The sequence below is a fragment of the Henckelia pumila genome, chromosome 2 (assembly GCF_033568475.1).
Source record: "Henckelia pumila isolate YLH828 chromosome 2, ASM3356847v2, whole genome shotgun sequence".
In the NCBI taxonomy this organism is placed as follows: Eukaryota; Viridiplantae; Streptophyta; class Magnoliopsida; order Lamiales; family Gesneriaceae; genus Henckelia; species Henckelia pumila.
Window position 1 is genome coordinate 134,592,876 of NC_133121.1, and position 72,089 is coordinate 134,664,964.

At 33.3% G+C, this 72,089-nt stretch overlaps 6 protein-coding genes and 1 pseudogene across 11 annotated transcripts in view; 6 read left to right on the plus strand and 1 right to left on the minus strand.

Annotated features, from left to right (window-relative positions):
* The window catches only part of LOC140878797 (phosphatidylinositol/phosphatidylcholine transfer protein SFH9), a 7,744-nt gene extending 1,292 nt beyond the window's left edge, over positions 1-6,452 (minus strand). The window contains exons 1-13 of one of the 3 annotated variants that reach the window (XM_073282417.1): positions 5,766-6,452; positions 5,304-5,360; positions 4,909-5,209; positions 3,791-3,890; positions 3,021-3,287; positions 2,827-2,904; positions 2,646-2,747; positions 2,511-2,560; positions 2,296-2,395; positions 2,069-2,167; positions 1,451-1,534; positions 648-705; positions 1-210 (exon numbers count right to left, since the gene is read on the minus strand). The exon at positions 1-210 is cut by the window's left edge and continues 158 nt beyond it. In XM_073282417.1, the coding sequence (XP_073138518.1) occupies positions 1-210; positions 648-705; positions 1,451-1,534; positions 2,069-2,167; positions 2,296-2,395; positions 2,511-2,560; positions 2,646-2,747; positions 2,827-2,904; positions 3,021-3,287; positions 3,791-3,890; positions 4,909-5,209; positions 5,304-5,310 (1,456 nt within the window). In that variant the 5' untranslated portion in view covers positions 5,311-5,360; positions 5,766-6,452. Of the gene's footprint in view, positions 211-647; positions 706-1,450; positions 1,535-2,068; positions 2,168-2,295; positions 2,396-2,510; positions 2,561-2,645; positions 2,748-2,826; positions 2,905-3,020; positions 3,288-3,790; positions 3,891-4,182; positions 4,224-4,908; positions 5,210-5,303; positions 5,361-5,765 lie in introns of those variants that run through there. The other 2 variants (XM_073282419.1, XM_073282418.1) reach the window with 2 other exon arrangements.
* A 2,938-nt stretch (positions 6,453-9,390) lies between these two features.
* LOC140878468 (cytochrome b5-like) lies at positions 9,391-10,449 on the plus strand (annotated as a pseudogene).
* Positions 10,450-15,672: 5,223 nt separating this feature from the next.
* LOC140880135 (E3 ubiquitin-protein ligase SINAT2-like) lies at positions 15,673-21,802 on the plus strand. Of its 4 annotated transcripts, XM_073284279.1 has the most exons (6): positions 15,673-15,942; positions 16,961-17,040; positions 18,072-18,179; positions 18,288-18,537; positions 20,680-21,063; positions 21,324-21,802. In XM_073284279.1, the coding sequence occupies exons 4-6, from the start codon at positions 18,325-18,327 to the stop codon at positions 21,645-21,647; spliced, it is 921 nt and encodes a 306-aa protein (XP_073140380.1). In that variant the 5' UTR covers positions 15,673-15,942; positions 16,961-17,040; positions 18,072-18,179; positions 18,288-18,324; the 3' UTR covers positions 21,648-21,802. The 4 variants fall into 4 exon arrangements, with proteins under 4 accessions (XP_073140380.1, XP_073140379.1, XP_073140381.1 ...); XM_073284278.1 differs by lacking the exon at positions 18,072-18,179; XM_073284280.1 differs by lacking the exon at positions 16,961-17,040.
* A 1,583-nt stretch (positions 21,803-23,385) lies between these two features.
* LOC140880134 (UDP-glycosyltransferase 87A1-like) lies at positions 23,386-25,455 on the plus strand. Its single transcript, XM_073284276.1, has 2 exons — positions 23,386-23,929; positions 24,044-25,455. The coding sequence occupies exons 1-2, from the start codon at positions 23,425-23,427 to the stop codon at positions 24,931-24,933; spliced, it is 1,395 nt and encodes a 464-aa protein (XP_073140377.1). The 5' UTR covers positions 23,386-23,424; the 3' UTR covers positions 24,934-25,455.
* Positions 25,456-26,993: 1,538 nt separating this feature from the next.
* LOC140884084 (uncharacterized) lies at positions 26,994-28,467 on the plus strand. Its single transcript, XM_073290753.1, has one exon. It carries the CDS (start codon positions 27,440-27,442, stop codon positions 28,367-28,369), a length of 930 nt encoding a protein of 309 aa, XP_073146854.1. The 5' UTR covers positions 26,994-27,439; the 3' UTR covers positions 28,370-28,467.
* Positions 28,468-35,611: 7,144 nt separating this feature from the next.
* On the plus strand, positions 35,612-37,578 carry LOC140884598 (xyloglucan endotransglucosylase/hydrolase protein 2-like). The gene is made up of 4 exons (XM_073291397.1): positions 35,612-35,846; positions 36,439-36,539; positions 36,637-36,830; positions 37,069-37,578. The coding sequence occupies exons 1-4, from the start codon at positions 35,651-35,653 to the stop codon at positions 37,448-37,450; spliced, it is 873 nt and encodes a 290-aa protein (XP_073147498.1). The 5' UTR covers positions 35,612-35,650; the 3' UTR covers positions 37,451-37,578.
* A 711-nt stretch (positions 37,579-38,289) lies between these two features.
* On the plus strand, positions 38,290-43,335 carry LOC140881309 (uncharacterized). The gene is made up of 5 exons (XM_073286506.1): positions 38,290-38,624; positions 39,333-40,583; positions 41,291-41,437; positions 41,532-41,712; positions 42,925-43,335. The coding sequence occupies exons 1-5, from the start codon at positions 38,406-38,408 to the stop codon at positions 43,107-43,109; spliced, it is 1,983 nt and encodes a 660-aa protein (XP_073142607.1). The 5' UTR covers positions 38,290-38,405; the 3' UTR covers positions 43,110-43,335.
* Positions 43,336-72,089: the final 28,754 nt, after the last annotated feature.

Sequence of the window (72,089 nt, forward strand, 5' to 3'; positions counted from 1 at the left end):
GCTCCGCAGTATTCGGATGTGCAAATTGTTCATCCCGAGAATTTCCTTGATTTTCTGTTGCAATTTCGTTATTTTGTTCCTTGCATAATCTGCGAACCAGCGCACCAAACAAGAGACATATATATGCAAGTACTCTGAAGATTACATCTGTCAATGTTGTGGTGATCGATCCTTTTACAAGCCTCGTTTGATAATCCAGCCTACCCAAATCTACACCAAGGTTAAGATAAGATAGTATCCGATGCTAGAAATACATATACACTGCTACTATTAAATAATTAAATGACCTGATACTGCTAACATTTTATTCTTCTAGAAATTGATGCAACTTAAAGATGCGGAATACTGTAATGGTGCTCTAAATGTTTTGACTGTAGATCTTTGACGTCTCACAGATTAGTGAGCGGTACACAAGTTTCTGAGATCCCTTACTTCGGTTCATAATTTTCTAAGAATGCATATAATTGTAATAACTGCTGATGCACAGCAGAAATGGAAAAAGTAACATAATTTTCAAAGCAGCTTAGCCCAGTAAATTCTATACTATTGCACATCTTTACTGCAAGTAAGACGTGTGCATGATTCCAGCAGGCAAATAATCAGAACGAAAGCCATGATTAAGTAAGATCAGCATGTTGTCTATGTACCAGATGGACCATGACTCTCATCTCTTGCCACAAAATTATGGGGTCTTGATATTGTTCCCTGAGTCAATCAACAAAAAAGACAAAAAATGAACAAGATATTTCAACTTAAAATAGTTAGCCATGTGGCATTCTTCAAATAGAGAAAAAAAATGTAGGATTGTGTTCTTAGGGTCCGGTAGTAGGGGAGGAATGGATATATTACTACGATGTAGGAAGAAGGCTAGAAAAGACTATCTCATTCCACCCCTCAGCCAGATTTCTCTTTCTGTCTCTTTATTAAAATTTGGCTACTTCTGTTAAGCGCAGAAACCTGTGAAGGCAAGAAAGAGAAGTTCTAGAGATTCTCTTGGTAAACTAGATCACTTTAATTTCCATTCAATAGTTATGTAGAACAACATACTGCCGCCAAATGATGAAACTCTTATAGCATTAATAAAATTATAGTCCTTAAAGTGGCTAATCGGTAGAGAGTCACTTTGATCATTCCCACCCACTTGATTCCCTGAAAGAGATTCATTTAACAGGCGAATCTTTTAACAAACAATTAAGGTCTTCACTCACCTCAAGAAGTTGTGTACAAGTGAAGTGCATGATAAAATTTTCTAAATGAAATATTCATCCATCTTCAAGCATGAAACAAAAAGAAAAGCTTGTGATCTCATATTTAGACAGCATCAAATATGAAATCCAAATTGTGTTTTGTTTAAATAGTGAATTGTTTCAGGAAACATGGGCACATCCTTGTAATGCATGCAAAATATCCTTACTCATACTAAACGTTATATGAAACTGACATCACATACATTTGTACAATGTGCCGTTGCTTCCATGGTACGATGAGAGAGAGATTTTAAACTAGAAGCTTGAGCAATTTCACCCCTTGATTTCTGTTCAGAGAAGCAGGGCATAGTTAGATGTCACACAGCCTAAACGTGAATAAAGTTGGTAATCACCTTATCAGCAAGGTTCTAAAAAGCGTGAAGCGCGTCGAAGCGTGGAGGTCAAGCTTAAGCGAGCTTAGAACGAGCTTAAGCGTGAAAAAACGTTTTCAATTTTTAGTATAATTTTAATTATTTTAAGACAAACATTAAATAAAATGTTAGATTAACCATAAATATATGATTTAATAGATAATTCAAGTTCTAAACTATAAATATACATATTTATAAAAACGTTTTCATTTTAAAAAATAAATAAAATCTTCCGTTCTAAAAAGCGATCGCTTAATCGAGCTTAAGCTTCGCTTAAGTGAGCTTTTTAGAACATTGCTTATCAGTAACCATAGTGACTTCCAAATGTTAGCTTGGAAGCCCAGAAAAGCTTATCGGACAGGACTTAGGTAAAATTCTGCATGTTCCATTTTCAGCAACAGAGTCCAAAAGAATTATGGAGGCACCCAAAACTTACATCAATCATCTTACCTTTGGATCAATTAGTCTAGTTTCGAAATTGACATGGTTGGCGAGACTGGCAATCTTCACTGCATAGACTGCTCCACCATCATGTAAAGCATGTACCAACTGCAAATAGGAGTTATACAATGATGATTAAATATGCACCGTAAATGGGTAAATAACAAAAATCAAGAAATAAACTATTTCCATGTCGACATCCATAAAAAAGGAATGGCAAATCTAGAGATTCACACCTTCATCAGTTGTGGATCATTCCATGGTCCCTTGTCAGATCCGAGGCACCCACCTTCATTTGGGCATGAGCAGGATCCACCCAGAAAATTTGGTAATTGACTACATGATAAAAGGGAAAGTTCAACGGATAGCATAAACCCAAATCTTTGAAGAGTGTGAGATCACAAATGAACCACATAACCAATATGCTTTAGCAGGATGAAAGATCCCCCACCTTGCTTCTATAAATTCCAATAGTTTAGTCTGATATTTGGCGCCTAAAACCTGCATGACAGTGATGCTTAGTCAATTCAAACTATCATTCGCTCAACAAAGTTTGTAGGGATTTAAAAGGTTATAGATACTTCACATGTATTTTAGCTGTTGTTCTTGGATCAAGAAAACCTTTTGCCCAATTCCATAGACATTTGAATCCACTACCAGCGTTAACTATGAACATAATATGCAATGTCTGAAAAAAAAGATGAAAATAACTTGGTGCACATAACCAGATAAAAATATACAAAATTCGTTTAAAGAAGTAGACGAACCTCGGGATAGTTGTTGCCATCTATTTTTTGCATGCGCAATACTAGATCATGTGCAACCTTGCCAAAACTCATCCAGTTCTACATTCAATGAATTAGTGCACAAATTCAAAATAAACGTCTTGCATTGGTAGAAGAAACTGGAGCATAATCATGCACTGAAACAACATGAACATTGTAACTCAATTTGGACATACCAGACCATGAACATCCAGAATTGTCGTTGTTGAATCAATATGGCGCTTTGCCACAATTGAGCATGCAGGAAACTTATCTGAAAAAGCTTTTTCAAAACCTTGAATGTGATATTTTAAGAACCTATCTGCAGTGGTGACACTCATAAGCTTGCTAGGGTCAATTTTTCCAAGTCTTTCAATGTATATAGGGCGCCCTCCTTTATCTACTCCGTGATATCCATGAGGATAATATCGCTGAACCTCTTCATATTCATCATAAGTAAATTCCTGAACATTGACAACCGTCACGTCAAATGTATGAATGACAAGCGGAAATAGTTCTCGTCAATCAAAATAGTATGCTTATTTTAAAAACCAACGAGCCTTGCTCTTTGACCTTCTGAAGAGACTTAGACAGAAATCCTCCAAATTAGAGAAAAAATTCATAAATTTTGTTGGTTCGTATCTACAGAAAATAGGTTAAGACTTTTAAAAGCGAATATTGTTCATTAACCAGTGGGAAACTAAATGATTTGGCAAATGAATACTAATTTACATCATAATTTGTGGGTTAATCAAACACTTAACAATCCCCAGAGAGTGTTAATATGTGGAAGAAATGGTTACAGATTTCTTTGGAAGTACCAACTAAGCAGATACAGAACCAGCTTCCTCAATTATGATCCTCGTCGTAAAAACAAATCATTACGACCTTTGCATCAAAATTGTTATACTGTGAGAAAAGGAAAATAAAGGATAAAAGTACAAATAATATGATGGTATAATTTTACCCAAATAATAGAGTCTACACCGAACTCTTTCCTCCAATTCAGCATTTCCTCCCACATCTGAACGGATTTATCATGGTCAAACTTCCTAGCTTTGAGAAATCTGCAATAGTATACATTTTTCAAATTGAGGCAAAAGGTTGTTTTAGAAGCCTGGATTGATTTGATCACATTTCTAGCTGACTATGGTAACCGATAAAGGAAAAAAACAGGTCTGCAAGAACTTAGTAAGAAGCAGAATTATCTTTACGATAGTAATCAAACCTATCATGTGAATCAAGAATACAGTGCACCTTAAGAGGTAAAAACCCAATATCATCATAAAAGACATAATTTCAAAAGTGTTTAATAAAAGGATATATTTTATGTGCCATTTTAAAAGTCCAATGTCGTACATTTCTTTGCATGTAACGGAAGAGAGGCAGATCGCAGTTTACTGGAGAAAAAAGGAAAGAATAGAAAAACGAATCATTAATTGAGTATTTTCATGAGTAGAAACAGTATGACTCATGTTAGGATGTCAAGAAAGCTGATAAGCAAAGTGAAAATGGAAAAACACTCATAATTACAACAAACTCGACCGATCAGAATATTCGCAAAGGTGCTAGATAAAGCTTCTTATAATAATGAGAATAAATCCACTTTAAATGATATCGTAATAATAACTCCACTATTTCTGCATTTTGTTTTTGGAATTGGAATGGTAACTGTGAGAATGTTTAAGTTCTAAAGGAACGAAACAGGGTAAGCAGGACTGCTTTCCCACCTTCCAGTCTTTCACTGGAAGAATGGCCTAGAATTCCAAAAGATGTTTCAGAAACTTATGAAGAGTTGTGACAGCAGACCAAAATTTCAAAAACCAAATAATTATCAAACAAACATATTGTGGTATCAAGCTTTCCTCTTCTTCTTCTTCTTTTTTTTTTAAAAAAAAAAAATTCACTTGTCAAAAAAATAAATTTGGAGACCAGTTTTCCTAATTGTTAGAAGCTATTCCATTTATGTAGCATCACCAACCAGAAGACAACAGAAGTTTATTTCATCAAGAAGCAAATTAAATCCAACAAAATTTCCCTAAACTTAGCTGTCATAAAATTTAAAGTTTAAATGTAGATGAAGACCTCAACAAAGTATGATAATCATCGTGACGAACCGGGAGTAAGTCCTTTTCAATCAAATCATTACGAAAAGCGTCAACTGCCTTTTCTTCCTCTTCATCTAGAAACTCTTCGGTAGAAATTGACTCAAATCTGCAATGCACAAGCCGCTTGCTGTGTTTCTTTAAAGTATGTGTGATTCTAGTTGAAGCATTAACCGCCTTTTTCCTTAAAGATCTCATCCGACGCCTTCTTTTCTCGTCTGCAGACATGATCTCATGATCTGATCTTTTTCCTCCGTCATCTTCATGAACAGGAACTATTTCTACTCATAAAAAATCGAAACAATCTGAGTAATTGAGTTAATAAAATTTACGAGCGATAAATAGCCAAAGTTTTGGACTTGAAATCGCAATTACCTGACATTCTTCAACCAGTCACAGTTCAACCCCAAAAACTATGCAGTATCAAGCTATCTGAAAAATAAAGCCCATCAATTTTGTATTGAGAATTGAAGCAAAGGCATTGCAGCGCAGATTTCATACAATCCAATAAGGTAATAACTGAAGAACAGATTTGGTAAACCCGGGGAATAAATAATCTCTGAACCAACGATTCCGTAAATCTCCATATTCACAGTTCAGGTTCACTTGCCGTCGAAACAGGCCAAAAGTGGACTCAAAATGGCGTTAAAGTCAATAAAAAACGACAAAAATCAGTACACATCAACATTTCAAAAAATTGAACTAAATCCTGGACGCCAGTGATAATACAATCAACAAGGAAAAAACAAAATTCTGAATCACTTAATTTGGGGATACAAATCATCAACAGTCTAGACACACGTACACACACTCACATGTAATCAAAACAGCAATTACCTTCCAGCTAAAACAGCGTTCAAACACCGACTATGATCGGTAAACCGTGATCACTCCGCCCTCCTCGCCTATGGATGAATACGCGTCAAAGCAATATACTGGTACATGAATCCGCACGTTTCTCATCTATAAACACGAATCTCGTGAATAGCATCACTGTTACATATAAAATGCTCGTAGTGAAGAGGATCGCATCGGTAAGGTATGTTTCTGGTACGAGATAGCACAGAAACGATGTCGCTTTCAAGAAGTAGGATCGCCCTACAGCGACGGCTGAAAGAGGCGGAGCTGCCAGTTGCTTTCTCCACGCCGGCGCTACTCAGGCTTTTTGCTTTCCAATTAAACAATGTTTTTATATAATATAAACCACAAATGGCATCATAAATAACATCTAATTTTGTAGGTTAGATTTGTGGGGGTCGGCCAAAGCTATTATACTACAAAAACAAAACTATTGTCATATCGTATTACATAAATATTTGTTCCGATCATATACATTAAAAAAAAATTGTTCTTTTTATCTTTTGTTGGATGTATATCTTTTGTTGGATATATACATCGAATCGACTCGTCAATAGTAATAAAATAAGACTTTGATTGAATTTTTTAATACAGATAACTCGTCAAACTTTATTGACAATGCTTGAACGAGAAAAAAAATCTTACACAAGTTTTAGCACGTTAGATATTTACAAAATGAATTGAGTTATTGCCAAAATAATTAACACGCGTATTATATCAGTGATAGAGATATATAAAAGATTAAGAGTTCCGCCGCGTGAATTATGGAATAATTATTATTATAAATTTATTAATGTTAATTAAAACGTATTGCATACAATGAAGAGATACAATGTCGCAATCAAGAACATGGATTTAAAATGGGGTCACCCAATTAAATTAACACTGAAATTACGTCAAAAGTTCTTCATATTCTTTCTTTTAAAAAATAAATAAATAAAAATAAAAAAGGCTGTGAAAGTTGGTGTGAGAGCTTTGGAGATGGAAAAAGTTTGGTGTGCATTAATGATCGAACTAAGTTGTTTGGCATGTGGACTTATATGTATTTTGCCGACTAAATTAATGCAATATATATAAATTTATAATATAGTTGGAAAACATACCTCCGACCCCCAAGATGTGGCACATTCTCTTGTTAGTTTTGCTGTAAACAGCGGGTCAAACTTTATATTTTTAACATATTTTCTTTATTTGATTAAAAATTCATATTTGACCATAACTATTTGTTCCAACTCCTTTAAATTAATGAGAGGAGTGATGTCTAATGTGTTGATTCCATTTTTTTAGTCTTTGATATCTTGAACTCGGGATTACAATTTACAACAACAAATATTTCTCCGGTTTTAAATAACTTTATAATAAACGAGTGAATTTTTTTCTTAAAATGACCTTGAATCAACTACTATTGAGTATATTATATAAGAGTAGATTTCATGTGAGACTGTGTCGGGTTAACATAATCCTAATTTTCAATGAAAAATAATATTTTCGACATAAAAAAAATATATTTTCGTGGATCGGGTAAAATAAGATGCGTGTTTAACAAAATTTATCCGTAAGACCGTCTTATAGAGTTTTTATGATAAGAAAATGTGATTGGAAAACAAAACGGGGCTGGCTTTTTACGTTAATTAATATAGAGAACCAAACGATAAATAAAGAAAAATCAAAAGTTAACTCCAAAATACGAATTATTTGATTTATATAATTATTTTAAATATAAAAAAATAATTACTAGCTGATATCTAAACAAGCTTATGCTAACATTCATCTCTAACAACTTTGGGATTAAGCGTTGGCTTAAGCCTCCTGGCAATGAAGATGATGTTATGCTTGAAAATTCTCCTCATTTTGTCTATCATTTGTAATTCTAAATGCAAGGCATAGAGATAGCTAGCTGCAATACGTGATATCTTACCGAGACATTTCAAATCGGCTGTTGTTGAAGCCTTGAGTATTATGGTAGTGTTTGAGAAAGCTTTTAAAAAGTATTTTTCGGCTTTTTTTTCATAACATTTAAAAACTCTCTCAAACACTACCTATCTAGTTTAAGTATAATTGTGAAAAATTGTAAAATCTTCATCAATGTTTTATCATGTTGTCATTTTATTTTTGTGTCAATCCACGAATCAGATAGTACTTGTTCTTGCTAGGAAAGTTGTTTCATTAATTACTAGTTTGTTAAGAAATGTCACACTTTCTCCCGATTTAATTTCTGCTGCAATTATTCTGAATTTGGTTTAATAATATTGTCATAACATTTTTTTTGAAAAAATGATAATTAAGTTTACTTTTCTTCCGGGTAATTTCCTCCCCAGATTAGTGAAACAACCACAAAAATATTTCTCTTTCAACCCAAATTTGAAATTATTATAACTTCAATTATCTCACATTTATGTATTTATCTAATTTAAACAATAAACAACTAAATATTCAAGTGTTTCTTCTCCAAAACACTCCGTCTTCGGTCTTCCTATTTGCTTATGTTTCACATAAATTTAAAAAATAATTAGAAAATTAAAAATGTACAAGTAAACTTCTTATTTCATGTTTATTTAATTCATTCAAAATATGATGGCATGTTTTCCAATACTATGTTAATATGAATATATTAATTAAAAAATATATAGTAAATTTAGAAACTAAACTACACATCTGAGCAATTGAAAAAAATATATATATCTTTCTATTCTATTAAGACCAAAGAAATAATAACAACACGACAATATATGATAAAGTGGTATTTGGTAGGTTCCGGAATCAAATAATATATTAATTTATTCAAAACTAAAATGTTTGTGCACATAAGCATAGCCCAATATATTGTTTCATATATAACAATGGGAAAAAAGAACAAATTCATTCAATTTATCTCACTAAATATTTTGTAACACATTTATTTATCTATTCCAAATTAAGATATAAGCAATTATTTTTCAATCAATTTTAAGTCAAAGCTAATTGGGCGAGACTGATAAATATAAATATTAAGCCTTTAAATAAGAAAATTTATTACTCATTTTTTAAGTAAATAAATAAATAAAATTAATCGTATTGTGTTAGTTATCGATATTATGTTTAAATAATCGTTTTTGAACAAATAAATATAATCTCTGGAAACAATGGGCGAAAGCGGGGGTCGTAAGAGTGGCAGTGGCAATATATAAACTATGGATTCTCACCAACCGACGCCTCTCAATTTCAAGTTTCAACTACCAAAGAGGTGATTTTATTTTTATTCTATGGTCCGGTCGAGAAAAATATCCGATCATTTTTTGCATCATATGTTTGGACGATGTTTGCGCTTGAAATCAAATATCATTATATTTTTGTTTTCAAATGAGATCTTGGGACGAACCTGTCGCACAAATACACCAAAAAAATGTTTGCTTAGAATTACCTCTACTGAGTGCCAACGGTCCCAATTTTTAAATTTAGTACGCATACTACTTAATTATATCATATATTGAAAAAAAATTCATAATTTGAAACGACGTCAACTAGTATAAATTTCAATTTTGGCCAAGATTTCAGAACACACGTTAGCTTTTCCAGTTATTGGTTTCTCCATATTTTCTTGAAACATAGCCCTTTCTTCCCTCAAATGGCGGCCACGGTTCTTACATTTGCGGAGGTTTGTGTGCACAACACCACCAAGGACTGCTGGCTCATCATTCATGGCAAGGTTCGTTCATGAGTCGAGTTTTGGTTGTATTCATGTCTTTTCATGTTTATCAGCACATCTATGTTTGGAAATATATCCGAATTTCACAGTATTTTCCGATATCACGTTGACAGGTTTACGATATGACCAACTTTTTGGAAGACCATGCATCCCGGTGGTGATGAGGTTTTGTTGTCTGCAGTAGGTAACAATGTTTCCTAATATTTAGGTAATGTTTGCAACCTCTAAAAATAAGTGATTATGAAGATTTTTTTCGTAAATTTGTGAAGAGAATCTTCATAATCACTTATTTTTAGAGGTTGCAAACACTACCTTATATATATAGGACCAAGGTTCTAAAAAGCGTGAAGCGCGTCGAAGCGTGGAGGTTAAGCTTCAAGCTTAAGCGAGTTTAGAACGAGTTTAAGCGTGAAAATACGTTTTTAATTTTTACTATAATTTTAATTATTTTAAGACAAACATTAAATAAAACGTTATATTAACCATAAATATATGATTTAATAGATAATTCAACTTTCAAACTATAAATATACATATTTATAAAATGTTTTCAATTTAAAAAACAAATGAAATCTTTCGTTCTAAAAAGCGGTCGCTTAATCGAGTTTAAGCGTATTAAAATTTAAGCGATATAAAGTGTCGCTTAAGCGAGCTTTTTAGAACATTGTATAGGACGATCTTTTGTAAATAAAAAAAAAATTATAGCTGATGGTAAATGGTTTGACAGGAAAAGACGCAAGTCAAGATTTCGAGGATGTTGGCCACAGCAAAACTGCCAAGGCAATGTTGTCGGAATTCTGCGTAGGCGATGTTGATTTGACGACGATTCCAACCAAGATCAACTACAGGCCTCCGAATCAACCACACTATAATCAGGACAAAACACCACAATTCATAGTGAAGCTGCTCCAATTCTTGGTTCCCCTTTCTATATTGGGATTGGCTTTTGGCATTCGATTCTATACTCTGGCACTCTGAATTAAGCGCTACATATATATCACTTGTCATTTGTTTTCATTTATAACGATCTTAATTAATGTTGCTTACTTATTTATTCATTAACAATTTGTCTCCATCTGTCATCGTTTCTATTTATGGTTTTGTCTATGCTACCCCATTCGGGCACTTTCCGAATAGGGATCCAACAGCCCATATTTTTTGGCATTTGATATGATCTCATTTCAAATGAGATTATATTAAATCCCAAAAAACACGGGCCCTTGGATGCAGCACATGTGCACTGCCCATGTGCTAGCATAGACAAAGCCTCTATTTATGTACTACTTTCGACATTGTTCATGAAAAGTCCATTGGTCCATGAATAATATTTACTTGGTCTTCTGAAAACAATATTGAAAAATAAATATATATAAACTTGCTTGCACTTGGATGGAGATTCAAATTCATATGATTTTTTGGATTGATTTATGATGAATGGATTTTAAATCCACTCATTTCTTTTTTTTTTAAAGGGTTGATCCCGAAAGGAACCTCATTCCACATGAGTCAGATGTTCATTGGCTTATGCGGGGCTAAATCGAGGGATGTGCACGAGCGACAGGGACTAGAGAGAAGAAGCAACATGACCAATCCCCAGAGCATACCCCACAATATTTCATCAGATAATATGCTTCACACGAGCCACTCATTTCTTTCTTACCTTACGTAGACACATCTTCAAATCTCTATCCAAATCAAAGCAGGGAATAAAAATTCCATTAAACCAAAAAAAAAAATAATAACTTCAGTTTTAACAAATTGGGTTCGAATTCTTGGTTAACCAAACTTTCGGTCCAGTTCAGAGGGTTTGAACAGCAGGCTTTGCAGAGTTTTCTGTGTAAATTACGTGGCCCAATTCATGTTTTAATTTGTGGGCATCCCATGATAGGGAAAGGAAGAACCTGAATCGACTATTAAATTATTTTTTCATACATATATTAATTACTATATTGCGGGGTGGGTTTTATTTTTTTTTATTTTTATTTTCCTTTGAACATATGTAGAACACGTATCCCTCCTCCTCAAGTGGAGGTGTTTAGATATTGAATGGTAAATTCATTTAGGATATAGTTAACACGAAAATTGAAAATACATAGAGAGAAACTCTATAAATTCTATCTAGAACAAATTAGAGAATGAAAAAGTGATGTTAATATAAATGAGAAGGCTAATAAAGCCCGTTAAACCAGAAGGAAGTGTTCAATATATACTAGCGATCGAGATACATGTGATATGTGTGTAATATAATAAATAAAATCTACATAAATAATAGAAATTATCAACTTGGTTCCATTGTAATTATCAATAATAATACTAACGATCGAGATACATGTGATTCACAAAATTTTAATCTGTCATAAATAATTATAATTCCTTTTACATGAGGGAAAAAATGGAGAAGACCACACAATATTAGTGATCTAATTTCATCCCGCTGATTTTATTTTATTTTTTTTAAAAAAATACCCCATAAGAATTTTGAACTTTAAAAAACAATCCACCCATACTTTACTCGTAAGCAACAACTTCAATTATTAAATTCATTACATAATATAATATAATAAAATATAACGCAAACACGCAATCCCCCGCTACACGTTCATTGTTGAATGCACGGGGCCAACACTTGGCTGGCAGGATTTAACCCCACAAATTTGAAATCATTTGCAATCAAACAACACAATAATTGAAAGCCTGAGATTTGGATGTGGAGAAGTACATTCCAACATTACTTTAACAACTCATATATACTCGTGTTCTCACGGGCAGAGCTAGTATTTTTTGTTTAATATAGGCAACAATATTATGTTATAAATAAAGCGGAAAAAAAAAATTACCGGTTAATCGATCGACAACCTGAAATAATATTTCATGAGGTTCGAACACAATCTACACACGATTAGTTAATCGATGTTAAAACCCTGAAAAAATGACGAAGAGTAGCACGTACAAAACCCGCAATAACAAATTTTTTTGATCGAAAATATACTATGCATTCGAAAATTAAGCATGAATTCATTCTCGATTGTAAAAAGAACACAATTTTTTTTTTAAAAAAATGAATGATTAACTAACAATACAAAACCTAAATTTTGGATTTTATAGAGAGTATAGAAGTTGAAATAGTAAGTAATAAGAATTGGAAGGGTTGTTGATCAAAGTGTACAACGTTCATGATTCATGAGGAGAAAAAATTGTACAAAAAATTATAGTTTGTATATTTAGATAATAATGACAGGTAAAATTTTGAGACTAAATTTGTGTATAAAAATTATGAAAGTAAAAAAAAAAAAATTGTTATTTTTGTATTGATATCTGGAGTTGGAATAATAGTAGATAAAAATTTTATAATTTGATGTAAAAAATTATATATATATATATATATATATATGCTTTATTTTTGGGCCAGTGTGGGCTAAGGTTGATGGTCGTTCCGTTTCACGCATTATGTGCTTAAATAGTTAGAATTATTATATATATTTATAAGTTTTGTTATTTTAAATTAACAATTTTTTCATATTTTTTAAGAGTGACACTCTTGTGAGACGGTCTCATCTGTGAGACGGTCTCATCTGTGAGACGAGTCAATTGTACCCATATTTATAATAATAAGTAATACTTTTGACATAAATTGTAATACTTTTTAATGGATAACTCATATAAAAGATTCGTCTCATAAATATCATGACCCTTGAGACCGTCTCATACAAGTTTTTGCCATTTTTAAATAGGAGTGATATTTAAAAATTTAATAATATATATAGATAAAAATAAATAAATATTTTTATAAATTTAAATTTTTTTGAATGTGTATAAGATATGTGTTAGATTTAGATGAGTTACGAATTTACTAAAATAAATTTTTATGATATTTTAATTAAATAATAATTAATATTTTTGTTAAGTATTTTCGCTACTTAAAAAGTTTTACAGCAAAGACACCACAAACGATTAGTATAACGCTTTGGTTCTTTGATAATATAGTATAGATATATGTGTGTTTATATGTATATGTGTGTATGTGCTCAGCTTGGGATTCAAATGATATATAAGACATGGTACATTTGTTTAAGTTGAATTGAATATAATGTTAATTTTTTTTTAACTTTTACTAAAGAAAATTATACAAGACAAAAAAATTCAAGTAAATAACACAATTTCTGGAAGATATAGTATTGCTCCTGCCAAAACACTGTGAAGGATACGGGAGCCCTTGAGGTTGACGATTATCCAATTTGTAGCTGGCCCATATGTTTACTTTACAGAGAAAACGAAATTTATATAATATATATTACATAAAACCAATATATATATATATATTATAAATATAATTCGAGCAACATTATTTCCGAGGATAAAATACAATATAATTTTTACATATTTTCTAAACTGATTATCAAAATTCCTGTTCAGAATTTGTTGTGATGCACGTATACACACACACATTAAAATTATTTCAAAATAAGATTCATAAAGTCTAAAACCAATTATATACCTAAAAAACAGTCCTGCATTTTTACTATAGTCAGACAAACAAAGCTGGATTTTTTAGGTAATGTTTATAATCTGTAAAAATAAGTGATCATATATTTTTCTTAACAAATTTGTGAATAAAAAATTTATAAACGGTTGTTTTTAAATGTTGTAAACATTCTCTTGATTTCCTTGTGATCATTTCGCATGTAAATAGGTGTTATTGACTTGTACCGCAAAAAAAAAATAGCTATATGAGTTATCAACTATCAAAATAGTACTCTAAAAAAAACTATCAAAATAAATCATAAATAGTGATTTGACTTTTGGTAGAGAATAGTTTGATACATAAATTTCTAGTTTAGTCCATCTTGCTATGATTTAGGGTCGTGATTGCTACAATGGAATAGAACAAAGTATGTATATGATCAACTTTGAAGTGAAATAAAAATAAGAATAGAATGACAAATCAATTTCATTCTTATGATTCAAACTAGAAAAATGAAACGGGAATGAAATTAACTTATTTTAATTATAAAATAATTTATTGACTAAATTTACTCAAAAATGTTTATTATTATTAAAATAATAAAATGATAAATATTAATGCTCTATTAATTATTATAAATTTCTGTTATATATAAAAAAAATATAACTATCAATCTTAATTATGTTACTATCAGCATTTTAATTATTCAAATAACTATACTTCAATAAAATATAATAATAGTTACTATTTTAAAATTATGTTTATTTTATTATATATTTTTATATTATTATTGCGTGATTATTAAATTATTATTTGTTTATTTTAATTAATAATATTATTATAATTTATCTTCATCATTTTATATTTATAAATAATAGTAATTTGTTTGATAATATTATTATTTTCATGATTAATAATAATAATAATAATAATATATAGATATATACTAGTCAAGCTAAATAAGGGAATTTTTTTTGGAAACAAATGAGGGAATTTTTTTTGTATAAATGTCAGAAGAATGAAGAGTGATAATGAGTTCTCATTCTAAATTAATGGAATTATTATTATCGTGAATATGAGAATGGTCATTCTCATTGAAATGAACATTTTCATTTGTATTTCATTATCATATCAAGTATGACTGTATGAGTATAGAAAATGATATAAGAATGCACATTTCATTCATATCTCATTTCCTTTTACCAAAATTATTTAAGAGTTGAGAAACCTCATTATCTTTATATATAAACAAGTTAAATATTAGAAATTATAAGATTCCAAATCAACGTGTTCGGGAAAAAATGTCCAAAAAAGGATAATAAATTTAAGAAAAAAAGAGCTGAAATGATTTTGTAAATTTGTTTATTTGTATTTTGGCATATTCAAATTTAGTTGTTGGTATTTAAATTAATTTTTTTTTGTTTTCATGTTTTTTTTTTATAGAAAATGCTGATGTGCATACTCCATAAAAGAACCAAAATCCAAGGATCAAAACTTAAATTTGAATAATTACGGACCACAAATCAAAATATATAATAATTTTTTTGGGAATTGATTTTATATACAAACATATAGTAAAAATATCAGTTTGTTGGTTTTACACATAAAATTCAAGTACACGAGATTCCATGTCTATGATTTCTAAATTTCGTTAGCTTGGATATCTAAATTCAAGGGAAAAAAATTATTATTCGTACCTATACATATACACATATATTGTATAGTGTATTAAATTCATATAATCTATCATATCACAAAAGGCTCCCGAAATGTCTACAACTGTATTTGTTTTGACGTTTGGAAGTCTAAAGTCCAATTTTTAGACAAAAGCATGGGAAATAAAAACGGGATTTAAGGATCGAGTTCCAGTTCTGCGCAAAACTCATCCGTGCTGTGTCTTGTTTAAGACCAATTATTGATTGCACTCCAAATATGCGTTGATTGCAACAATTTCAACACATTTTGCCTTTGTGCTGCCAGTTTCTCTTCTGGGTTTTTTGCTTTTCTTGGTTAGATTTTGCTTGTCTCTATTTTCTTATCCTTGTTGTTTATATCTAATTAAAGGCAAAAAATTTGAACTTTTTTTTCCTTTATTGATGAATTTCGGTTTGCTATTTTTGTTCATTTCGTCCCAGGTTGATTTTTCTTGGAGTAGAAGCGCAAGAATGTTGAGTCAATATTTTGTTTATAGATTCCGAGCTATAGCTATTTTAAGCGATGGGAGGAGGTTTAAATTCTTATTCTTATTTTGTTGGGAGCTTGAGCGGATCAGTAGTGGTCATTGTGTCGTTTCACTATTTTTGTTGGGGTTTGGCGAGGATCTTACTGTATTGGTCGGAATTTGATGTGAAAAAAAATTTAAACTTTATTATTAAAACTTGATTTATGGATCCCAAACTATATTGGGTTTTTAGTAATTTCCGTGTGAATCTTTTAGGAACATCTGATTTCAAGTTGTGTCTGTGAATTGTGATTGATATTTCCAATTTTGTGCCTAAGTTGAAAGACTTTACTGTGATGTGACTGGAGTTATGGACTACATATTCCGTACTCTGGACTTGTGAAAAGGTCATGTAAAGGGTTTTTGCTGAATAATTGGAGTAAAAGGTGTTTTATTTACTGATTATGTGAGGTGAAGAGAATTTCCGATTACCTCGTTTTTCCTTTTCTTGTGTTCAATGTTTTGGTTTTAGCCGCTGCCTTTATGGTGTGTCTTTAGGTGAAATTTTTTGTTGTTATTCTTAAATGTGCAATCTTTGAGTAAGAGGGATTCCCTTTTCAGCTAAAAGCAACGATTTCAGCACTTTTTATTCTCTAGTAAAACCAAGATAGCCGTTTGTCTATGCTAAGGAATCAAGTATGAATACACAGCTCACCTCAATGCGCGGGATGCTCCTGTTTTTGTTGCTGTGTTTTGTTTTTCAAACAGTGATTATATTAAGGAAAAGATGATGCTTACTAAGGACATTTTGAGATTTTGGTTGGTGGTTCTGGCTTTGAATAATTTTGAATCTTCATTTTGAATAGGACTAGGTGCCCTTGAAAGCCGTTATTCATACTTTTCGATGTGAACCTAGGCCATCCTGCCCACAGTGCTCTTGTTTGAAGTGAGTAGAATCTCACTTGAATCTGATTGATGTTGATCAATTGCTCATTCAAACATAACATTTGCAGTTCTGTTTGTGATTCTTTGACTTTACACGTGGCTACATGATGTTAAAGTCTCTCTTCTATCTTATCGAGATATAACCAGATGAATCTACAGCCCGAATCTATTAGCTATCTTCTTCTTTTATTTATTCAAGTGTAGATTTAGATGACGAACATACCCTTTTTATCCAAGACTAGGTAGAAATTGTTATGCTCCAGGATTCTTGGACATTCTATTTGTTCGCTTCAATGTTGAGCGGTAAAAAAACGAGATTTTAGTATACGGTCTCTTGAAACAAAACACGTGTAGTCCATGCATGTATTTTGATATTTGTTGCATTAAATATTAACTAACTCAACCGCCCTGATGCGGTAATTTTGGGTTTTTCTCTTGAATGCATGTAAATGAAAATGGCCATCTCAATCAAACTTATTATCTTTCCATTGTACGGGTCCCTTACATGAATTGTGCTTGTGCCAAAATTTTAATGTTTTCCATAATTGATTAGTAGCTTAAATGGATAGTCTGCATGAACTAGAAGTATCGGTTTTTTCTTCTTCCTCTTTATATTATTTATTTATTTTTTTAGAAAACACTGAATCCTAGCAAAATTTTGAAGAAATTAAGCATAATATGAGAACTGTTTTTTTTTTTTTTTTTTAAAAAAAATTATTATTCTATGGGTCGTACTCTTTTGACTCTAAAAAGTAGCTGCCACTCGGCGAGTATTATAGATGTTTCCAAAGGAAAGCTAATTAACTCTTGTTGAAAAGTAGAGGAAAACATATAACTGAAATTTTTTGTTTACTTTATGAGAAGTGATCACTTAATTTGCAAGGTACTTAGTTGGCTTCTTGTGTATAAATAAGAAAATGAGGCACTGTTTGGCTAGTGAGATATGAGATATGCTAATCAAGTATTATCATATGAGGATGATAAATTGAAAGACATGGATAGCATAACTATTTTTAACTCCAATGGTTGTAGAGAACTCGAGCCAAAGCCTGGTGAAATAGGGATGATGTCAAGTCCTATCATTCACACCAGACTATGCCTAAGTTGAGAAGAAAAGAATTAATCAAACGCTGTGGATCGGTTATTATTTTGACACCCTCCATGTCTTTTGCCTCGTCACTCTTACAACAATTTTTAACTAAGTAAATTTTTTTCGTAATTCATTTTTTCCTATTTCTTCATGGACAGATACTTGTAATACTGATATTTGGAAAAGGATAAAACAATGACCCCTGGAGGTGGCACCTATGAAGGAATAATTGAATCTCTCAGTGGCAATTATGATATTGCAGCTGAAAGTGTTGAACTCAGGGCATCTCCTCGTAGAAAAGTTCCGACTCTTACAGGTGCAAACCGTGGCGTAGCATCAAATACCTCAGTTCATGAACTTCTGGAGTGCCCTGTCTGTATGGGAGTTATGTATCCCCCTATTCATCAGGTAAACTGACATCTGATCTTGTTATGATTTTTTTGTACTTCATTTGCATTCTGAACATCTAAAGGAGCTCCAAGTAAGACTGTTTCAGGTTTAGTTTAAACTGTCACTCAGTAAATTCTAACATGGTAAATCTTGTAAGATATAACTTACATTCATAGAATATATGTATGCATGTGATAATACAAAGAATTCTTTGGTTCATTTAACTAGTGGCCTGTCCCTGTTATTATTCAGAGAATTCTAGGTACATTTGACTAGTACAATCGAGACAGAGGATCGGTGATTATTCATAATTTGGATTTTGAGTTATATCAACCATATGATCCATATCTATTTAATTTTGGATAACTCTTCGTTATTTAGAGCGCATGTCTTCAAATTTTCACGCTGGAATGATTTTCCAATCAATGTCTCAGATATTAATAACAAAAAATATTCATAACCAATTGAAAAATAAAAAAAAAATAAAATATTTATTTTCTTTTCATTTCCCTACATTTGATCTAAATAAAAATATTCTTTCAATTACTTGTGGATATGCAACACATGTACACTTATCACGAGCACTTATTATTGATTTTCTTGGTAGTTTTTTCTATTTTTTTTCCACACTCTTTGATTTAGATTGAGAATCATGGAGTGAGAGGGAACAAAGAAAGAAGAAAAAGTTATCAAAAAAATTGATAATATCTACTCATGATAAGTATATACGAATCTACAAATAAATTTTTTTGAAAGGCGAATCTACAAATAATTGAAAGAATATTTTACTTCATAAAATATAGGGAGAGTGAAAAGAAAATAAATATTTTATTTTTTATTTATTTTTTATTTTTTAATTGGTTATTAATATCTCAAGATATTGATCGGAATAATATAAGAAAGATCCTTGTGTGAAAATTTGAAGACACAAACTATAGATAATGAAGAGATTATCCAAAATTAAAGAGATATAGATCCTATAGTTGATCTAACTCAAAATTTGAATTATGAATAATCATTAATCCTTTATCTGGATTGTGGGATAGATCACTATTTAAATGTACCAAGAATTCTTTGAATAATTGTGTCTATATATATATATATATATATAATTTTATTATTATTATTAAAGTACAACTGTTATTGGTGAAACCTAAATGAAAAATTAAAATTGTATCAACATCTATGCATACAATATATTAATAAGGTTAAGGAGTTTAGAGTAATTAAGTTATTTATAATTTATCTATAATTACAATATTTTATGTATTTCTGAAAGTAACACGAAATCTAATTTAACACAAAAAAAAATGCACAAATCGAGTGCAAAGGACACAAGTATTTTGAAAAATATAGTGTGTACTATGTACAATGAAGGTCAGACTTTATGTTTTAGATGGTTAAATTTTTTTTTTCTTCTAAATAAATGGCTTAAAATTTTAATGTTCTCTAAACTTGAAGAGTGCATAATACAGACTTTGTGTGGTCAGTGTCAGTTCCATGGAAAATTTCCCTATTAAACTTAGCTCTTCCTATCAAATCTCGCCACACTAGGTTGAACACATAATGCTAAGTTTCTAATGTATTCTTTCTACCATATTAATTTTTTAAATGACATGTTCAGTTGTATATACTTGCTACATAATGTTCAGATACTTCAAAGGCTATTGTAGATTGGAATATAATGTTTTGAAGAACCTCTTTACTTTCCATACATGCAATAGAACATTGTTTCTGTACACCATGGTATATTGTAATATCTAGATTTTAAACAAGTTATATTCTAAATTTTAATGCATTTATGGGATATCATGACTCTTAAGGAAGAAAAAAGTGTAGAGTTTTTCTGTGAACATTTTTTTTTTCAGGAGAGCGTGATCATGGTATCACTAATTTTCTTTGAACAAAAAGGTAACTTAAACTATCTTGTCTATACCGAGCCTAAGACTATGCAACTACGCTCTTCTATGCTGCTTTGCTGGTATAGTTGAGCATATTGTTGTTATTATTGCTCCCGAGTTAATACATTGTGCAAAAATTAGATCACGGGCTACATCTTCACAATCTATTTTCTTCATTTGAAAACTATACAATTATTCTAGCAAGAAAGATATATACCATTCAGCTGACTATAAAGCGACATCATTTTTCCCATTCCAGTGTCCAAATGGCCATACTTTATGCTCCAAGTGCCAATCAAAGGTGCATTGTTGTCCAATATGTCGGCACGAGCTTGGGAACATAAGGTGTTTGGCATTGGAGAAAGTTGCGGAATCACTGGAACTGCCGTGCAGATATCAAATCCTTGGCTGTCAAGATATACTCCCCTATCATAGCAGGCTAAGACATGAGCAGAATTGTAGGTTTCGTCCCTACAACTGCCCATACGCTGGAGCTGAGTGTCCCGTTAATGGTGATATTCCGTTCCTCGTGGCACATCTCAAGAGTGATCACAAAGTTGATATGCATGATGGGTCGACTTTTAACCACAGATACGTCAAGTCCAATGCCCAAGATGTTGAAAATGCCACATGGATGCTCACGGTAAGGGATCCATCTTTCATCTTGTCCCTATATCCTTTGGATCGTAATTCAGTTTTGATCTCGTTTTCTCCTTTTTCATGTTGAACAGTAATTTGTAAACGAGGTAACGGATTTCATGTTTCCTAATGGTCAATGATACAAGCATCGTTTCGTTTCTTATAAAAAACAAAACAAAAAAAAAATGATACAAGCATCTTGCATCATATAATAACCACATCTTGGAGAATGAAAAACGTGATGTGCCTCTTGCATTTATGCAGGTTTTCAACTGTTATGGGCATCAGTTCTGCTTGCATTTCGAGGCTTTCAGTATAGGCATGGCCCCGGTTTACATGGCATTCATTCGTTTCATGGGGGATGATCATGACGCTAAAAAGTTCAGCTACAGCTTGGAAGTCGGCGGAAATGGCAGAAAGCTGACATGGCAAGGAGTTCCGAGGAGCATTCGCGACAGCCATTCAAAAGTTCGAGACAGTATGGACGGGCTAATAATCCAGAGAAACATGGCTCTTTTTTTCTCTGGAGGTAACAAACAGGAGCTTAAGCTGAAAGTGGCTGGACGCATTTGGAAAGAACAATCATAACTTCTATTTCAAAATTTTTGGTTGATCTTAATGCCTATGTAACTTAACCAATAAGCTTATGTAAAACTAAATCTCAAATATTTCTATTATCTGAATGTAAATGGCTTACTTGCAAAAGTGGACGGATTTGCTCTTTATGTACCATTAGGCTATGAATTATGGGCAAACAAGGCCTTTTAACTATAGTCCTTGGATTGAACGAGAGAATGATCTCACCTAGTCTCCCATGCAGTTTGAACCGCCGAACACTCCTTGTGTAACATAGCGTTCGCTGTAGTTCGGACATTTAAACACTCCCAGTACAACATAGTCTTTGCGGAGATCAAGGATAGGTTGTGGATATATATGGCCGCAAAAGAACATGCATCCAGTGCTTCAATATATCTGAAACTTCATCCATCCAAATATCCATTCACTTTCACTTCCGTAGAAAACTTGTACATCTTCATGTGGATTTTGAACATGCTGTCCATGGGCAACATGGCCTTCCATTATTAGCCCAAATTAGTGGGCTCTACACATTTTTATGTGGAGCCCCTTGATTTGGGCCAATAATGGAGGGCCACGTTGGCCATGAGTACTATCTCATAAATAGTATCGAACGTTCTCTTTCGATGTATCGATATAAACTTGAACATAAAATGCAATCCATAATTAAAATTCATCATAACGTGTTGTTTGATATCGGAGAAGATGTTAGCAACTTAGCATAAAGATAATATTTTTACACAACGTGTTCAATTTTAATCTGATTAGGTTCAAATCAATTTTGAATAATTGGATTTAGTGTTAACATCCTAGCTCTTCTAAGCTCAATGTTAGCAACATGAGCTCAACAATCAGAAAATTTTAAAAATGCGATTTTATTTATCAAAATATTTATAAAAATTATTTTTAATTAAACAGATATATATTTATAAAAATTATTTTTAATTAAACAGATATAATTGGTAGACGCGTGATGATTAATGAATGTCCTCATTCCCTTGTATTATATTATATAATATAATATAATGCGTTATGCGTGCAAGATTGTTATGTGGCTTCTTTTCTTTTCTTTTTTATTTTTTGCCCACTCTCTAGATTGTGATGTTTTAAATAAGTCAAAAAATGGTAACTCCCTAAAAAAGTTCATGGCAACTCAACTTCGGTCACGTAAGCGAAAACGTCATTGCATAAAATTTCATAGTTATGAAAATTATATAGTTCTAGACTCACTTGTAGCCTACTTACAAAATTATTATTTTTTCTGAAATATTTATTTACTTTTTATATTTATTTTAAAAAATATTCTCAATATGAAGTATCAAATTATATTATTTTAATAATAATATTATATAAATAAATATGAAGTTAAAAATACCATTGCAATTGGTACTTGGTGTCTGGTGAAATATATCACGGCATTCACACATGCGTATTGGTTTGATTATATAATTATTTAATTTACTTTGTAGTTTATTTATTATGAATAAATTAAAACGTATATTCTTATAAATTTAGGTTTTTGTAGTCAATAAGTGTTTGGGGTATATGTAGAAAATATGATTAAAATAATATTAAGTAAAAAGAATTATTTTTGTCTGCTACATTAAAAAAGAAAGAGCAAAATTAATTATTTTAAAATATGTTGAGGCTGATGGCCTTATTTTCTTATTATTATTATTTTTTAAAAAAATAAAGTTGATACTCTCATGTACTAAATAATACATGCGAAGCATGTTATGTAACACAAGCTTCAACTATACATTTTGCTCTGCAATTCGATTGAAACTCCATGGATTCAGCAGTCGACAAGCCGGCGGCGGCGGCGGCTTGCCAAGTGGTGGCGGTACCTTATCCGGGGCGTGGCCACATCAACCCAATGCTCAACCTTTGCAAAGCGGTAGCCGAAAAGAGCTCCGGCGGCATACACATAACCTTCGTAGTGACGGAGGAGTGGCTGGGCTTGATCGGCTCCATGACCAAGCCGCCGAACATCAGCTTCGCCGCCATCCCAAACGTCGTGCCGTCGGAGCACGTTCGTGGCGGGGATGTATTCGGTTTCGCGATGGCCGTGTTGACTCACATGGGAGATCCATTCGAGCAGCTCCTAGAGCAGCTACGATTCCGGCCGGCTCTCATTATAGCCGACGCGTTCTTGCCTTGGGCCGCCGACGTTGCCGGCCGGAGGAATATCCCGGTAGCTCTCCTGTGGACCATGTCGGCTTCGGTATATACTTTTTTTCACCATTTTGACCTTCTAGTTCAGAATGGCCATTACCCCGTAGAGTCATCTTCAGGTACTTAAAATAACAATTAATTAATTATTAACAGTGCAAAAATTGTCATTGTATATATAGCATAATTTCAATAATAATAATATGGTAACGTTAGCTCATTTTTTCTGCTTGTAGTACTGAATGGATTAGATGGTATGGTGGATTATATTCCGGGGCTTGCTCCGTCTCGTGTTACAGATCTTCCAAGCATAATAAGGGATCAAGAAAAGGTCTCTGCTTTCCTAAAAGTACAACCCCAACAGTCCAAAGCAAAATATCTCATCTTCACCTCTATTAACCATCTTGAATCCCATGTATTTGATGCTTTCAAGCAAAAGGTTGCATTTTCAATCTACAATATCGGACCCGCCACCTCTTTTTTCAAATCCAAATCCAAATCCAAATCCACGACGGATAAAAACGACACCGATGCCAGCTACTCGAAATGGTTGGACCTCCAGTCACCCGACTCTGTCTTGTACATTTCATCAGGCAGTTTCTTATCCGTTTCCGCATCCCAAATGGACGAAATCGTGGCCGGATTGAATAAAAGCTGCGTACGTTTCCTGCTGGTGACGCGAAACGAAACGAATAGGCTACAAGAAATCTGTGGAGACAAGGGGTTGGTGGTGGAGTGGTGTGATCAAATGAGTGTGCTCTGCCATCCTTGTGTTGGAGGGTTCTGGTCGCATTGCGGGTGGAATTCGACGAAAGAAGCTGTGCTAGCAGGCGTGCCCGTGCTTGCTTTCCCTATAGTGATGGATCAATTGCTTAATGCAAAGATGATTGTTGAGGATTGGGGAATCGGATGGAGGGTGAAGAGGGAGGAGTTCGACGGTCTGACGAAACGCGATGATATTGCGGATCTTGTGCGGAGGTTCATGGACTTGGAGAGTCCAGAGCGGAAGGAGCTTACTAGAAATGCAAGAAAACTACGGGAGGCTTGCGAAACAGAATTCGCGGATGGCGGATCGTTTCAGTCCAACGTTGAGGAGTTCGCCGAATCAATCCTACAACACAGATGATTTGCTCATATTCCAAGTTTGGTAAATACATGAGATTGCATCGATGGATGCAGTTGGCCTTACTTCGAGTAACACTTTCTATGTAACAATAGCTATTGTTAGTTTGGACCTCACGTTCTATCAAAAGCAACCATCGTTTTCTCTGTTATATATCAAACAAGTATTGTTCAAAAAAAAAAAGTATTGTTGAATCATGCTCATATGGGCATAGGCTAGTTGGTAAGATCTGAGTTGATGTGAGAAGAGATTTCTCAGCGTTGCGGGTTTGATTCTCGTGTGGAGCATATTCTCTGCTGAAATATTTGTGGGGTATGCTCTAGGGGTTCATCATGTTGCTCCCTCCTTCAGGTCTCGCTCACACACATCCTTCTATTTAACCTTCGCATGAGTCAATGAGCATCTAACTCACGTGGCATGTGGTCCTTTTTTAAAAGTATTGTTGAATCATGCTTTTTGGTATTTCCTCCATTCCCACTTTCAAATAATTTAATGCTATCACTATGTATCAAATTGAATTATGTCTATTTCTCTATTGATGGATAAATTAATAATACTCTATATTATATTCATGTGCCAGCCAGCTTTGGGGCTTGTATACTCTTCTATTTGTCTTTATGAATTATTATTATTGGAATTTTCTAGTATTTTTGTGACGAGGAGGAGAATATAAATCTTGTAATTGGTATAAGAAATCATATCCAAAAAACTTATAATACATATATAATATAATCTGATATAAAATATATTTAACATGTGATTTGTGAATAAATAAGATGGTCAACTTGACCAAACGTTAACAAATGTCGGGCAATGATTTCATATTAGGTACACTGCCAACAACTGAACTCCACTTAATATTAACTGTTCTAAATATTTAATTTATATATATAATATATATTGTATTGACGGATTCAAAGTTTTCAGTCAACAATTCGGATTCAATGGATTATATATTATAGATATTTAATTTTGTAATGTCGAGTTACAAAAGTGACTAATAGTTTTTTGTTCATTTTTTTGAGGTATATTTAAGTTGAATATTTTGAACCCAAAACACTCTCTCCTACTAGCATCATAATTTGTCCACCTTTTCATATTTTATAAATCTCTTTTATTTTTAAAACTCTGTGTGATATAAAAGTTTGTTTCATTAATATTTTAATGCCATTACACAAATTTTTATTTAGTAAAAATAATAATGATTTTTAAATTTCGATAACTGAAATCCTCTTATATTTATCTACACAGTCAACTTTCTAATAGAGTATATGCCGGTCGGCAATCTGACCATTCTGTAGCTTAAATTCCACCAAGTTCTGTTTGAATAAACATTATTAAAATAAATTAATGGAATTTAATTAGAATAAAAATTGTTTTTGTATATAATTTTTTTTCCCTATAGAAAAAAACGATTGAATTATTTTCCTAAAAATAGAGATTAGGTCAAGTAAAACAATAGTTGTGGCCAAATTGAGCTATTGCATATGTTGTATAACCAAAACATAATTATTAGGCCAATTCAAATAAAAATTTGGCACCGGCCCTGTTATGCTTGCTCCTTTCTCCAATTATTGGATTTTGTTTCCCATCCTTTTGTCTTTCTTTCTTGTCTTATCTCTTCATTTTTGGTGATATCGCTTTAAATTTGAGCTACACATAAATAATTCACTTGAATGCATGGATGGTCTTGGAATGAGGTTTGGTTACTCTATCAAAGAATTTTCAAAATCCGGCTGTTTAAAGTTGAAATTATGGATTTAAATAAAATAGTAGACGATTTCTTTTATATGAGATGGAGAATCATCCGGTAAGTAAAAACGAAATGCTCAAGTAATAGTTATAATCTCGTACTGATAAAAAAAAAAATCGAACTTATGACTATTGATAAAATGTTTACTTATTTCAATCAATATTTACGTGGGTAGTTATAATCCCATATTAATATTTTAAATTGCAAATCTTGCTGTATAATGTTTGGACAAATAAAAACAACTTAAAACAATTATCATGTTAAAAAAAATTAAGAGAGGTGGAAACATATATAAAAATGAGAGAGTTACATTTAATTGGTTTCTTTTATAAAATTTAAAAAAAAAATTAAATTCAGATCTAGCCTTGTGTATATATATAATCCCGATACCAAAGGTATCCAATGTTCTATATTTTTCATTATAATGGCGTGTGTTTCAGCAGATCTGGCCTTGCTATTTTTTTGTGAATTTGCACTTATTTTTGGTATTTCCCACCCTTGAATTTCGTAAATGCTCTTCGGAATCCGAGAAGAATGGTCACCTTCGCCCACAAATGAAGCTTACGAACACGAAATTTTCAGTTTTCAAGAAAAAATATCAGTTTATCTTCTTCTTCTGTGAAATCTATAAATCAGGTTATCTTGTTTCTGTTCTGTGAATTTCATCAGATAGCGAGAGGGCCAATCAATTTCAGTGGTTTCGAACACTTCCTCAAATTGTCGTTTTCCGAGAAACCCAGTTTGATTTTCCGGTGAATGGCGACTACCAGCGGCGGCGCGGGCAGATTGAGCTCGCAGAACTTGCGGGACTTTCTGAGAATCAAAGAAGAAGACCATCACCATATGCTAATCAACAGAGCCACCACAAACGGCGGCGGCGGCGACCGGAACACCATATCCGGTCTAACATTAAGCGCCATTCTCGGCGACAAAGTGAGACCACCGGCCGAAGAGCCGCGGACACGCGTCCAGCCTAACCGGACTCTCTTGGATATTATCCAAGATGATCAAGACCCCCTCGGGGAAGACGGCGGACAAAGCTGGCGGCAGTTGACGGAGAGGCTTCGCCTCAGCTGCAGCAGCGCCAGCGGCTCCGCTTGGACCCCAACTGCCCCCAATCTCACGGTTAACAACACCGACGCCGGCAATCGCATGATGCCCCGCCGGGTCTCCAGCTTCTCTTCCGATTCGACTCAGCCCAACATTTCTGTCTCCAGACGTTCGACAGAAGGAGCAATCGAGAGATTTGAGCACACAAGCTCACTCCTCCCTACGATAAGAACGCAAAGGGAAGCTGATAACATCAACCACAGCAGCAGTGAAGGCGAGGGAGGCGACGCCGGCGCCGGCGCCGGCGACGTGGATGTGGAGCAGCAGCAGCCGTACTCCGGGAGAGTATCTCTGATGACTTTGTTGGCAGAAACGGATGTACATCTAGGAATAACGAATGGATCTATATACATGTTGGAGGAGGAAGAGAAAGTCATTGATTTGGGAGAGGCCGCCGGCGGTGGAGGCGGCGGAGGAGATTACAATTGTTGTGTCTGCATGATTAGGCGGAAAGGGGCGGCGTTTATCCCGTGCGGGCATACCTTTTGCCGGCTGTGCTCCCGGCAGCTATTGGTGGAAAGACAAAATTGCCCCCTTTGCAATGCCCCTATACACGAAATTCTTGATATCTTCTGATTCCAATCATACTTCTTTCTTTTTCCACTGCTTTTTTTTTTTTTTTTTTTTTTGCACTTTTTTCTTTTTCATTGTGACATTTTACAATTTCTACGATAAGAAAGAAAATTTATTCATTAGTAAGCTCTATTTTTTGTTTTTATTATTTATTTATTTATTTATTTATTTTCTCCAAATTTCTCATAATTAAATTTATAGTTTTCTAATAAAATTAGTCATGAATGCCTTAAATTGCAAGGATTAGTAATAATTAATATAAGGATTGTACTATCATTGCGGAAAATGTCTATTGCGGGGACAGTCTACACTTTTTGTCAAATTTCTTATTTGAAGATATATGTGAACATGAATTTACCCGACTGGCCATATCCTTTGGATACAGCTTGAAAGGTTGATCCATTTCTAGTAAAGGGATTAAATCTAGCATTTGAAAAATAAAGGGGGGAAACTACTTCAAGATTTAAGTCGAACTTTCACTGACATTAAGAAATTAATTAAAAATATTAATTAACATGCAACTTTTCAATTTTACTTTATTAATGAGTGTTTATATTAAAATTTTCTTATATTTTCAATAGTTTGTTAATTACAAAACCTCATATTAAACATGTATTAGAAATATAATAAAAGAAACATCGTTGAATACAGATGCATGTTTACATATTGGATAGGTTGTTTGCGAGAAGATATTACGTGTAATAATTCGTGAATCGTGTTAACCAGATCATATATAAATTAAAAAGCAATACTATTAAAAAATAATAATTTTTTTATGATTCACATTAATTAGGACTTAGAAGATCCGTATCACAAATTTAAAACTCTCATAAATGCATGTCTGTGCGTTATATTTGATAGTATGTATTATTTTTGTGTATAAGAGAATTGATACTACTATAGTACTACATATAATGATATTGATAAAAGATGAAGAATTCAGGCTTATGGTAAAATTTTGGGTGCTGCATATTAACATGAAGATTTAAAAAAAAAAAAAAAATCGAATTTTGAGTTGAAGTCATTTAAGATGGAACATGGATAAACGGACAATCAATGCAAGAGTCAAGACAAGTAGCTGTCGAAAAAGACATGGCACGCACCTATGGTCCAATAAATGTACACCATTTCCTAATCGCACGAAAATAGTAAGAAAGGGTTGAACCGGAAGAGGGCTTCATCCTACATGAATTAGAAGTCTATTGGTTCGAAGGATGTGCACAAACGACAGAAATTTGAGGGAGAAAACAACATGATCAACTCCCAGAACATACCTCTACAATATTTCAGCATAAAATATGTTTCACACGGAGATCGAACCCACAACGCTGAGAAATTTCTTCCCAAGTCATCTCAGATCTTATCAATTCGTCTATGCTCCTATGGACAATCGCACGAAAATATTAATAATCATAGTTTCTCTTTGGATCGATTTATTTCAAAGTTATGAACTTTGAATATGTTAATTATGATTGATTTCAAGTTGATCAATTAATGATTTCATATTTGAAATGCATTATACTTTATTTTGTATTATTGATATGTAAATAAGGTATTAATTTAAATTTTGATTTATTTTTTCGTTGCAAACAATAAAACTATAACCAAAATCCATGGATTTTAAATTTAACTCTCAAAATGCACACAAAATATTTATGAGTGATAAATAATTTAAAATTAATCAAATGTATACGCTTTTCTTATTGATCAAAATAAGCTAAAAAATTATTAGTTGATGTTATAAATAGTGCCGTATTGGCGTGTAGACTGTAGAATTCGTTTGAAAATCATGAACTTATCAACGTTATTAACTTACTGTTTCCCAAGAACTTCGGAACGTTTGAGAAAAAATATTATCTAAGATTTTCTTGTATTCATAAATTTGACCAATTAGTTAGCTAGCTAGCTAGCCAAATATTTATTACAAGTACTTTATAATATATTTTTAGGTAGTTTTACTTGTAATATCGTGTGTGCTCATTTGCTGTCGATACCAAATTAAGTGCATGTTTACATAAAAATGCAAGTAATTAATCTGGCTGAGTAGTTCACCAGAAGGTTTTGTCTGCACTATGATTTAATTAGGTTGTCTGGATATCCACCTACTAGAATACCAACTCTGTACATGAGCTTAATACGAGATTTATTCGACTCTATATCTTAAGATAATATCGGAACAATTGATTCAATAATGATAAAAGATTCATATGTGTATTTTCATATGAATTAATTATGTATTGCATTAAATGAAAAACGATGTGACATTTTTTTACCACGAGATCAACCCTGAAGTAATATTATCCCGGTATAAAGTCGAATTAACCCAAGAACAAATCAAGATCACTCAATTATGTTCCCTGTCTATGAGCCTTAGCCCGGCCGATCCTTCAATTTTATTTTATTTTTTAAAAAAGAAAAGAAACTGAAGAGAAATATGATTAATTTTTTTTTCTTTCAAATATTAATTTGAATTAATAATAATATAAAAAAATTGAAATAGCAATATCTTTGACGAAGAAAATAATTAGGTTTCCAGATGAAGTTACAAAAAATCGAGTCGTAAACTTTGCAAATATTTTTGGGAAAAAGAGTTGAGTTTTCAAAGTTAAGTTTATGTGCTAACTACTAGAGTTCGATTTTGCGTTTGCTTAATTATATTCATGACCATGAATCTTAACTAAGGTCGAACAACTTAATTAGGATTGCTCAAATTTGAGTTTGATTATACCTTCAAAGTCATTAAGTATAAGTACATTTTATGATAGCATGAAATCGTCTCCAAAATTTGGTCGATGCACATGTTAATTCTTTCCTTTGTATACCGTGAATTGGAGGGGGCATCTAGCTATTTTAATTTCAGTAGCTAATTCTGATTTCCACAAAAATTATCAGTAATATATTTCTTCTAACTCACTCGTAAATTAAAAAAAAAATGTTCCACGCCAATTTGATTATTACTTATAATAATCACCCTTATTATTTGATTTCGAACTTCGATTAAGTGTTGGTTTATTTACACTCAATTAAGGTCTTTGAATCAACTCATTAAGAGCATTGGAGGTTTAGTTGTGCTTCAATGCCACGAATACCGCCTTGAACCAATATATTGGTATAATTACCGGATGGATGGGATTGTACGTACGAGATGGTCTGATTCAAGATTGCAAAATTTTGAGCACTCTTTGGAATGAAAACATTCTTGGTTTTATGAGATATGTAGCCCGTATAAGAAACGGTAAGAATCATGTGGCTTACATCTTTAATTAACGTGTTTATAAATTGTTATCTTGAAATTTAAAATACAATTAATAGATGCCTATTTTCTTACATACTAATCTATGATATACCAAAATTAAAACAAAGAAAATTTATAAATTTTCCAGTTATAAATATGAGTTGACGTTCCCATTTCATATTAAAGGTGTATTTGCAAAAGATTATGCACTATTGTACAAGTGATTAAATTTATAGATTATAAAAAAGTTAAGAAAAATAAAAAGTTGGTAGTGTTTGGAAACAAATATGAAAATCTAAAAATCAAAATTGGGTAGTATTTAATAAATGAGTGATTATAGTGATTTTAACATTAAAAGTTTTGTATGAATTCAGATACACTTAAAGTTATATCGTTATTTGATATGTTAATTTGATATGAAGGATCCTGAATTTTGATTTGTATTCAAATCTCAATTTATTTTATAACAATTTCTCGTTCTAGTTATATCCGATTGTATAAGATTTATCGATTGTAGCATAAGATCGTCTTCTAAAGTTGATCGATGCACATGTTAATTAATTCTTCTTTTCTACGTGAATCCAAGGAAATATCTCACCAAGCCTCACTTGTTTTTTAGCTGTAAATTATAATTTCCACGAAAATTATCGGTAAATCAAATTTTCGTTTGACGGGATCGAGGCATGATGCGGATTTCAGCTGAATTCAGCATAACACATAGAAATCAAATTATATTCTTGGAAAATCATTAAAAGGATTACCGATAAATTTACCTCTAACCACTAACATTTTCCCTAAAATATCTAGCTAGGACTTTAGTCTTATACTTCTTCACAATTTTTAATATGATGATGTATATACTTTATTGTGGGAAAATGAACATAAATTATCTTGCCCTTTTATATGGTACTAGACTACTAGCTAGTTTCATTTACACGTGATGCGTGCATATATATAAAATTTTGATGTTAATTAATTTTGGTGTTAATTTCAGAATGATATGATAAATTAACTATTCAAAATTTCATATGTATGCATATAAATACATACATTTTTCGTGTTAATTTTCAAGATGATATGACGAATTAAATATTAACTTTTTTATATAAATATTAAATGATAATTAGTTATTTAAAATTTTAAAAAATAGATAAGATATTATAATTATAAATAAATTTTAAATAAAATTAATTACTGTAAACTCGTTAACCTATTAATAAAAAAAGGGTTGACCACAAGGAAACTCATTCCACACGAGTCAGAGGTCCATTGGTTCATGCAGAGGTTAAATCGAGGGATGTGCACGAGCGGCAGAAACTTGAAAGAGAGAGCAACATGACCCAACCTTCAAAGCATACCCCACAATATTTCAGCAGAGAATATGCTCCACACGAAAATCGAACCCGCAACACTGGGGAATCTTTTTCCACGTCACCTCAGGCCTTAACCTATTAATATTTGTATGTATAGATGATATAATTGTAATTTTCATTTAAGCTTAACCAAAAGGAGATTGTACTTTAATTATCTAATACTATAAATACAGTATTTTAATGGATGACCAAAATTACCTTTTATATTCTTTGATTCAATAAAAATAATTATAAGAACGTCTACAATGAGTGTTAAATGTGCATCTATAAGACATTGTGAGTGTGCATTATAACGCATTAATTCATTCCCCCCTCCCCCCTTCCCCCTTCCCCCCTCTAAAAAATTTTTTGACTTTGAACAAATTTTTATTTCTTTTTTCTAATTTTATTATTGCTAATTTTTATTTTTTTTCATAAATAATGAGTGTTAATGTTAAAAAAAAAAATGTGAGTGAAAGATATATATTGTTATAATGAGTATGTGACAGTGGACCTTATGCTTTTTGATGAGGTGGTGGGTGTTATAAAGGGTTAGGGTTGTGGATGCTCTAAAAAATTATTTTTTACTAAGTTATAAAATTCATGACCACTGATTTGTAAAAAATATTTAAAAGTAATTAATTATGTTAAAAAATATTTGCATGCGAATTGTCATATGTATGAGTCGCTAGTATAAATTTTCTTCATCTTATATCAATAGACATTTGTGCGTTTTCACACATACTAAGAAATTGTTTGAGAAAGTAAGTTTTAGAAAATAATTTCTCTTAAAAAAATGAAGATTTTAATAGAATAAAATAATTAAAATAAATAGTAATGATATTAATTTAATAAAGATAAATTGATAAAATAATAGGAGGGATAACATCAAATATGAAAAGTTGGAAACCAGACTATATATCTGAAATGAATGAAAAATAAATATAGCCTAAATGAGTGAGACAGAGAAAGTAATATATACGTATAACACTCTTTCCCAATCGTATTAAATACCAATGAAGGAAAATATCCATGCATCTAGGAGTGGAATAGGGTCGGAATTTGTCCCGTAACCCTCCTACCAATTCTCATATCGAAAAAAATCGGGAAAATTTTTTACTCCCAATCTCGTATCGACAAATTTCAGGACCTGAATATTCGAGATCCTGAATGTTCGGAATCCCGTCGGGTAGGGAGAGAGAGGAAATCTTGATTTTTTTTCATTTTCCAAAATTCGTTCAAAAAACAAAAAAAAATGTGATTATTTTATAAAAAATACTATTTAGATAATTAATTTTTCAAGTTTTGTCAAAAGAAAAATATCATAATATGCATATAATAATTATTAATAAAATGTTCGTATATAAATTACTAGATAAATTTTGTTAAATAGATAATTTACATCACTTATTCTAGTATTTGTTCTAATTTGATAATTATAAATATGATTTAATTAAATTATTGATTTAATTTTTTTTAAAAAAAACACAAAGACGTCATTTCGTTATTCTACTATTCAATCATTTTAACAAAAAAAATTATGTGAGTTAAATTCATAATTAATTGTTATGTGAGTGAAAACACAATAATAAGCTTAATCTATAATAAAATTACTGATTAAATATATTATAATATTATTTCGGGACAGGTCGAAAATCCTGTCGGGATAAGGTTTTATTCCCAATCCCTCAATCGAGACGGGGAAAATCCCAAAAATTCGGGTCTGAAAAATATCGGGTAGAGATTTTTTTGGAACAAGAATGAGATGAGATTTGGGAAAGCTTGGGATTTCAGTAATTATTACCACCCCTACGTGCATCTAGCTAGATGAATTTATTTAGCACCAAAATAAATTGTAAAATTTATTGACACTTAATGAAGTGATAAATAAATAAGTGTATAATTTATTAAAACACTTAGTTGAAAAAACGTAATTAACATGGCTAATTGGTCATCTTGTGGAATGGGATGAATCTTAAAACCTTTCATTTATGAGTAATGAATTTTTCGTAATTCTGAACGTTTCATTTCATAAAACCAACAATTATAAATACAACCAAATATTTTTCAGTCAAATAATAATAATTATTTTTTTTTTTACAAAAACCCAGCACGATTTGTTCTACTTCTAACACTAAAAATCGCTGCACCGCAAGGTTACCACATGCGCACACAAAGTTTCTATTACAATGGTATGAATTGAGTCTTGTATTAGTTTGAAAAGTCGATCCGCCTAATTATTTCATAAGATCATCGTTTCAATGTAACAGCCAGTTTCTTCCAAATTTAATTTCTTTCCCCAAATAAACGATATTTCCGATATCTATCTATTTATCTATCTTTTTTGATTTTTTTAAAAAAATTTGGATTGGAAATAGATTGAAAAAGAGAGCCCAACCAAACATCACAGGTATGCTCAAATATATATTTTGCAATAAAGTTTGCAACTTTTGAGAACCCTTCACAATCGGACACATTTTGAGCCATTACCAAACAAGAAAATGTGATCCAATTATAATCAGTTATGGGTAATAGCATGGACAAGTTAATGCCGTGCGGACAAGTTACAAGATAATGATCACACAATCCTTGCCCTTATTTAATTGCCCATCTTAATCCAATATGTAATATATAGGATCGAAATTAAGTATATATTAATCAGGCTTTAATTATCTCTCCCTTTTTTTTAATTCTGAAATGAATTCTTCCAACTCGAGTGGTACTAATTCTCTTGCAGTGCTTGCTTTGGTACTTTGTGGTGTGCTGCTTGTGATTCATGTTGGAGCCAAAGACGCCAAGTTTGATGCCAACTACATTGTTAGATGGGGAAATGGTCATGTTCATACCATCAACCAAGGAAGACAAGTTCAGCTTTCGCTCGATAAGGATTCGGGTTATCTACTAGTTACTCTTATTTTAATATTTGTTTTTTTTTCGTGAACTTTATTATCTTTCATAATTTCAGTCTTTTTTGCATTGGAAGTATGGATCATGGGACACCACATGCCTTAGATTAATATTCATATCATATATCAACGTCGTGTTTGAAAAAAAAAAATTTATAAACTTGCAAAACGAAAAAGTAAAGACAGTACTACTAGACCAAGATATAAATTTTTGCAATATAGTCATACTGCATGCAATGATCAAAATTAATGTATGTAGAGAGACAATTAATATATGAGACCCAAATTAAATTCACTCTAGTTTTTATATATTTTTCGTTATATATAATTTATTTTCTTGTATAAATGCATGAACATTATAATTCAATAGTACCTGCATATATTATGAAACGTACGCAGACAAGGGCTACACCTACAGTACTAGCTATATATATATATATTATGTAGATATAATTAAGGGACAATATGTTCTTTCATTTTTTAATTAATTTATTATTGAATTGGGCTTTTGACTTAATTGTATAGCAAAATAGCATTAAAAAATGTAAATTAATATATAGTACTACTGTACGTACGTAGGGGCGGGATTTGGATCGAAGCTAAGGTATGGATCAGGATTCTTTCACATGAAGATGAAGCTGCCTGCCAAGGACTCTGCTGGAGTCGTTACGGCCTTCTACGTACGAATAATTAATATTATATAATTTCTTCTTCTATATATATCATATTTATTTATATTCAAAACATATATTCTTATAAATGTATACTCACATGCAGCTGACTTCAACTGGGAATAATCACGACGAACTGGACTTCGAATTCTTGGGCAACAGAGAGGGTAAACCCATCACACTACAGACCAACGTGTTTGTCAATGGCCAAGGAAATCGAGAGCAACGAACCCACCTGTGGTTCGATCCCACAGCGGATTTCCATTCCTACAAATTACTCTGGAACCAACACCAAATAGTGTAAGTAAATAGCTAGCTAGCCAGATATATAGGTAGTGTTTGAGACAACTTTTAATTTAGAAAACACTTCTCAGCTTTTTGTTAACAAAGTTTCAAATTTTTATTAACGAAAAAGCTGAGAAGTGTTTTTAAGAAGCTCTTCAAAACACTATCATAGACTGACAAAAATTTTGGTACTCTTGGACGTTATAATAATTAATTAATTTGTGGTACGTATATATATACTGGCATGGAACAGGTTCTATGTGGACGATATCCCGATCAGGATATTCAAGAACAACACGAATATAGGCGTAATGTACCCGACACAAGGCATGACTTTGGAAGGCAGCTTGTGGGACGGAGATAGCTGGGCCACAGATGGAGGGCAAACCAAGACTAACTGGTCTCATGCACCATTCACAGCCAATTTCCAAGGCTTCGGCGTCGGCGGATGCCCCATTTCTTCGGCTCATTGCTATTCATCTGAATTGTACTGGTGGAATCGCGAGAAATTCTGGACGTTGGATCATGTTCAGAGAGAAGAATACCAACAAGTCAGGATGAAATATATGAATTATGATTATTGTGCTGATAGGTCCAGGTTTCCTAAACCTCCTCCCGAGTGCGCATTTAATTAATTAGCACCAAACATATATACATATTTTATATACAGATGATTTATATTGAAATGAAAAATTACTATATAATATATATGATTGTACGTGCTAAATCAAAAGGAGGATTGAACCGGTTCGTGAGTTTTAGGATTCAATTCCATCCCAACCAAGTTTTATTATTATAACTTACACATGTAAAAGTAAATTAACAAAATTTACAAATTGACAGAGTACGTACATGTTTTTAATGATATTGATTTATACTCTTTATTTTTGATAGATTAAATAAATTCAATTAAATATACACACACATATTGATGAGAAACATTGAACCGACATGATTAACCCGAGAGGATCGGAGACAGATCATGTTTAATAATTAAACAGTGCTCTTTCGCATTCGTGCATATTTATTTAAAAATTGTTGGTGTCAAAATATATATACATATATATATTTGTAATTTTTGAGATATATTTTTTTAAAATTTAAAACTTCAAAAACTTTTTTTTAAAAATAGATTTAGGTATTATGTGAGACGATTTCATAAATAGAGATGAATCGATCTAATACATATCTACAATAAAATGCAATATTTTTGGCATATAAATGAATATTTTTTTATGATATGATCAAATAATAGATACATCTCACAAAAATACTCGAGATATCAGTTTTTGTGCGTTTATATCAAGAGTGATATAAATAAAAAAAATAGTTAAGATACAAATTAAAAAATTCAAAATATAGATAAAAAAAAATAGTTAAGATACAAATTAAATAATGTCATAACTTGGTTAACACAACTAATTGGGCCTAACCCATATCAAGTGGAGGCCCATGAATCAAACAAGTTGCACGAGCGAGTTCACTGTACATTTCGAGCTAAAATTGAGTCTCCAATGGCGGAACGTGGTATTTCTCTCCGCGGCAACTATTTTACGGTGGAATGTGTCTCTTGACAGAGCTTCCGACGAGATGATTCGTTTAAAAGTACTTCATTTTGCTTTTTTAGTGTTCATATTTACTTGTGAATCTGTAGCGGGTGAATTGGATGAAGAGTTTACAGAAGCATTACTTTTGAGGCCCTTGCCCGATCGCAAAGTGTTGGCTCAATTTCACTTTCAGAGCAATTTGCCGCCGACTCGTGTCTATGGCCGCCACCACCATCTCTTCCCCAAAGCAATTTATCAGTTGGTAAATATGATTTTCATCCCTTGATTATCTACTGATTTTGCTCCATCGCCTTGTGCTGGTTTTCTCTCCCTCCCTCTTGTCTTTTTCTGGTAATTGTGCATATTTTTGTTCTTTTGAATTGTTCCAATGAATTGCGTAATAATTTGTTAGATTTGTAAGTTGTGGTGAACTAAAATGGACGAACTTTTGATGGTTTTGCTTTAAAATTGGTTTCATTTTTGATGAGAAAACAGCTCGTCACATTTTCCCGACAGAGAAATGGCAATGAATATAATTTACTGTGATTTGTGAATTCAAAGTGACAGAGATTAAAAAGTTGAACTCGTTATTATGATAACTGTAAACATGTCATGAGAAAACAGAGTTCTTTCTCGTTCCAGTCTGTGTACGTACATTCAACATCAGAGCATTGAAGCACCAAACATGGTGTAGAATCAGATAGAGAAGGGTTGGACCAGTTGTTGTGTTTTTTATATTCTTTTGAATTGACGCAGCATGCTAGCATCTATTACATATTTTCCATTTTACTTGGATTTTTTTTCGTTTTGAAATTTATTTCTTATTATGAAGTTTTATGTTTAATTGTTGTTACTTGTTCCATTTTTTTCTGTGCCAATTTCATTTTTATGTTTGAAGACTTTAATGCTCTTTGCCACTGCTTGATGCAATCCTGCTCTATAACCAGTTGTCATGTGGCTGCTTAATCAGGTTCACAAGTTCCAAATCCGAGAAATGGAGCTATCATTCACACAGGGTCGCTGGAATTATGAGCGCTGGGGCGGATATGACCCCATCTCAAGCAGCAAAGCGAAGCCTCCTGGAGTTGAATTGTGGGCCGAGTTTGATGTTCCTCTATACCAGGTTGACGAGTCCTGGAAAAATCTAACCCATGCTCTTTCAGGACTCTTTTGTGCTTCAGTCAATTTCCTGGAGCATTCAACTGCATATTTTGCGCCTCAGTGGAGCTTTCGCTCATCATCAGGCAAATTGCGTTATGGTACATTACCCCGTGAAGCAGTTTGCACTGAGAATCTCACTCCCTGGTTGAAGTTGCTTCCTTGCCGAGACAAAGCTGGGCTTTCTGCATTGATGAACCGTCCTTCAATATATAGGGGCTATTATCATTCTCAACGCCTGCACTTGACATCAGATGAATTCGATGAGTTTAGGTCGAATTCTGGGATAATGCTCGAACAAACCCTGACAGTCGTTCTCCAACCAAGCACTTTGGGAGCTGGAGTTACTTTTTCTGATAAGTTAACCCAACCAAGTTGGTCTCTGAGCTCATTATTTGGCAAGAAAGTTCATGGAAAATGTTATCTTTCCAAGTCCAGTAATGTGTACATTCAGTTTGAGCAGAATCTAGTGTCTGAACTCAAGAAATTACTGAAGCAAAGTGAAGAGTCAGATAAAGAAATTATTATTCACGAGGGTTTTCTGAAAAACTCTGTATGTGAGATGTCGCATTCTCCTAAAAGGGTTATAAAAGAAATAGAGAATGTGGTGAGAGAGGGTTCTGTCCTCTATGAATTTCCAGTTGATGAATATGATGAATCTCAACCGTTAGATTTGGGATTGAGATGGAAAATTCCAGTCATCTGGTCGTGCCAACAGGCACCTTTACATGCTAGCAGATTTTTATTGGGCAGTGGGAACGAAAGGGGTGCTATAGCCATCCTATTGAAGTCTACCGGAAGCAATTATGGGGAAAAACCCTATTATATTGAGAAGGAATGCTGGATGAGAGTTGAAATTTTCCAATTGGTTCCTTGGTATGTCAAGGTTTATTATCACACTCTGCAATTTTTCATGGATGGAGAACTTCAATCTACATCAGATAACATAGAAAACATACGTATTTCACCTTCTGAAGACAAGGTTTCTCCTGGAGTAATGGAAATGGTCTTGAGACTACCTTGTGGAGTGAAAACAGCTGCATTGACTCTAGAGTTTGATAAGGTATGTTGGACTTAAATTGAATTAGAACTCTTATTGGATCATGGGTTACTCAGTTTTTATAGCTGTCAATTGATAATGAGTTGAAAAGAGCAGGCAACGGGGTGCTGTAACGTGGCAAATTTTGGTACTTTCTTCTTCCCCTTTACGCAAACACTGGAGCTATGAAGAAGAGAATGTGTAGCCACTGAATTATCTATATTTATTCTTCCTCTTTTTGCTAACACTGTGCTTAGCTTGAGGGCTGATAATTACTACCTGAGTTAATTAGTTTTGGTAATTGAGGTGTATTTGAGTCTTTGACAGTGCTATCATTAAAGATAGAGAGAGAAAATAATTATTTCATGACAGCTTGAATTAGAACAAGAATCACTTTGCAATTATATCATGTTAGCCTTCTGCGTCTTTTTTGCCCTTAATTCTTGCTTGGCAGTTAATTACCAGTTTCAAGTCACCTAAGATTGACAAAATATCTAACTTTTGCACTTTTGCCTCTCTCAGAAATGGGCTCAGGCCTCAGCTAACCTCACGATGTATTCATAGCTGAAGAATAATGTGACTCTGAATTGAGAAAGTAGCTTGAAAAAAAGTAATCATTAGAACATCCCAAACATCACAAGTGCATACATGCATGACTGAAAATGGGATACCCCTATAGTTGCAGGATCAAAATTGCCGAAGTAACTTAACAGATAATGTTCTTTTGACAGGGATTTCTGCATATTGATGAATATCCTCCAGATGCTAACCAGGGCTTTGATATTCCATCAGCTATAGTGCACTTTGCTGACCTCCAAGCAAATATAAGCTTTGATGATGGATACTCAAAAAAAATACCCATATTAGCCAAGTTACAGGTACGGAAACAAATTGTCTTGATACCTGTTGGTGGCTTGGTGCTTTCTCTTTTCTTTTCTATACATAGTCTAAACAACCTTAGCTTTTTTCCAGGAAAGATATCACGTTCTTTCTTACACGGAAGTGCTTCTTGTGCCTTTGACAACTCCTGATTTTAGCATGCCTTACAATGTCATCACTATTACATGTACCATTTTTGCTTTATATTTTGGATCATTGCTCAATGCACTGCGAAGACGTGTCGGGGAAGAAGAAAGGCTTCTAAAGAGCAACGGTGAGATATTCTTATCTGTAGCTTTTGGGTACTGTCACCATGGTTATCTTAACATGAAGTTTCTGCTTTTTATCAAATATAAAGTCCAGTTTCATTAGTAGTTTTGTATTTTACCACTATTATGCAGATCCCACTATCAATTTAGGAGTACAGATTCTACCATCAGTTCTGGGTTGCTTCATATATAATTTAGTTCATAGAAACTTTTGAAGTTTCATATTTGTTGAAGTCCTAGTTTGATGACAAAGATATCATTATTGTTGATAATCACTCCCACACTGCTGATTTATGATATAGGCTGCTGGGGGTTATAGTTATCACAATTATTTCGGAAAAAATGGGTGGTTCAGTATCTTGAGTAGCTGAATAGTATGCCATTACAGGAATATCTTGTCCTTTCTCCCCTTTTTCATGCCATTTTGGCTTGAAATAACCCCCTTTTTCATTGCACCTGTTTTTTCTTAGTTACAGGATTATAGTATTCGACATCTTTTCGCAATTCTTGTTCATATCTGCAACTTATTTTTCTTTTATGACACCAAAGGGCACCTTGATTAATGTCTCTAACTGGGTACCAGTTCACAATAATAAAGCTTTGTATCTATGCAACAACCCTTGGAGCCATGAATCTTTTCCTAGTTTGGTGCTCGGTGATTAGGAAATGTGCTTCAAATTTTCGGCAAACTTAGACTTTTACTAGTTCCACATTACAAATGACCCATTAGAAGTGTAAATAGAAACACAATTTCTTAATTTCTCTGATGTTTTCTCAATTGATATATGTCGATGGTCTGAGCATGTTGTTTTGAATGGTACTTTTGAATTCCATCTGGTCGTTACAGAGGTGAAATTAATCGCAAGGATAAAGCTTTCTCTATCATCTGCCTTCTGTTGCATTTGTGCTTAATCAGCTCAAGACTTCAAAAAGTCTTGGTTTGTTCAATTCTCTTGCTGATTTAATCGTAATGGCTCTGATAACAGGATTAAAATTTTATATCGAGACTGAATGTATTAACAAAACTAATAATAGTATTTCTAGAAATATAAAGGGGTAAACAAGTCAAATAAATTTACAGAGTAAATTGTTTCACCCGTTTCTGGTTTATCTATATAAATTTTACTGTGAAGCTGAAGTACACTTGTTTGTTGAAGCAAACATTCGTGCTCCTATCCCTTCAAATAGTCCTTTTTTGATGAATGTTTTGCTTGCAGCGGAAAAGAAGGCAGGCCCATTGACGTTGATGCTATCAAAACTATATGCTAAGTTGCGGGGAAGGCAATGGGAACCACCAAAATCTTCGTCGTCATCTACACCACCAAGCACAAAATATAAGCTGATTGCGAAAGTTGCATTAGTAGCCGGGCTTGCTGTCGCTTGGCAGTATTATTCTGAATGAACACGATAAATAGATAACCCTTTTTCACAGCCTTTAGTATGGCCATGTAGTATATTTTTCAACGTCCACTTGTACTGAATCTTGTAACATTGGATCACATGATGCTTAAATTCTCCGCTGGTTTTCTCAGCAGAGGAAAAAAAACGAAAAAGAGCATTGTACAACATTTACTATCCATCAGGGTTTCTGTTTTCGCAAATGCTGAGAGGAAAGATTGTAGCTTTTCCATACACATTTATGAATTATAATATAATTATAATTATAATGTATTCAATCATTTTAACATTTGGTACTTGTAATGTGATAAACCAACATGCTACGTAATAATATGTTTTTTTATTGTAGAAAATTTGATGAACGAGCAACAGCAAATTTACATCAGATATCTTATATTGCTGTTCTACAAGTTAGGCACTGCTCTTACCAGAACTATGCTTTGCTAAATGGTTGCTATATTTGCATGGCGGACCATTGTCCATGCAGATATGTGATGTAACCTTAAAAATTGCTCCTGCGTAAACCAACAAGCATTCATCACATCATGCTCCTCTTTCATCCTAAAAGTCATCTTATTTTCTTTAAAGAGGTGGTAGCAATCGTTTCTTTGACTCTCATTCTTTTTGTGTTTCTGCTGAAAAACTGCACGGCGAGCTTTTCTTTGATGTGGCACTCCCATTTTCATCCAATAGACGTCGGTAACAAACCTGTCATTTTCATTTGGAAACTCGAATTAAGTATCTAAATTTTATTTGGACTTATGAATAAGGGATAGCATGAAATCTAACCTCCAAATAGTACTTTTTAAAATGTAATATCTAAGCCAAAAATTCGAAACTTTCCTCGACTCCTTGAGTGTCACTTATACCTTTTTCCAGAGTAATTCATCTTCTCAGATTTACCTCGAGCCATAAGACTTTCTCCTTGTGGTTCAAAGTTAGAATTAGACTTCATGTGCAGTTCTTTAGACTGTATGGCCGACATTACCTCCTCCAAAGTAATTTTTTGTTATCTTACATACAAAAGGGCAACTCTAAAGTTCTCAAACTTCTTTGGCAGTGTATTCAATAGAATTAATGCCTTATTTTTTTCTTCAAGTTTGATCTCTATGTTCACCAAGTCATCAAGAATTTTGGTCTACTCTTCAATCTGATCTTCTAAGTTCTTTTCATCCTTCATCACAAAAGAATATAATCTATGTTTCATATAGAGTCTATTAACCAGTTACTTAGTCATTTATAAACTCTGAAGCTTGGTCCAAACACCTGTTGCTAATGTCTGTCTAGCCACTTCATGTAGTGGTTTATCACCCAAACACAAGGTTATAGCACTGTGAGCCTTCTCATATATGTCAGTCTTGTCCTTAGCATCAGAGGTCGTCTCCTCTTTGTTCTTCAAAGCTTCCATCAATTTCCGTTGGATCAAGATTGATCTCATTTTGATCCTCCAAAGTGAGAAACCGTTTTTACCTGTGAATTTCTCTATATCAAACTTCATTGATCCCACTATTCTTGCGGTTCCCACAGACTCCGCCACTTGTTGGGTTCGAATTAAGATTTGAAATAAAACTCACAACACTAAGCAATACAACAACAACACTCACAAAAACTTCAATAGAAGCTGATCAATTCGAAGAACTTGAACAAGAACTCAAGCAAGCTCAAAACCAATCACAATATCAAAGCACACATGATCAATGTAATAAAATTGTAAATGAAATCAATCAATAACAACACGAAAATTTACGTGGTTCGACCGTTATTCCATGCCTACTCCACGGGGAGAACAAGAACAATCACGTCTATTGATCAAGATTGAGAAATCCAACAAGTTTACAATCCAAACGCTATTCTAGATTTACAATCAAGCAACTAATCTCTACTGATTTCTAATCTATCTTCTGGCATCTCTGCTTCAAGCTTGAATTATCTTCTCTCGTGTTCTTGGATCTATGCAAAGCGTGATGTGATCTCGAGGATTCAGGTGTATGCTAGTAAAGGTCGGTTGCATGCTTGCATCAATATAAAGAGGATACAGGGCCCTTCTTGAAGCCCAAACTGCTGCCTTAACACTTGGCCCAATACTTGAGTGTAGCCCAACACTTTCTGATTCAGTTCTCATGAAATAGGCCAATGGCTCTGGCCCAAAACTATTGGATCACACCGAACAATTTGAGTTATCTTTTTTTTTTTTTTTTTTTATTTAGAAAAGTAGAATTTTAGTACTTATCTTTTTTGACTACGTACATTAAATTTATATTTGAAACTATAATATATGAATATTACACACAAACGCATTTGCCACATTTTTTCGTATACAAATACAAGGCGTGTTCCACGGTTGCGATTATATGTCAAATATAAGTAACTATTTTGATGGAGTTCGCTATTAATTGATCGAACGATTATATATCAAATATAAGTAACTATTTTGATGGAGTTCGCTATTAATTGATCGAACGAGTGGGCCAACAACCCAATAATAAGAAGTTTATTACTCGTAAAAACAACTTGATCTGTTACAATAAATTAATATTATTTGTTATCAACAAAATTAAATCCAACTGTATGCTAGAAATTAAACATGGCGTAATATTTAACTTTCCACATTTAAAAATATATAATTATTAACTGTCCGTAGGTTGATACAATATACTAGTCCTATATGCTTATCCCAAGAATGTAATAAGTGACATATATATTTTTTAATTTAGAAATAAATAATCTCAATATTCTTGATTAAAACAAACTGTTAACTAGAATATAATGTTTAATTATTTTCTAAATTTTTTCATATGATTTAATAATGGAAAATAATTAAAAAATTTTAATGTTCATGATTTTTTTTTTAAAAAAATAATAAAATTGGTGGATTGAAATAGTTCAGATAAATAAATAATTGCTAATACAAATTAATTGTAATTGGATTTGTGATCCACTTCAAATTCCAACAGAAGGATCGAAACACATACAAAACTTTTATTATGATCGTTTTACTCTCATTTCAGGACTATATATGCTTCTCCACAATAGATACATGTTCATTTACTTCATCATTCTTCTGCATGCATGTATATTCGTATATGAGTGATTCGTTTTACGTATACGTAATTTAGCTTCCAAAAAACAACCCCGATATTTAATGATTTTAATATCTGATAATTTTAAACTGGTGACGAGTAATAATATCGGATATCAAATTAAAGTAGGCAAATTAATTAAGAAGTCATCAAAATTTATGAAATTAATAATTCCACCAATCTTAAATCTTATTTATGCAATAATCTCAATAGTTGCTTTTTCACGATCAGGATCGTATCAACATAAGCGCGGATCATAATCAAATTTAAAGATTTATTTAACAAATTTCATACAATCTAGTGTTAAGAAAATCTCCATAATCATTTATTTTTAAAGGTTGCAAACACTACCTAAATTAGATCATCTCGATGTCATGAACTTTGCCATCGGAAGCAGAGCGACACCATACATATATTTTCCAGCTGGCCCAAATAACTGAGATAACGACGACAAGGATAACAATAATAATTATGGCCTCGATTCCTTGTCCCTTCTCAGTGGTCACATTAGGTATTAATTCTTGACGGATGATTGCATGTGGGAAATTACAGGCACCGAGACCCGCGGGGTTTGTATGGCTTATCATTCCTATGCCATGGAAGGAGCCCGAGCATGTTTCTTCTGTCGTGTTTGAGGCTTAACACATAAGAAGTGTGGCTCCTAGATGTATTCGGGTAGAAACATTCTCGTCCAGGTTGGATGGCCAGACAATCATCTGGTTCCGAGAAACAGCTAGTAGCTAACGCTGTTTGTAACCGCGAATCGTTGATTCCCGGTCGAACGACGCACCACGCTCGTAGGAAAGTACCCTGCAGGCCTGAGTTAAAAAAACCCAGAAAGAGACATAACACAGATACGATATTAACGAATGCAGCCTGCATTAGACTAGCTAGCTAGAGATTGCATGGCCTCGGAAATCATGTTATGACGAATACTTATTTATAAATGCTCCAAGTACTGAAAACAATCGTATCGAAATGGTATGTTTCCGAGCGAGATAACACTGACTACGACATGGGCTCGATCCACTTTTGCGTAAATTGATATTCTTTGCCAAGGACAGTAAAAATCTGGCTCAAGGTGTCTTTCCAAAGAGAGATCATACGTATGAGTTGTTTGTCGGTTGATTCGACCCTACCCATGCTAGGTGACATGATTTTATTGATACATATCATGTGGGACCGGGTATATATATATATTATAATTTTATTATATATATATTTTTTTTCATCACAAAAGGCTCAAAATTTTCTAAATCAATCCCAAAAAAAAATAATAACAGTTTTTAGTTATTGTATGAAATAGTATTCCACCTGTGCGCAGAGTATTATAATTATTGGTAATAATTAGTAAATATGAATGCTTGAATAAATAATTCAAATATAAATAAATTAAGGTTGTGTTCGGATAAAAATATTTGAAATCTATGGATTTTAATGTATTTTCAATATTATTTAGATAACTAAAAATAAATCAAATTCATCTTGATATTTATTTACACTACTACACTTGAGCTAATTAAAACTGATTTCAAATCCATAGAATTTTGGAATCAATTTAAATTCATTGTGGCTAGAGGATATGTAGCCAAGCTTATAAAATCTTTAAATTTGGTTCACAATTGATCTAATCTCAAATAATTTCAAATATTTAGGCTATTGCAATCGATTTCATCGTGTCTAAAGGGTGCTTATAAACTGTCGAAATAAACTGTTTGACATCTATTAAAATGTTTTTTTAAAAGTTGTTTCATCTTTAATTTTTTAGAAATATCTTATTTTATATATTTGACTTTCTCATGTTATCCTTACATATTTTGTTAAATAACCTCCACCCATTTTTCACATCAATCAAAATTTTCACATTTTAAAATTCAAAATTTTCAAACTCTTATACTTCGTAACTCTAGATATAGCTATGTAGATTTTTTCATAAATACTTATAAGTTCTTGTTAGTCGTATTTTTACAATTCTAAAAGTTTTAGATCAAATAGTTTATCTCCATTTGGTTCGAGTATTAATAATCTACGTGTAAAATTATCTTGTCTAATCTCACGTTCTTCTTATCATATTATTTATCCATCTATTAATTATAATTTTACATCAATCAAACCATTAATTATTTATTTTAATCAATAAAATCATTATATTTAAATTAATAAATTACCCCTGCTAAATAATATTATTCATATTTTATTTATTGTTATAAGAACCTAATGGTAATTTATCATTTTTACATAAAATTTAATCAATTAAATCAAATAAACTATAGTCTATCAATCAAATCAAATATTATATTCACTATCATTTTTTATTTATTTTTCATTGCATTACATTATATTACTTATCTATATATTATTTATCTTATCACTCGTACCAAATAAAGCCTTATAATATTATCTTATTTTTTTAAATATTCAATATTATCTTTATCTATAATTTTAAATTGAATAACGTATTATTTGTATTTTTTAAATTTATGATATCTTTACTATTTTTAGAAATGTCTTTTGGGTGGGAAAATTTTTTTACTTTTATTTTAGGTGACTTTCTCGTTTTTATATATATATAGATATAGATACTCCTTGTATTTAATATCTAAATTTTAATTAATATAATAATAGTTAATGCATCTTTAAAATTTTGAACTAATTCTACAAAACTAATTAGAAACATGATCTGGTGACTCCAATTTTTTTGTCTCTTCCCTCCTTTGATCTCACTTTTATGTGTGGATTTTTCATATTTCTTTATTATCTTGAATTCTAATCCACTTTTAAATTTTAGTAAGACATGTTTGTTTTAAACAAAAAAAACTTCATTGATATTAATTTTCTATTACTAGATAAAATGATCATTATGATACAAAGTAAAACTTGAAATTGAAAGATTTTTTTTCTATTAAAATGTGCCATATTTAAATAAATAATATTCTTAATGACAATTGTTGATATATATTGAGAAGATAGTTGCCCAAAAAATTTAATAGATTTTTTCTTCAGATGCAAGAGAAACGTTCTAAATTCTAATTTATTTATTCGAAAAGTAACGATGTATTTCAGAATCTTCATTAATGATGGATATAGATTATTATTGATTAAACTATAACATTTTTTTATATTTCTCAATATTGTTACTGGCCCCCCCTCAATATTTAATCCTGGTTCCGTCCCTGCGTATACGTAAAACGAATTACTCATATAAGAATAGGATTTACATGCAGAAGAATGATGAAGTAAATGAACTTAATTGTATCCATTGTGGAGAAGCAGATCGAGTCTTGAAGTGAGAGTAAAACGATCATAATAAAAGTTTTGTACGTGTTTCGATCCTTTTGCTAGAATTTGAACTGGATCACAAATCCAATTACAATGATATTTGTATTAGTAATTATTTATTTATCTGAAGTATTTCAATCCACCAATTTTATTTTATTTTTTTTTAAAAAAATCACGAAAATTAAATTTTATAATTATTTTCCATTATTAAATCATATGAATTAATTTAGAAAATAATTAAACATTATATTCTAGTAATTAGTTTGTTTCAATCAAGAATATTGAGATTATTTATTTCTAAATTTAAAAAATAGTTGTTTTTACAAGTAGTAAACTTCTTATTATTGGGTTGTTGGCCCATTCATTTCAATAGCCAACTCCATCAAATTAACTACTCACTTATATTTTATATATGCTAGCAATCGTGACACGCCTTGTGTGACGACCCGAGTTCTAATCTCTCATTAATCAAATCATCATAAATAATAGACAAAGAATCAAAGTTTAAATAAAGTAATTTTTTTTTTTAAAAAAATAGAGCACCTCGATCGATCGGGAAAAAACACCCGATCGAGCGAGCCCCCAAGATGAGCTCCTCGGGTGGAATCTAAAATAGCCTCGCTCGATCGGTGATATTTCTCCGATCGAGCGGGCTCCAAAAACAAAACTTCTGTTCTTGCAAATAATGGCCTCGCTCGATCGGTGAAGTTCACCCGATCGAGCGGGCTCACAATTCAGAAAAACAGCAGAAGCTTTTGCTGTCAAAACCAAGCAATTCCTTCAACATGCTCTATTAATCTCATGGTACAATAGTGCTTCAACACTTCCATCTTGTATCCAAATCTAACATACATCCCAACCATGATGCAGTTGAAGATAAACAATGTCATATCATAACTTGAATCCAATCCAAAACTAACTCAATATCATACAAAAGGATCATTGCACAAGAACATGTTATATTAAAGGAATACAACTATGATCAACAAGTCTTGACAAGGATAATTACAACATGATCATTTTATTTTACACTTTCAAGTCATAAGATTCCTAAACTTCATATCAAGTTTAGCTAATACAAGATCATGCTATAGACCTAACACAAGACTTTACATCTAACTCGGATCTCCACTCTATCTCTCAATCTCTGTTCTTCATGCTCGCTTCTGTCCTGTTCCAGTCCCGCCTATTTCCATGACACATACAACATAACAATAACCGGATAACTCCGGTGAGAAATATATTTCCCAGTAAAAGCAACTAAACATGCATAGCAAAACATATATCAAAGTCATGATATAAAATAACTACAATGCATGTTTTAAAACAAGGTTATCTAACAATTCTCTCATTTCATCGGTTGGGATCCCGAGAAGAAGATATCATAACTAACCACCGACTCTCCCGATCGAGGTGGGGCTACTTATCTTGCTTCTCTATACTTTGAAGCCACTATATATGTAAATCAGATGCTAGGCTAAGTCAACCACCCAGGCCATACATATATAATCCCTCAAATCGTCTAATCGAATGTTTCCGTTCATTTCAAAATCAAAGAACAAGTCTTACAAGATGAATGCATCATATATCAATAAGATCACATTCATTAACATTAAGACTTATTCAACCATTCATAGGAAAACATATAAAAGCAACTAAGCAAATAAGTATGTGATTTAGGGAACTCGATACAAACCATCTCGAGTTATAATCCCAATCGAATCCTAGTTCACTTTTACCTTTCAAATGTGATGTTTCAAGGCAACTTCTACCTATCCAAATCTGAACAATACAATCACAAGACTTGTATAAAAATCTGCACTTAAACCCATTCAAACTCCATTGTAGAATAGCTTCAAACCTTGATCTTTCTTCTACCGATTCAAAGTCGAGATTATCGAGTTGACGTGCCCTGTTTATGCACTGAAATCATAGTATAGAAACCAAGGAAATATCAGCTAACACTCAGTTCAATAGCAGCTCAAGCATAAGATAGCAAAAAAACTTCAAATCAAAAGTTCAATGACATATCGGTATCATTCGGCAATCCGAAACTCAACTATATCAAATATAACAATCGTCTACATCTTATATTCATCAAAACCAGAAAGAATTCTTCAATATATCAGCAGGTATACTTTCGAATAATCAGCTGGAACTATAAGAATAAAATCGATGTCATCCTTCAACCCAAACTCGATAGAACAAAGAATACAAGCTCCACAACATCAATACATAATCACAACTGATCTCTGCCACTTTTGACTTCTCAAATCAGAAGGAACTAAAAGAAAACTTACATCAAATATAAGGTCTCGCTACAAGGAGTCCAGAACCCTTTTCGGAATCGAAATCGGATACCCGAAACTCAAGATATAGCAATTACAAGTTGAAGAGAAAACTTAAAATTTCTTTGTTCTTTCCTCACGGTTCTTGCCTCTGAACAATCTGATGGAAAAGGTAGTATACACGTGAATAATCATAGGAATAACATGTGTCCAACATATTTACCCATATTTGCACTTTGGCCCCTCAAGTTGTCAATAATTGCAATTCAGTTCTCAACTTCTCATTTCATTCAATTTCAATCCTAAATAATTTAAGAATATTAGAATTTAAATCAAAACTCTAAATATTCCCAAATTACATATTCTCGGATTAAAATTAAATAATTCTGGGCGTTACAATTCTCCCCCACTAAGACACGATTTCGTCCTCGAAATCTCAAGTACTATCAGCACATAAGATATATCAGATAACAGAAAACTAACGAAGAACTCACATCATTGAAACATTTCTGTAAATCGTTGTCGCATGTCTGATTCCGTCTCCCAAGTAGCTTCTTCAATACCATGACGACTCCAATGGACTTTCACAAGCGGAATAGTCTTCGTTCGAAGTTGCTTCTCCTTACGATCAAGGATCTGAATTGGCTTTTCAAAATAACTCAAAGTTTCGTCGAGTTCAGCCTCATCAGGTTGAAGCACATGAGATTCATCAGCAAGGTATTTTCGAAGCATCGATACATGAAAGACATCATGTATTCCAGACAAGGATGGAGGTAAAGCTAATCGGTAGGCAAGATTGCCTATTTTCTCAAGAACTTCATACAGACCGATATATCGTGGAGATAACTTCCCTCGCTTGCCAAAACGTACAGTACCTCTGAACGGAGAAATCTTCAAAAATACACGATCCCCCTGTTCAAAAGACAAAGGTCGACGTCGAATATTGGCATACTTGGCTTGTCTATCCTGTGCTGTCTTCATTCTTCTCTGAATAATCTTTACCTGTTCAGTCATATCTCGAATCATGTCAGGTCCAATGTCAGGTACCTCAGAAATATCATCCCAGAAAAGAGGTGATCGACACCTTCTACCATACAGAGCTTCAAACGGATCCATTTCAATACTCGATTGATAGCTGTTGTTGTACGAGAATTCACAAAGAGGTAATGAATCTTGCCAACTAGTGCCAAAATCAAGCACTACAGCTCTCAACATATCCTCCAATGTCTGAATGGTACGCTCAGACTGTCCGTCTGTCTGTGGATGATAGGCTGTGCTCAAGTGTAACTGAGTACCCAAAACACTTTGTAAACTGTACCAAAAGTGAGATGTAAATCGAGGATCACGATCTGATACAATAGACTTCGACACTCCATGTAATCTGACAACTTCTCGGACATAAAGCTCTGCCATCTGATCGTGTCTATACGTCATACGATAAGGAATAAAACACGCTGACTTCGTCAATCTGTCGATAATCACCCAAATAGCATCGCAACCTCTAGAAGATCGAGGTAACTTCGTCACAAAATCCATGGAAATATGATCTCATTTCCAATCTGGCACTGACAAACTCTGTAACAAACCAGGCAATTTCTTCCTTTCACCCTTCACCTGTTGGAAATTAAGACATCGAGACACAAAATCAGTGATATCGGACTTCATTGGTTTCCACCAATATCGAGTCTTCAAATCGTTGTACATCTTCCTCCCACCAGGATGAATACTGTAACGACTACAATGTGCCTCTTTCAGTAGTTGTTGTCGCACATCAGAAATATCAGGCACTACAAGGCGATTGTTTACATACAAAAGATCATCTCGAACCTGGTATTCAGATACATGCCCTGATCGAACTTTCTCAATCGAATTCTGCACATTCTGATCAAGTTTCTGAGCTTCTTTAATTTTCAAAAGTAACTCTGGTTCAACTTGAATTTGATAAAGTCGCAGAGGCGGACAATTCGTGTCAAATACTAATCCAGAAAGACAACATTCTTCAATCAAATGGGATATACCAATCGTCGATAAAGACAAAGAACATACCTTTCGACTCAGTGCATCAGCAGCTGCATTCGATTTCCCCGGATAGTATTTAATCTCACAATCAAAATCTTTAAGCAAATCAAGCCATCTACGCTACCTCATATTCAGTTCTGACTGTGAAAATAAATATTTCAAACTCTTGTGATCAGAATAGATCTCAAACTGTTCCCCGTACAAATAATGTCGCCAAATCTTCAAAGCAAATACAATGGCGGCCAATTCAAGATCATGAATCAGATATCTGGTCTCGTGAGGCTTCAACTGTCTCGAGGCATAAGCAATCACATGCCCTCGTTGCATCAATACACATCCCAAGCCTCAATGAGATGCATCACAATACACAGTGAAACCACCAGTACCTGAAGGAATCGTCAAGACTGGTGCACTGGTCAGTCGCTTCTTCAACTCAATAAAACTAGATTCACAAGCTTCAGACCAGATAAAAGGAGCATTCTTCTGAGTTAACTGAGTAATCGGCTTCGCAATACTGGAAAAATCTTTGATGAATCAACGATAATACCCAGCCAAACCCATGAAACTACGAATTTCAGGAACAGATGTAGGTCTAGACCAATTGATCACAGCCTCGACTTTACTTGGATCAACAGATATACCATCTCCGGATATGATATGTCCAAGAAATACAACCTGTTTAAGCCAAAACTCACATTTCGACAGTTTAGCATACAGTTTCTCAGATCTCAGAGTCTTCAACACAGTTCTCAAATGCTCATAATGTTCAATCAAATTCTTCGAATATATCAGAATATCATCAATAAATATTATAACGAAGTCATCAAGATATTTCTGAAAAATATGGTTCATCAAAGCCATAAACACTGCTGGAGCATTCGTCAGACCAAACGGCATAACTATAAACTCATAATGGCCATACCTGGTTCTGAAAGCAGTTTTTGGAATATCAGAATCCCTAAATCTCAGCTGATGGTATCCAGATCTCAGATCGATCTTGGAATACACTGAAGAACCCTGCAACTGATCAAATAAATCATCAATACGAGGCAAAGGGTATTTGTTCTTTACCATTGCCTTGTTCAGTTGCCAGTAGTCGATGCACAATCTCATTGAACCGTCTTTATTTCGAACAAATAATACTGGAGCTCCCCAAGGAGAAACACTGGGTCGAATGTATCCCTTGGCCAGTAAATCTTCCAACTGATCTTTCAACTCTTTCAATTCCACTGGTGCCATTCGATAAGGTGCTTTCGAAATCGGTGCAGTACCTGACATCAGTTCTATGTTGAAATCAATCTCACGATACGGAGGTAGTCCTGGAATCTCATCAGGAAAAACATCCGCAAATTCACTAACTACTGGCAAATTAGCCAGGTTCGGGCTAGTTTTCAAAATATCAACTGCATAAAAAATAAATCCCTCTGCTCCTTTCTGCAAAAGTCGAGTAATAGATAATACTGAAATTAGAGGAATCTTAGCACGAGAACCCTTACCATAGAATTTCCATTCTCCAGCCATCTCAGGTCTGAACCTCACTATCTTCTGGAAACAGTCTACGGTAGCTCTATACTTGTTTAGCATATCAATCCCGATAATGCAGTCAAAATCAGACAAACCAAGCACAAAACAATCTATCTCGATCTCATTACCATCATACCGTAGTAAACAATTCTTAACTGTCTGAATAGATATAAGACCTCTCCCCAACGGAGAAGAAACAGATACTACAACAGGTAATGTTTCAACAGGCAAAGAATGTAATGAAGCAAATCGTGCAGAGATAAACGTATGGGATGCACCTGTATCTATCAATACATATGCGGGATAACCATAAAGAGAACAGTTACCTGCAATCACGTCATCTGGTGCTCCCTGTGCCTGTTCCTCCATCAGTGCAAAGACATGAGCCTGTTGTCTCGATGACTGACTACCTGTCTGATTCCCTCCTGTCCTTGGCTGTTGCCGTGGATGTGATGGTTGAAAGGAATGAACAAAATAGGCTTGCCTCGCAGGTTGAGCCACTGATCGTGATGACTCTGCACCTCGTGACTGTCCAGAACCTCTCTGAGGACACACCCTCGCAAAATGTCCAGTCTGATGGCATATATGGCACCTCCCAGATACACCTCGGCACTGATCGGTTGGATGGCCTCCACCACAACTGTTACAAATCACTCCTGACTTCGGTTTTGTACCACTGAAACTCGAAGAACTGCTTCCTGACTTCTTAAACTGTTTCCCTCGAGCTTGCAAATATCCTTTCTTGCCACTGCTACTACCACCACTTTCAAATCGAGGAGGTTGTTGCGAGATTGGAGCTGAAGGTTGTGACTGTCTCGGAAGCTGAGCGATATACGAAGCTCCTCGCTGTTGTATCAAACCAGCTTCCGCTCCTTTGGCACTGTTCATAGCATCAACAAAATTATTCGGTCGCCTTGTGTTTACCAAAGTAAAGACCTCCGGAGTCAGTCCATTAATGAACTGATCAGCCATTGCCTCATCACTATCAGCAACATGTGGAGCAAAACGTAGCAATGTAGTGAATTTTGCAACATAATCTTCAATATTTAAGTTGCCCTGCTTCAGGTTCGCAAATTCTGCACCTTTATCTTTGCGGTAAGACACTGGAAAGAAGCGTTGGTAAAACTCAGTTTGGAAGACATTCCAAGTAAGTACAGTTCCTCTACGCTCCAAAGCTTTCTTAGTCGTGGACCACCAGCTCTTCGCAACCTCATGCAACTGATGTCCAATTAATCTGACTCTTTGCTCATCACCATAATCAAGCGAATCAAACAACATCTCCATGTCATCAAGCCATCTTCACATACAACTGCATTTTCAGTACCGTTCAGAGTTGGCGGATGGTATGATTGAAATCTTTTCAATAATGTTTCCATTGGAGTGGCAGTCATATCTGTCATATCTCGAGAGGTACTTCCCTGTTCATTGCTCGGGACTGCATTTTGAGGTACTATCGGTGTTACCACTGTTTTTTCCGGCAGAGGAGTATGAATTGTCTGCTCTGGTATAGGAGTAGGAACCTGTGGTCTAAGAGGAGGTCGTCCTGATCTTCGAGACATATCTGATTATCAAAAGGGTTAGGATACCACAATCATCAAATCTATCTCAGTCCTCCTCCGATCATCTTACCTCTGATCAAGACTCGGTTCTGATTCAGTCTTAAAAAAAAAAATAATTGAAGTACTCAACAAGACATGCTTCCAATCCATTCATATAATCAGTTAGCATATCATAATTAATCAAAACACATGCCTCTAATCATTTCAGATATTCCAGTAAGCATGTGTCTTCAACCATCATAAATCATACTTTCAAATAAAATAAATACAACATCATGTAATCAAATACTTGAAAGTAAATCATGCTAGCATTTACAACATGTAATTCAATCATGTAATTACATCATAGCATAATAAAATAAGTAAGCAAGGAAGATGACTCGATCTACCCCACTCGCTATCTAATTCAGTCCAAAATTTTCTTGCTCTGATACCACCTGTTGTGACAACCCGAGTTCTAATCTCTCATTAATCAAATCATCATAAATAATAGACAAAGAATCAAAGACTAAATAAAGTAAATTTTTTTTTTTAAAAATAGATCACCTCGCTCGTGTTGGAACACGGTCGTTCTCCGGATCGAAAAAGAAAGTGATACCCGGTGCAGCGGAAGTTTTAAAATTTTTTATATGGAACGATTCCATATGGGTATCAAATTCCTACGATTAAAATTGATAACATAAAATTTAAACAATGTAAATTTTACCTTAAAATCTCGAAACGAGATTATGGACACCAACAGATTAAACTGCTCTTGTTGTATATCCCAGGAACTGATGAACGAACGTTTCTTCAATCAGGTCCACGAACAAAAATTTAATCCCTCTGATAAACTGCACTAGAAAGTCTATCAGAAGTTTCTACGAAGAGAAATAACAGATTTGATCTGTTAAATCAGACTGCAAATTCAAAAATTTGCATACTGAATTTTCGAACACAGTAGGGGAGAGGGGCGGCCGAAAACCCTAAGAGAGGAGGCTCTAGGTTTTTGAAAATTATGCCTGTGATTGTGTCAATTTCTGTACTGCAATAACTTATTTATAATGTGGGCTGCTAACAGCTTAGGGCCCATTAGTCATAAGTTCAATCCTGACAAGCAAAGCCCGCATGTTCAGAAATTAATATAAAATTCATCGTGACTCAGATTGATAAACCAACGTCACCAATGTGCACAGAAACCATTTCTGCATCTTTTAAAGTCAAGACAAATTTTCTGAATCCGAATTCAGTGGTTTCCAAAAATGTCCATCAATATGTCATTTTTGGAAATCTTACTCCCTCTACTTTTAAATAAGAAGTCCTACTTCTTTATCCACTAAATTTAACTCTTTAAATTTAATTATCTCAACGGGGATTAGAAATCCATTACTTGTGTAACCCTCAATGGTTCAGGGATACAGCTAGCCGTGGGCTCACAAATCCTTGTGACTTGGAACAACAATTTCCGACTTGCCCATCGAATCATGGTAAGAGCGTCTAGCAACATCGCCCCATGATTCCCTAGGTATCACTGATAGTGCCTGCAAGAAACAGTAGATTTTGGTTAGCGTACAGTACAATCCCTTCATCCATATATCCCGATCGAATCAACAACCATTGGTACATCGAGATTCGTTCGAGATTCGATAACTATGCAATGCATCTTGAAGATCAAATAGTGACATCGCATGTGCTACTAGGAAACCAAGTAACCTAAAACATATCATGTACTCTGGCCAGAGATTCGTCACACTAATATTTCCTCAGATTGCATAGGATACCCACACTCGAAAGTGTGCGGTGAATCCTTGACAACAAAGCATCGACTCCTATATGTGTCGTAACTGTACCCAATCCCGACACCTGATGACCCTAATAGAGTCGGTAAATGAGTCAAAGCACAGTACTAGCATATAGAGTCTCAATGATGTTTCAAGTAATAAGGACTAATGGTGTACAACCAAAGCCGCGGACTATATCCACTCGATAAGTGATAACCACTTGGAAAGTCCGAATAGGGTAGTTCGATCATTCATCATATGAATATCCATTTGCATGCTTCGAACATCTCTATATTCCATACCAATGAAACATGGTACTCGGCATCGCAAATGCTAGTCTCAATCTCGAGCGATCCTTATCCTTATTTGTGAACGGCTCAATTGACTAGGAACTGTTTAGAATATACAGTGAACATAAGATGTGTTTCATGACAATGATCTCTCTATATTCACTATCTCATCTTACTTTAGTATATTCAAGGTCTTTATCAAAATAGCAATAGTATATCATTATATAATAATAAGATAAAGTGAACGCCATTTAAAGAACGTATATTATATTAAACAAAGATTGTTTACAAAAAGAGACTCTCAAAGCCCTTAGCCACAAGTTGACTAACGGGATATCAACTCTTTCAATCTTCCACTTGCCCTAAAGCCAACTAGTCATACTACGTAGTCCCATTGCTTCGCGATGTTTGTCAAATAATGGTCCTGGCAAGGGCTTAGTAAGTGGATCAGCGATATTGTCTGCAGAGGCCACTCTCTCGACAGTGATGTCTCCTCTTTCCACGATCTCCCGGATGATGTGGTATTTCCTCAGTACGTGTTTGGATCTTTGATGAGACCTTGGTTCCTTTGCCTGAGCAACGGCACCCGTGTTGTCACAGTACATCGGGACTAGACCAACAGCTTCAGGAATAACGCCCAAATCTTGGACAAAATTCCTCATCCAAATGGCCTCTTTAGCAGCAGCTGATGCCGCAATGTATTCTGCCTCAGTGGTGGAATCCGCTGTGGTGTCCTGCTTGGAACTCTTCCAAGAGACAGCACCGCCATTGAGCATGAACACAAATCCAGAGGTTGACTTCGAGTCATCCACGTCACTTTGGAAGATAGAGTCGGTATAGCCTTCCAATTTCAGATCTCTTCCTCCATAAACCATGAATACATTCTTAGTTCTTCTCAAGTACTTAAGAATATCCTTCACGGCTTTCCAATGCATTTGACCGGGATTGTCTTGATATCTGCTCGTGACACTCAGAGCAAATGTCACATCCGGTCTGGTAGATATCATCCCATACATGATACTCCCTATGGCTGACGCATATGGTATGTGTGTCATTTTCTCTATCTCTTCGTCAGTCTTGGGACACATAGACTTGGATAGAGAGACTCCATGACACATAGGTAGATGTCCTCTCTTGGACTCATCCATTGAAAACCTTTTCAATATAGTGTCGATGTAGGTAGCTTGAGTAAGTCCTATCATTCTCTTAGATCTATCTCTATAGATCTGTATCCCTAGAATATAGGACGCCTCACCCAAATCCTTCATCGAGAATCTACCTGACAACCATATCTTTGTTGACTGCAACATCCCTACATCATTCCCAATGAGTAAGATGTCATCAACATAAAGTACTAAGAATGTCACAGCATCCTTAACTACTTTCTTGTACACGCACGGTTTCTCCGGGTTCTTGATGAAATCAAAGTCCTTTATTGTTTCATCAAATTTCTGGTTCCAACTTCTTGATGCCTGTTTGAGTCCATAGATCAATCTCTGAAGCTTACATACCTTATGCTCGCTTCCCATGGATGTGAATCCCTCGGGCTGCATCATATAGATCTCTTCCTTAATGTTTCCATTAAGAAATGCAGTCTTCACATCCATTTGCCATATCTCATAGTCATACCATGCAGCAATGGCAATAAAGATTCTTATGGACTTGAACATTGCGACTGGTGAAAAAGTTTCATCATAGTCAACACCTTGTCTTTGAGTGTAACCTTTTGCAACCAATCTTGCCTTGTAGGTCAGTACCTTACCATCAGGCCCAAGCTTTCTCTTGTATATCCATTTACACCCTATTGGAACTATTCCATCGGGAGGATCTACTAAAGAACAAACTTGGTTTGCATGTATCGAGTCTATTTCCGACTGCATAGCTTCAAGCCATAAGTTCGAATCAGCATCAGAAATTGCTTCCTTGAAGTTTCTCGGATCACATCCAATGTCGGGTTTACTTTGATCCCCTTCAAGAAAAAGACCATATCTAATAGGAGGCCTAGAAGTCCTCTCGGATCTTCAAGTAATAGGCGTGTCTTGTGATGATTCTTGAGGTATAGGATCGTTATTTTGTATTTTGGGTTCTTCTCGAATTTCTTTGAGTTCCATCATCTTGCCTTTCTTATCCAATAAGAACTCCTTCTCTAAGAAGGTGGCATTCCTTGAAACAAACACTTTTGTTTCAGTAGGATGATAGAAATAATATCCGATTGAATTCTTCGGATACCCTACAAAATAACATAAGGTGGATCGACTATCCAACTTATCTCCCACTGTCTGCTTTACGTAAGCAGGACATCCCCAAATCCTCAAGTACGAATACTTAGGAGCTTTGCCATTCCATAACTCGTATGGTGTTTTGTCCACTGCTTTAGTGTGGACGTTGTTTAACAACAATACTGCCGTTTCAAGAGCATAGCCCCAAAACGAAGGTGGGAGCTCAGTGAAGCTCATCATAGATCGAACCATGTCCAACAAGGTTCGATTGCGACGCTCCGAAACACCATTCAGCTGAGGTGTCATAGGAGGAGTCCACTGAGAGAGAATCCCATTCTCTTTTAGATAATCCAAGAACTCGGTACTTAAGTATTCTCCACTTCGATCTGATCGAAGTGCTTTAATACTCTTACCTAGTTTGTTTTCTACTTCAGCCTTGAATTCTTTGAACTTTTCAAATGATTCAGACTTATATTTCATCAAATATAAGTACCCATACCTAGAATAATCATCAGTAAAGGTAATGAAGTAGGTGTGACCAAATTTTGTACCAATACTAAATGGTCCGCAAACATCTGTATAGATCAAATCCAATAGATTTTGACTACGCTCAGGTTTTCCTTTGAAAGGAGATTTAGTCATTTTTCCTTTCAGGCAGGACTCACAAGTAGGTAGAGAGTTAATATCAGACATATCAAACATGCTCTCTCCCACTAGCTTGTTCATCCTCCTTGAGGAAACATGACCTAGCCTAGCATGCCAAAGGTTTGCCGGGTTTTGATTATCAATTTTCCTTTTATTTGTTGTTACCGGTTTATCAACATAATTAATTGGAACGTCTTTTAATTTTAAGTTATATAGATCGTTTTCAAGTTGTCCACATCCAATTAAACATTCATTCTTGTAAATATTTCAAATCCCATTCACAATATTGCAAGAAAAACCATCTCTATCAAGCATAGAAATAGAAATAATGTTTTTAACCAAATCTGGCACATATAAAACATCTCTAAAAAATAACTTAAAATCATTCTGCAAAATTAAACAAATGTCTCCCATAGCTTTGGCTTCAACTCGAGAACCATTTCCGAGCCTCAGCTGGGTCTCACCCATCCTAAGCTTGCGACTTCTTGTCATCACCTGCAAATCATTGCAAATGTGAGATCCACATCCGGTATCCAATACCCAAGAAGTAGTATTAAGTGAAACATTTATTTCAATATAAAACATACCCTTCGCAGTTCGCAATTGCTCGAGATATTCCTTGCAGTTACGTTTCCAATGACCAGGTTTCTTGCAGTGATGGCAAACATCCTTGGATTTTTCCACGTTTGAAGCCTTTGTCTTGTTCTTCTTCTCGGGTCCGGTTTTCTTGGATGGGGCAGAACGTTTCTTACCCTTTGTACTTGGCCCCTTCTTAGCAGAAGAAGAGGAGCCCACCAAGAGAATCGGTTTATCCTTCTTTAAAGTGGCTTCATAAGTTACAAGCATATTGACCATCTCTTCAAGGGAGACCTCTATCTTGTTCATATTGAAATTCACCACAAAACCGTCAAACGATGAAGGAAGAGAGAGAAGTAATAAGTCCACATTGAGTTCATGCTCCAATACCAATTCAAGCGTTACCAACTTCTGAATGAGCCAAATCATGCGTACCCCATGATCACGGACCGAAGTCCCTTTACGCATGCGACACGTCATTAACTCTTTTACAGTAGCGAACCTTTTAGCTCTCGATTGAGCCCCAAAAAGTTCCTTGAGTTGTACGTGAATGTCAGCAGCATTCACGGTATCCTCAAATCGCCTCTGGAGTTCATCAGACATCGAAGCTTGCATATAGAATTTGGCCTTGATATCATGGTCCCACCATTTATCAAGTATGGCCAACTCTTCCGGACTTATATCAGCTGGTGCTTCCTTCGGAGGAGATTTTTCTAACACGTAGAACATCTTCTCCGAGGTCAAGACAATCTTCAACTTACGGAACCATTCCGTATAGTTTGCGCCAGTCAGTTTGTTTTGTTCGAGAATAGAGAATAGTGGATTGCGCGAATTCATTTTAATGAAATACTGAAAAGAAACAGACAATAATCAGTGATTGTTTAATTAATTTACTAAGACATAAAATAAGGCGAGTTTAATTTTATAAATTACACTCCCACTATTTTAACGATTCCACTACCCTTTAGTGAAAACGAGAGAATTATTTTTTTTAGTGGGAACATGGAGCCCAATTGATAAAACATGGTCCCGAATAATATCAGCCAACCATGCTCTTCAAAAGGTAGAGCCCAATTGTTTCCAAAACAATTCCCATGTTATTTAACTCATGTCCAGTAAGGGCCCAATAATATGACGCCGTTTATTGTGACATGTCAAGATGACCCATCAATATTAAGTTGTGATGGATGGTCGCCATGTGGATCCCCAATAATATGAGCCAATCCCATGGGAGTTCCATCCAACTTACAACATGTGTCGATCCAATGTACAGCTTTTCGACGAACGGGCCCCCCCAATAATATGAGCCGGACCGTATTCGCGGGTAGCATCTCATACATTGATCGTTGATGGAAGGTAGAAACATTTAAACAATATTTAAATGCCCTTTTGTTTATCTTGATATCAATTTTAAATCATATTTAAACTGAGGAATTTTAATTTCGAAAATTTGTCTTATCATTTAAAATTTGTATGCTTGCGGGATTCATACAATTTAGTCTAAACATGCATACAACAATAATATCATATATTATTTTAGGATGATCGATTCCATTACTAATCGACCCGTGGTTGCCAATCACGAGTCTAAGTCCAATCCTAGGTAATATGCAAGTATGCAATGCAATCCTATTACATTGAGCTTCCAATTTACATTTCTTTGGTCTTTATTGTCTGCTGGGCCCACCTTTGTCTTCAAATCTTCATCTCCCACTAAGTCTAAAATTTACAATAAATTTCGATGACAAGCAGGGGATATATATTTAAGGGGTGGGAACGGGCCATTAACCAGACCCACTTTTATTACATATGACAATTCATATTGGGCCATAAACCAGACCCATTAATAAATCCAACAACAATAATTAAAACCAAATGTAAACAACCTAACATACACCTATAATATTGGTCATGGCAATCGATCATCCTTATCCAATAATATTTAATTCAAAAATTAATTTATTGGATATCATGCAATGACAATAAATATAAATAGATAAAATCATATTTCATACATAAAATCTTATTTTATCTATAAAATCATATTTTATCTAGTTTATCCATAAAATCATATTTTACATATAAAATCCAATTTTATACATAAAATCATATTTTATTATCAATTGTACCAAAATTATTAATTTTATAAAATCTAATTTAATGGATAAAATTTATAAATTTTCCAAAAATTCAAATTTATCCAAAAATCAATTTTTAAAATTTCGGACTCAAACAATTTGATCCGATGCCTCGTGGACCAATCAAAAACAATTTTCAATCGGACCAAAAACTGAAATTTCAAAAATTTCAAAAAATCAAAAAATTAAATTTTAAAATTTCCGGACTGCTCGGGACAATCTCGGGCAGCCCGGCCTCCACGTGGGATAGGGCTGCCCACGTGGAGGTGGGCAGCCAATCGCTGCCCGTGGGCAGCGATCAAATCGCTGCCAGCGCTGCCCCCGGGCAGCGACACTCGCTGCCCGATTGCCCTGGAATTTAATTTAAAATTTTCGTTTTATTTTTTCTGAAAAATCGAGGCTGGTACAATCGAATAAATTTTAATCGTAAAATCCGAGAACAACCTGCCTTTGATACCACTGTTGGAACACGGTCGTTCTCCGGATCGAAAAAGAATGTGATACCCGGTGCAGCGGAAGTTTTAAAATTTTTTATATGGAACGATTCCATATGGGTATCAAATTCCTACGATTAAAATTGATAACATAAAATTTAAACAATGTAAATTTTACCTTAAAATCTCGAAACGAGATTATGGACACCAACAGATTAAACTGCTCTTTTTGTATATCCCAGGAACTGATGAACGAACGTTTCTTCAATCAGGTCCACGAACAGAAGTTTAATCCCTTTGATAGACTGCACTAGAAAGTCTATCAGAAGTTTCTACGAAGAGAAATAACAGATTTGATCTGTTAAATCAGACTGCAAATTCACAAATTTGCAGACTGAATTTTCAAACACAGTAGGGGAGAGGGGCGACCGAAAACCCTAAGAGAGGAGGCTCTAGGTTTTCGAAAATTATGCCTATGATTGTGTCAATTTCTGTACTGCAATAACTTATTTATAATGTGGGTTCCTAACAGCTTAGGGCCCATTAGTCATAAGTTCAAACCTGACAAGCAAAGCCCGCATGTTCAGAAATTAATATAAAATTCATCGTGACTCAGATTGATAAACCAATTTCACCAATGTGCACGTAAACCATTTTTGCATCTTTTAAAATCAAGACAAATTTTCTGAATCCGAATTCAGTGGTTTCCAAAAATGTCCATCAATATGTCATTTTAGGAAATCTTACTCCCTCTACTTTTAAATAAGAAGTCCTACTTCTTTATCCACTAAATTTAACTCTTTAAATTTAATTATCTCAACGGGGATTAGAAATTCATTACTTGTGTGACCCTCAATGGTTCAGGGATACAGCTAGCCGTGGGCTCACAACTCCTTGTGACTCGGAACAACAATTTCCGACTTGCCCATCGAATCATGGTAAGAGCGTCTAGCAACATCGCCCCATGATTCCCTAGGTATCACTGATAGTGCCTGCAAGAAACAGTAGATTTTGGTTAGCGTACAGTACGGTCCCTTCATCCATATATCCCGATCGAATCAACAACCATTGGTACATCGAGAGTCGTTCGAGATTCGATAACTATGCAATGCATCTTGAAGATCAAATAATGACATCGCATGTGCTACTAGGAAACCAAGTAACCTAAATCACATCATGTACTCTGGCTAGAGATTCGTCACACTAATATCTCCTCAGATTGCATAGGATATCCACACTCGAAAGTGTGCGGTGAATCCTTGACAACAAAGTATCGACTCCTATATGTGTCGTAACTGTACCCAATCCCGACATCTGATGACCCTAATAGAGTCGGTAAACGAGTCAAAGCACAGTACTAGCATATAGAGTCTCAATGATGTTTCAAGTAATAAGGACTAATGGTGTACAACCAAAACCGCGGACTATATCCACTCGATAAGTGATAACCACTTGGAAAGTCCGAATAGGATAGTTCGATCATTCATCATATGAATATCCATTTGCATGCTTCGAACATCTCTATGTTCTATACCAATGAAACATGGTACTCGGCATCGCAAATGCTAGTCTCAATCTCGAGCGATACTTATCCTTATTTGTGGACGGCTCAATTGACTAGGAACTTTTTAGAATATACGGTGAACATAAGATGTGTTTCATGACAGTGATCTCTCTATATTCACTATCTCATCTTACTTTAGTATATTCAAGGTCTTTATCAAAATAGCAATAGTATATCATTATATAATAATAAGATAAAGTGAACGCCATTTAAAGAACGTATATTATATTAAACAAAGATTGTTTACAAAAAGAGACTCTCAAAGCCCTTAGCCACAAGTTGGCTAACGGGGCATCAACTCTTTCAGCTCGATCGGGGAAAAACACCCGATCGAGCGAGCCCCCAAGATGAGCTCCTCGGGTGGAATCTAAAATAGCCTCGCTCGATCGGTGATATTTCTCCGATCGAGCGGGCTCCAAAAACAAAACTTCTGTTCTTGCAAATAATGGCCTCGCTCGATCGGTGAAGTTCACCCGATCGAGCGGGCTCACAATTCAGAAAAACAGCAGAAGCTTTTGCTGTCAAAACCAAGCAATTCCTTCAACATGCTCTATTAATCTCATGGTACAATAGTGCTTCAACACTTCCATCTTGTATCCAAATCTAACATACATCCCAACCATGATGCAGTTGAAGATAAACAATGTCATATCGTAACTTGAATCCAATCCAAAACTAACTCAATATCATACAAAAGGATCATTGCACAAGAACATGTTATATTAAAGGAATACAACTATGATCAACAAGTCTTGACAAGGATAATTACAACATGATCATTTTATTCTACACTTTCAAGTCATAAGATTCCTAAACTTCATATCAAGTTTAGCTAATACAAGATCATGCTATAGACCTAACACAAGACTTTACATCTAACTCGGATCTCCACTCTATCTCTCAATCCCTGTTCTTCATGCTCGCTTCTGTCATGTTCCAGTCCCGCCTATTGCCATGACACATACAACATAACAATAGCCGGATAACTCCGGTGAGAAATATATTTCCCAGTAAAAGCAACTAAACATGCATAGCAAAACATATATCAAAGTCATGATATAAAATAACTACAATGCATGTTTTAAAACAAGGTTCTCTAACAATTCTCTCATTTCATCGGTTGGGATCCCGAGAAGAAGATATCATAACTAACCACCGACTCTCCCGATTGAGGTGGGGCTACACTATATATGTAAATCAGATGCTAGGCTAAGTCAACCACCCAGGCCATACATATATAATCCCTCAAATCGTCTAATCGAACGTTTTCGTTTATTTCAAAATCAAAGAACAAGTCTTACAAGATGAATGCATCATATATCAATAAGATCACATTCATTAACATCAAGACTTATTCAACCATTCATAGGAAAACATATAAAAGCAACTAAGCAAATAAGTATGTGATTTAGGGAACTCGATACAAACCATCTCGAGTTATAATCCCAATCGAATCCTAGTTCACTTTTACCTTTCAAATGTGATGTTTCAAGGCAACTTCTACCTATCCAAATCTGAACAATACAATCACAAGACTTGTATAAAAATCTGCACTTAAACCCATTCAAACTCCATTGTAGAATAACTTCAAACCTTGATCTTTCTTCTACCGATTCAAAGTCGAGATTATCGAGTTGACGTGCCCTGTTTATGCACTGAAATCATAGTATAGAAACCAAGGAAATATCAGCTAACACTCAGTTCAATAGCAGCTCAAGCATAAGATAGCAAAACAATTTCAAATCAAAAGTTCAACGGCATATCGGTATCATTCGGCAATCCGAAACTCAACTATATCAAATATAACAATCATCTACATCTTATATTCATCAAAACCAGCAAGAATTCTTCAATATATCAGCAGGTATACTTTTGAATAATCAGCTGAAACTATAAGAATAAAATCGATACCCATCCTTCAACCCAAACTCGATAGAACAAAGAATACAAGCTCCACAACATCAATACATAATCACAACTGATCTCTGCCACTTTCGACTTCTCAAATCATAAGGAACTAAAAGAAAACTTACATCAAATCGAAGGTCTCGCTGCAAGGAGTCCAGAACCCTTTTCGGAATCGAAATCGGATACCCGAAACTCAAGATATAGCAATTACAAGTTGAAGAGAAAACTTAAAATTTCTTTGTTCTTTCCTCACGGTTCTTGCCTCTGAACAATCTGATGGAAAAGGTAGTATACACGTGAATAATCATAGGAATAACAAGTGTCCAACATATTTACCCATATTTGCACTTTGGCCCCTCAAGTTGTCAATAATTGTAATTCAGTTCTCAACTTCTCATTTCATTCAATTTCAATCCTAAATAATTTAATTTAAGAATATTAGAATTTAAATCAAAACTCTAAATATTTCCAAATTACATATTCTCGAATTAAAATTAAATAATTTCGGGCATTACACCTTGTATGTGTACGTACAAAAAAAAATGTGACAAACATGTCCGTGTGTAATATTAATGCATATACATTTTCCAAATATAAATTTAATGTAGTCAAATAAGATAAGTACTAAAATATTACTATATAAAAAAATAACTAAAATAATTAAAACATATATATATATATATATGTGTGTGTGTATTAATTATTATTATTATTATTATTATTATTATTATTATATATATATATATATATATATATATATATATGCGCGTGTGTGTGTGTGTGTATACATCATGTAGTATATATATACTTTTTAAAAGGGAATTTTAAAATAAAATACTAATTAATATATACATGTTAAAAATTCAATTGATCTATATATATTTTAGGAAAAATAAGTTTTTTAGTCCATTAACTTTTACATATTATGGTCTTGATCCATTACTTTTTCGATGTGAGTTTTGGTACACTAAATTTTTATTTTCAGTGATTTTTGTCCAACTGCATACATGTAAACTCCTGATTGGTCCAAAATGATGACGTGGACCAATCAAAAGCTGACACGTATGCAGTTGAACCAAAAATACTAAAAATAAACAGTTAGTGTACCAAAACCCACATAAAAAAGTTAATGGATCAAAACCCAAAAAGGTTAAAGTTACTGAACCAAAAAAAATATTTTTCCTATATTTTAATCGGAGGGGTATGTACTTTTGGACGTTGTGCCTTTGTTTTGCATATGAAGACGTTGTAATGGACAATAAAAAAATATTTTTTTTAATTTTACATTATTATTACAAGTATTTTTTAAACAAATATTTTTTTTAAATTTTACATTATTATTACAAGAATTTTTTTAAAAATATTTTTTAAAATTTTACGTTATTTTTACTAGCATTTATATATATATATATATATTGAATTTTCATACATTTTTGTACATATCTTGTATATTTATACAATTTTTTTTCATTTTTAATATTTTTATTTTATTAATCGTATATATTTTTAAAGTATTCATGTTATAAAAAATAAAATATTTTTGATACAAAATTCATAATGTAAAATAATATATAAAATCATTTTTTATAGTGTGAGTATCAAAAATTAAATAATCATATAAGGATATGATTGTCATTTAGTTAAAAAATTAAATTTGGAAGTAACTATTCTCCAAACACTAAACTTTAGCTTGTATTATCTTTTAATTTCTATTTTCAAACACTCCCTACTTTAGTTTCTCACCAACTTCAAAATAATATCTACTAGAATCTCTTTTAAATAAGTAAAAGCTCTAAAAAACACTCATTTAAACTTTGAATCAAGTACTTCTCAAAGTTATTTAAATCGATGATTGAATAAATTGTCATGATTGAACATAATAAATGTATGTATGTATGTATTGTTTTTAAAACAATTAAGCAAAAGGAGATATTGTTCTCCGAAGAACACGAGTATATATATATATATATATATATATATATATATATATATATATATATATATATATATATATATATGAGGAGACACTAAATTATTATTATTTTTTGATTAATGATAAATTATTTATCTCCTAAAAATTTTAAAATTTATTCTCTAAAATTATATAAAATAAAATACATTATAATAACAAATAAAATGAAAAAAAATATCACGTTAATCGAAAAAACAACTTCAAATATCTAAAATATTTGTATATTTAGTGATATATTTAAAATTTTTATTATCTAAAATTACACACACACACTCTCTATCTCTTTGTTTCATAGATAATCACTTTTTTTGTTTTTTTTTTCCCTAAAACATATAAACTTGTACAATAATTAATTATATTTTTTTCTCTTTTTATTTAAAATTAATATGCTCATATTTAATCGAGATTTTTATTACATATATAAATTATTTTCAATAATTTTTTTACACCATATAAGTATCCATTAAATAAGATAATATTTGAAAGTTATTTACCAGTTGAAATTTTCAAAAAAAAAATTGTTAATATGTGTGAAAAAGAAGTATATTTATGAGACGAATTGAGTATAAAATAAAATGATATATGCATATATATATATATATATTTAAAATAATTAAATAACATATTTGAAATAAATAAAAGAGAATGAGAAACAATAGAGATCGATATAGGAGTTTGTTTTGAGAGTGATCGTTTTTGTGATTAAAGTTTCAAGCTCTACTGCTATTATAGAAAAAAAGTCATTCTCAATCATGGATATTAACAAAATTAGGTTTCATAGCAAAATGGAAGACAATTTTCTCTTGGATGCATTGATGATATGTATTGAAATTAATTGCTAAAAATATTTGTATTGATATTATCATAAAAAAAACTTCAAAAATTCCAATGAACGTCGAATTCTTTTAATCTACAAATATTTTGTTCAAACCATACATTTGATGTTTAATTAGTTGAATATAACTGATACGTTAATTTTTTTGAATCTTTTGTTTAATTTGAGACGCCCCCCCCCCCCCCCAAAGACCGAAATCCTGTATCCGCCTCTGCTAATATAAAATATATTGGTTACACTCTAAAAAATTTACTTTAATTTCTTCTTCATTGCATGAGACTTTATTTTTATGTTATTAGTACTTATAAAAATTAATAAGTATGCGTGCTGAAATAAATAATTAAAATACAACTACATTAAGTTTGAGTTTGAATATGAATGGATATTGGAAATGCATTAATTTAAATGTATTTCTATTTTTTAATAATTTACACAAAAATATTTTAAATTCATTTTTATATGGGAAAATTGTAAAAACAACTTGATCTATTATAATAAACTAGTATCTCATTTGTGCGATGTACGGAGGACTATGATATGTAAATAATATAACTAAAATGAGTAAGAATGATTATTTCATTAATTACTTAAAATACAAATAAACTTAATTTATATTTTAGTAAAATAATATATACATAATTAATATAATTAAAATTAGAAGTATGATTATTTCAATAATTACTTAAAATAAAAATAAACTTAATTTATATTTTAGTAAATTAATATATAATATTAGAAGTGAATTATTTAACACGGATCTATACCATTTGTTTTAGATCTAATATCAATTTTTATAATATATATTTCATAAGACAATAATTATCTAATATTATTTTATTAGGAAGGTTCAAAATATACGATATATATATTTTATTTTAAGAAATGCATTAGTTA

What these genes read in the sequence shown, in the direction of transcription:
- LOC140880135 (XM_073284279.1), top strand. Translation starts at nt 18,325, where the DNA reads ATGACCCCTGGAGGTGGCACCTATGAAGGAATAATTGAATCTCTCAGT. An exon ending in TGTATCCCCCTATTCATCAG is followed by an intron (nt 18,538 to 20,679) that starts GTAAACTGACAT and finishes TTCCCATTCCAG; the next exon opens with TGTCCAAATGGCCATACTTT. An exon ending in ATGCCACATGGATGCTCACG is followed by an intron (nt 21,064 to 21,323) that starts GTAAGGGATCCA and finishes GCATTTATGCAG; the next exon opens with GTTTTCAACTGTTATGGGCA.
- LOC140884598 (XM_073291397.1), top strand. Translation starts at nt 35,651, where the DNA reads ATGAATTCTTCCAACTCGAGTGGTACTAATTCTCTTGCAGTGCTTGCT. An exon ending in TTCGCTCGATAAGGATTCGG is followed by an intron (nt 35,847 to 36,438) that starts GTTATCTACTAG and finishes GTACGTACGTAG; the next exon opens with GGGCGGGATTTGGATCGAAG. An exon ending in GAGTCGTTACGGCCTTCTAC is followed by an intron (nt 36,540 to 36,636) that starts GTACGAATAATT and finishes ACTCACATGCAG; the next exon opens with CTGACTTCAACTGGGAATAA.
- LOC140880134 (XM_073284276.1), top strand. Translation starts at nt 23,425, where the DNA reads ATGGATTCAGCAGTCGACAAGCCGGCGGCGGCGGCGGCTTGCCAAGTG. An exon ending in CCCCGTAGAGTCATCTTCAG is followed by an intron (nt 23,930 to 24,043) that starts GTACTTAAAATA and finishes TTCTGCTTGTAG; the next exon opens with TACTGAATGGATTAGATGGT.
- LOC140884084 (XM_073290753.1), top strand. Translation starts at nt 27,440, where the DNA reads ATGGCGACTACCAGCGGCGGCGCGGGCAGATTGAGCTCGCAGAACTTG.
- LOC140881309 (XM_073286506.1), top strand. Translation starts at nt 38,406, where the DNA reads ATGATTCGTTTAAAAGTACTTCATTTTGCTTTTTTAGTGTTCATATTT. An exon ending in TGACTCTAGAGTTTGATAAG is followed by an intron (nt 40,584 to 41,290) that starts GTATGTTGGACT and finishes TTCTTTTGACAG; the next exon opens with GGATTTCTGCATATTGATGA. An exon ending in CCATATTAGCCAAGTTACAG is followed by an intron (nt 41,438 to 41,531) that starts GTACGGAAACAA and finishes GCTTTTTTCCAG; the next exon opens with GAAAGATATCACGTTCTTTC.